This window comes from Macrotis lagotis, chromosome 4, assembly GCF_037893015.1.
Source record: "Macrotis lagotis isolate mMagLag1 chromosome 4, bilby.v1.9.chrom.fasta, whole genome shotgun sequence".
Lineage (NCBI taxonomy): Eukaryota > Metazoa > Chordata > Mammalia > Peramelemorphia > Peramelidae > Macrotis > Macrotis lagotis.
Window position 1 is genome coordinate 13,163,868 of NC_133661.1, and position 72,089 is coordinate 13,235,956.

A 72,089-nucleotide genomic window follows, 5' to 3' on the forward strand; every position below is an offset into this window, starting at 1 on the left:
GAAATCACAAGAGGGAGCCAGTGTGACACAATGGTTAGACAAGGGGATTTGGAGTCAGAGGACTGAGGTCAGTTCTCAACTCAGCTCACTTGCTAGGTTGAGTGGTTTCCCTGGGCCTCAGTTTCCTGCTCCATAAATTGGGGATTTTAGTTCATTACCACTGGTTTCCTATAAGGATCAAATCACTTTACTCAGTGATCGATTTCTCTTTATCTCTCACTCCTTTTCTCAAATACAGGGGTGAGGGGAGCAGTATTTAGCCTGGAACAAATGTTCTCATTGTACAACAAGATTTATTTAACTATTCCTTCATGGTTCTAAATTATCTAATTAGAAAGATAAAGAAATGAAACCAGTTTGCTACATATTTGATATATTTAATAGAAAAATATATTTTTGATATTGATATAATTTGATACATATTTTAATATAATGGGATATTTAATAGTTAACCATTTATTGGACAAAGTGATAGGAGACTCAAAATATTTAGAAGAATCATAATAATATCACAGACTATGAGAGTTTGAAGGGATTGCAGAGGCTATTCAGTCCCTGACAAACTTAGAAAATAATCTCTTCCATAATATATCCAAAGCATCCCTTTTTTGGCACAGGGTCTTTGAGGCCCTCTTTAAGAGAAAAACTAATTTCTCTGTCAGCAAACCATTCTACCATTCTCATTTATATTAAACATTTTCTCACATTAAACTAAAATTTCTTCCCTGAATCTCACACTTATTGATTTTAAATTTATTTTAAGTCTTCTTCCTTTGTCATAGTCTTCAACTATTTGAAGAATTCCATCATATTCCTCTGGAAACTTCTCTTCTTCAGAGTAAATATCCCTAATTCCTTCAACCAAGTCCTCATACAACATGAACTTGTACCCTTATTGTCTTTAAGGAAGATAGTGAATGATATCTTAACCAAAGAAGATATTTTTTCGAAATATAAATTTGTAAATATAAAACATATATATATATATATATATATATATATATATATATATATATATATATATTGTAATTTTGGGGGGGGTGAGATGGACATCTTTGAAATAATGAAAGGAGAATATATTGATAGAGATTCATCCCTGGAGCATTTTGCATCATCATCTCATTTGAGGCCAACATCAACTGAGTTAAGTTGTTCAGAAACTATCATTCCCATTTTGCAAAGGGAAGAACTCGGGAGATAAGATGACTCCCAAAGACACCCAAATAATTATGAATACTTGTGAAGTCACTTCCTCTTTGTTGACTTCAGTTTCCTTATTAAAATGAAGGGGAAGGGTTGGTGCCATTGGTCTCTGGTATCCCTCCCAACGTTTGCTCTAAAACCCCATTTTAAATACTCTTTCCATTATCCCATGACTGACTCCTTAGAAAATAAAAGCACTATTATGAAGCACCACATTGCAATTGAGCCTTGGGACAGCCCTCTTGATTGTAGTTATGGTGATCATTGCTCTTGAGGAGAAAGTAGGGTTGTAGACTTAAACTACTTTCCCAAGTCTCAAGATTGTCAAAGGCAGAGCTTGGTTTGGCCATGGCTGCTCTGATTCTAGGGCTGGGCTTACTCCAGTGTTACCATGCCACCCTCCAAAATGCATTTAGTTGTGATGGAGAGAGTGTAAATGCTCTGAGAATACAACCAAGGGAGGTCATTTGGGGTGGTATGGTTACAGATGAACTCATGAAAATTCTGAGGTTTGTGCCTGATGACCCTTAAAGGAAGGACTGGATCTGGATGGGCTAAGAGGAGATTCACCAAAAATTTCTTCCCTATCCATATATAATTATGGGTATTTATTATATGCACCTATGGTAAATTTATCAGTTTATTAACTATCTCTTATGCACCAGTGCTGGAGTTATGAAGACAAAGATCAAATGATCCCTGCCTTCAAGGAGCTTAAATTCTTTGGAGAAGGTAGATGCACATAAGTATAATGTCATTTTCTTGGGGTGTGGGGAGGCATTAGAGGAAGACTTAAGAAGGAACTCATATAGGTAGTGATAAGCTGAGTTTTGAAGAAAAAATATAAAGAGGGTGGGGTCAGCACCATCTGTACATGGTGCCCCAGATACTCTCTCCACATGGAGGAGACTAGAGAGGTTACTATGGGAGAGTCATCATGTTATGGAATGGCATTGATTTGGTGAGATGGTGAAGGAGGCACGTACTGTCTCTAGGTGATTTCAGTTGGATAACTATATGATGAAGAAGATGCTTAGTGACCATCTATGAAGACTTTCAAAGTGACCTGCCAGCTTCAGCCCCTTCCACTTGGCCTCATGCAGGGTTTCCTTTGATCATGGCATCTATGAGACAATAAGAGACAATGCTGTTAAAGTGAGAGGTATTTCCATTTTCTTCCATATGAAGCCAAATGACCCTGGGAAAAGTCATTGATCCTTGTCTTCTGTATTTGCTCTTTTCCCTTTCTAGTGACAGAAATTGTGAATTCTAAAGGGCAGAATGAACTTTCATTTTCTGGTATTCTAGAATCTGACTTCTGAAATGAGACCAGCATGGATACCCAGAGGAGCAAGGAGTGATCTTTCAGAATGACCATTGAGACGGTAGCCCATAGGCAGCCGAGACAAGGACCTAGCTGGCAGAGCTGTCACCTTTGGTCATAAAGTTGGGACGACTTATGCAGTGGAGGAACTCAGCTACATTTTGAGCCCACTCATTTTAGTGATAGAATTGATTATCAATAGGCATTGAGAGAAGTGTCTATTGTTGTTCTTGCTATATTAAATATTCCTTTGTAAAAGATACCTGAGGTCAAGTGGTTCAATAAAATTGGGTTGCTTGTAAGGATCCTTCACAATGAATGGGGAATCACAGATGTTGGGGGCTTAAGTCAATGGCAGGAAAGAAAAAGAAACATCCCAGTTTATCAGTGAGCCCTAATCCTGGGTGGGGATGTAGCAGCCTGGTTCCAGGAGAGTGAATCAGAATATATATATTTTTTTCAAAAGAATTCTAAGAGAGGTTTTGGAAGAGAGGGAATCCATTTCTTTTTGTGGGGAAAGATAGACAGTATAAAGGCAGAGACTAGAAATGGAGAGTCCCATATGATGAGCACTAAGAAGGATGTCTGGCTGCATTAGTCGGGTGCATGAAGGCTGTAAAGATTGAATGAGACCCTTTAGGGGAAGGTTACAAGGGCCAAATAGAAGAATTATTCTTTGATACTGGAGGTAAGAAGGGATAGAGGATGATAAGGATCCACTGTGCTTTATTGAGGTGAGGAATGACACAGAGGAGATATGTTTTAGGAATAGAAGTAGAGACATTTGATAAAGTGAGAATGATACAGAGAATATCTGCAATTATGATTCAGTGTTCATCTATAGATTCAAGGAGCACCTTGAACCCAAGATGTCCATATGGCTAAGTTCAATCTAACACCAAGTGTCTGCTTTAGGAAGAAATCTTTTTAAAAATCATAGCTCCCAAGAACAACTCCCTCATTTTATAAATTATGAAACCAAAGAGTAGCATCTACAAATAGCTTACCTCACATTAAACAGCTGATGACTAGAACGAAATACAAATCCTTTTCCTTCAGATCCAGGTCTATGCCTAAGCCACTTTCCTATGTTTGTGAGAGAATTTTGTCATAAAGATTCCTTGTGACAAAAGCTTCTCTTCCCCCAATCCCTAATCAGTGGCTTGTTCCATAATATAAATACAATGACAATTTCTTTTTACTTTACACCCAGATTTACTTTTGATGGAATATATATATATGGAGAAAGTAGTTCCCTTGTGTAGCATTCTCAGGCAAAGATAGGAGAGTGATTGAAATTAATAGCCCTCCCAGAGGCAAGTGCACTTAATTTTTCCATATAGAAAACAGATATCCTCTATTATGGAAAAGCTAATTTCTACCACCTGGGTCAAAAGTATATGTGCAAAGATGAATTCATTTCCCTTGAATCAGTCTTTGAATCAAAGAACTAAATTAGAAACTCAGGGAGAACATTTGATAAAGTTATATAAAATAGAATTTTGTGTTGGCACCATATTTAGGTCAGTGGACATGTGCAGAACAGGTGGACTGCATCATGAGTAATGATTCCTGAGTAGAGAAAGAATGGAATTGAGCTCTTTGAGGGTAATTGGGGGCTGTTATTCCTTCCTGTTTTAGCCCTAGACTAATTGTCTCTAGATAGATTGTCCTTAGATGGATTTGGTTAGGGACAGAATGAGATTCAGATCCATGTTAACCCATGATTTTTGGAAAGGATATGGGTGCATTGCTTGGGTCTTTCTAGGGGCTTCTTTTGTTAGGGTAGTCCCTGGATATTCTCCCTTCCTCTCCTTTCCCTTAATTTGATGCTGACACAGGAAAAGGCAACCAGAGATGTACCTGCCTTCTCCTCTCTGAAGAATACTGTTGGATATGATAGACTTCCTTCTCTTGGAGTAGGGGTTCAGATTTCTGGTAAAGTTGGCCCCAAGTTGAGAGAACAGATCGTTCTAAGGCAGCCTTGCCTGGTTACATTTCTGATATTAATGACTTTTTCATTTCAAAACTCTATCCTATTATCCCAAGGGCATGATGAATATGTGAGTAGGTTTATTTTTTCGCATCCTAATCATGGTTTTGGGAATGGAATTAATTTAAGATGGTTAGGACTGGGGTTGGAGACAGTCTGAATAAACTAATCTGTGAAACCTAATTTGATTCAACATGGTTGTTAATTTTCTGGTAAGTTCAAGAAACTGTTCCAAGGATGAGTAGAGAAACAAGAAGCTCACCCTCATGGAGCTTCTATTCTGTCTTGGAGGAACATGGAACTTTTATGATTCGGGTCAGTTCAAGGAATACTGAAGAGGGAGGGAACATTACAATTGATGGGAGGCCAGGAAAAGTGTCAGTGGGGAATTTGAATAAGTGGTGAGGCATTTGGGAATTAATGTGTTACCTGGGAAATGCTCTAAGGGTGAGTGTGATTGTGGCTGAACTTGGCCTGGCTGCGGTGTGAAATGGACAGGTGATTGGTGATTCAAAAATTAGGAAGGGATAGGCTTGTTTGTCCTTGCTAGTATACCTCCTCCTCCTCTCACCCTTGCCTCAAGAGTATACACCTATATGGGGTGTTCAAGGTCAGAAGGCTCCTTGGCTGTTTTTGGAAAGAGAGTTCCCAGCGTGAGGAAGCAATGAATATTCCAAAAATAATTATAACTAACTTTGTTGTTGTTGATGATGAGTCGTGCCTGACTCTTTGCGACCCCATTTGGGGTTTCCTTGGCAAAGATAATGGAGTTCTAAGGATTTTTTGTTTGTTTTTTGTAAGGCGATGAGGTTGAGTGACTTGCCCAAGGTCACACAGCTAAGTAATTATTTAAGTCTAAAGTTGACTTTGAATTCAGGTCTTCCTGACTAGGGCCAGTGCTCCATCCATTGTACCCCCTAAGACTTTTATTTTTAAGCTTGGACCAACATGATATAGAGAAGAGTACTCTCTTGATTTGGGAGAATGGTTTTTAAGCTATTCTTCTTCCCATATCTTCTCAAAAATATTGTGTAGTTAAGCCTGAGGGATGTTCATGTGATTAAATACCATATGGGAGCGAATCTCTGGATGGTCTTTATGACTTCAATTGAAACTTATATATGAGAGAAAATTTTAGAATGGAGATTGGAGTCAGCAGCAATTGAGAATAACTTTGAGCCCTCAGAGGAGGAGGGCATTTAGCTACTTGCCTCCTCCATACAGATAAATCCACTAGTGGACAGAGTTCAGGTCATTCCTTAGAGAAAGGCTGATTCACTGAACTCTCCCCATTATATGGAAATTAGGGGTCACATTGCAAGTTCTGATTTGTTGGGAGACTCAAATAACATGTCAAATGAAATTTAAAAGCAGTCTCTATTAGTTATCAGGGGCAGCAAGAGTGTTCGAATAGAATACTCAACCTTGAAGTCAGAAGACTCATCTTTGAGGTAGGTTTTAGTTTTATTTTACAGATGACAAACTAAGGCAAAGAGAATTAAGCGACTTGCCCAAGGTTACACAGCTAGTAAGTATTCAAGGCCAGGTTGGAACTCATGACTGGGCACAAGCTTAAAACAAAATCTTGAATGATTTTATTTTTAAATTTGTCATTCACTGAAGTCACTGTCTTGCTCATAGAATCCAGATTTTTGTCTGTGGCATCAGTGCACTAGAGGGTTAGATTGGGATAGATACTTAAGGCTGTACTGGCAAACCACAAATTCTGGCATGGACTCCCAAACCTAGACCTTGGGGACTATACACAAAGTTGCTGCCTAACTCCCTCCATTTCTATATTCATGGCATCTTATGGACCCTCTCCTGCCAAGAGATTCACAACATCTCCTTCTCCTTCTTACAAAGCAACTAGACAGGAAAAAGAAAAGGAGGTGGTTGTGATGGTAGTGGTGGTGGTAGTTGTGGTGATGGTGGTGGGTGGTGGTGATGGTGGTGGGTTGCGGTGGTGGTGGTGGTGGTGGTGGTAGTGCTGATGGTGGTGGGTGGTGGTGGTAGTGGTGGTGGTGGTAGTAGTGGTAGTAGTGGTAGTGGTGGTGGTGGTGGTGATGGTGGTGATGGAGGTGGAATGAGACAAGAATCTCATCTTGGATGTCTTGAATGTAAATGTAATTGGCTTAGTGGCCAATCAAGAGTTCAATCAATCAAACTTCGGCAGCCAAAATGTTCCAGGAACTCTTCTAAGCCCTGGAGATAACAAAAAGAGACAAACAACAGTTCCTATCCCCAGGGAGTTCACAATCTCATTGGGAAGACACAAACAAACATATGTATAAACATGCTATAGGCAGGATAAATAGGAAATAATTAACAGAGGGAATGCCCCAGGCTTAAGAATTCTTTACTGGAGCACATGCTTATCAAACCCAAAATAGAATAGCTGCCTGTGCTCTGAAGCCCACCTAGGGATTGCTTCAGCCAAAATCTTGGTCTTTGTTCTATACAGATAATGACCTGGGATCCAGAGAGATTAAGTACAAGGTCCAGGATAAGCCATCTAGTAAGCCACTGAGGCAGGATTCTAATAGATCATCCTGAATCCATTTCTCACAATTCTCTATTATTACCATTATGTGAATTTCACATATTTTTGGATAAAACCTGAGTGATTAATGGGATCAAATGCTATATGGAAGCTAATCACTGGATAGTATTTATAATCTCAACTGTCAAATTATATTTAGGAGAATTATACTCGAATGAAGGTTTAAGTCAATAGCCCTTGAGAATAACTTTGAGCCCTCAGAGGAGGAGGAGATTTAGCTAAATTTCTCTTTTCTCCACTCAGCTCCACAGCAACCTGAGCTCCTAACTTCATATGTCTCTCCCACCCTAGTTCAACATAGAGCTTTGGAGTGATCAGAGTCCTGAATCCAGGGTTGGTAGAAATAGGTTTAATTAAAGTCTAAACATGAAACGTTGATGCTATTGAATGTTGTCATCTAAATCCAAGCTTCTTTGGAAAACACACTCAGCATTTTCCATGTTTAGAATCAAGAAAATAAATCTGGATGAGATTTTCATCATTAAATATAATGGTACAAGGTCGATTTATTTCAAATCAGCACTCAGTCTTTAGTTTGTTTAAATTACTGTGACACTATTACTGAACACGTCAGGAGGAACAGTGTAAGGCTAAGTAAAACATTTCAGAGATATTTTAGGAGCTAAGCAGCCTAGCTGGCCATCTGGGAAACATTAGGTGATCTCGGAGGGGCCATCCAGCTTTCAAATTCAGTGCTTCTGTCATAGTGTGGTAGCTACAAGAGAAGATGGTCTAATGAGAATTCAAGCGCCATTCTTTGGAAAGGGATGAAGCTGCAAAAAGAAAATGAAAAAATCAATAAACATTTCAGAGAATTCTATAAAATCAGGGTTTAAGGGAACCTCAGAAACCACAGTCCCACCCATCTGGATGAAAACCACTGTTAAATGTACCTGACAAGAGATTAGGTTCAGTTTGAAAATTTCAAGGAATGAAAAAGTTCACTTCCTTCCAATGCAGTGTGTTCCATTTCTGGATAATTCAGATTCTCAGGAGGATGGTTTTGCTTTTGTTTGTTTTTGACAGATCAAACTCTTGCCTCTGTTATTTCCGAAGTGGTGGTACTGGTAGGGAACATTTTATTTTATTTCATTTTATCTTATTTTATTTTTGTAAGGGAATCAGGGATTCCCTGACTTTCCCAGGATTGCACAGTTAGTAGTGTCAAATATCTCAGGTCAGATTTGAACCTACATCCGCCTGACTCCAGGGCCAGCACTCTATCCTGTACCATCTAACTGCCACTAGGGCACATTTTATCAAATACCTACTGTCTGCAGTGGCAGCTACTGTCTAGGTGGCACAGTGGACTCTTGTGACCTGGGTAAGTCACTTCACCCTGATTGCCTCAAATCCAGGGCCATCTCCAATCAGCCTGATTCCTATCAGGCCACTGGACCCAGATGGCTCTGGAGGAGAAAGTGAGGCTGGGGACTTAGCACAGCTCCCTCACTCAAATCCAATTCCTGTGTTTGTCATGGCATCACTTCCCTGACATTGTGGTGTTTTTGGAAAATGAAGAACAAACATTAGGAATACTAAACTATAGAAATACCCAGTTCCTATCCTCAAGGGGCTTATGATCTTAGAGTGGTCTAGTCATACTCAGAGACAACTACAACACAAGTTCCAAGCTCCTCAGATGCATAAGGGCTAGCCAACCCTAGTGGCATCTAAAGAGTTCTGTTTTGCTAGCTTGATCAGAATGAGCTTCATTCCTGCTGGGCCTTGGGGGAAACTTTCAGTCAGGGAAGTGAAAACCAATGTTTTCCAGCCTTGGGAGATGGCATCTAGGCCATGGAGCAAACAGCCAATCTCTGGTACCTCTTTTTTGGTATATAGTAAGTCAAGATTTCTACTAACAGGTGCATTATAATGAGTTTTATGGTTCCATGATATGGGAAAAACATTCAGAACAAAAAAATCTCATTTTCATCAAGACAGACAAAGCCAGGAATGATCAATGAAGATTAAAAAAATTCAAAGCTTTTGTGTTTTTTAGGAGATTATAATTCTGAAGGAATGAAATGTGGGGGAAGAGAAAGGGCGGAGAGAGTGCTATATTCGGGGGTTCAGATTCAAACTTTGCAATCTTGAAACATGTGAGACCTTGGGCAAGTCACTTAAACTCTGTGAGCCTCAACCTTCTCATCTTAAGAAGGTGAGAGCAGTCCACTTATGTCTGAGGTCCCCCCCCCCAAGACTATGATCCCAAGGTCCACTTACCTAGGTTGAGAAACTAGTGATGATTAAAAAGAAGGTTGGAAACAAGACATCAGTCTACCCAATGCCATATGGGAGAAAATGGCAGAGCAGAGGATCAAGTCTGAGGATCAGAAAATGGAAAAAAATAGAAGACTTCCATGAAAATCTCCCTTAAGTAAAGGAGGCCTTTACATATAAGATAGAACCAGAGAAGGATGAAAATAGTGAAGAAAAATGAGAGGATGGTATAGCAGGAAAGCTCCTCAGAAATCACTGGGCAAGAAGCCAGACTTAAAGCTTTCCCTCTTTTAACCATAGAGGAAGAAGCAGAACAGAACATTGCTATATTCTTGACTTGTAGTTAGAAAAGACTTTGTTCCCAAATTCAAATGTGATTGATCTGCCTCGTTGAGGTAATGGTCGCCCCAAACTGGAGGTATTCGAGTTCGGACTAGATGAACGTTTTGGGGGATGTAATTAAAAAGGTACAAGTGGAACTAAGAGGTCACTGGAGTCCTTTCAAAGCTAGCTGTGTGACCTTGGGTAAATCATTTCCCTCCCAGAATCGTAGTGATTAAAATACATGCAGTAATTTCCATGAGTTTTGAGGAAAGTGTTTTGTTCCCTTAGGAGAGTGCTAGATACTATATATATAATGTTGCAGGTATGAGAAAAGATTGGACCAAAAACTGGATCGCTAGATTTGCAAAAGGTGACACAGATAGCTAATATTAGAGGACAGATTTAAATTTGGGGCTTTTGACCCTGATGTTCTTTCTATTCTTTCTCTTGAATCCCTCTGTGTCATGTAGAGATACCATCCACCTATAAGGGACCTAAGAAGATGGGGAAATGGAACAATATTTGATGCCAGAATATACTACCACCAACTATATCTTGAATCAGTTGACCAAGATTATCTATTGAACTAGATGGCCTCTAACATCCCTTCAGGATTTGTATTTATGAACCTCAATTATAGCTTGAAACTTTTGCCATCTGATCACTTGAAGGTGGGCTGCCCTCCTTCACTTCACCCTTTCTGCCAGTGTGCCTTTTAACCATCTTTCACAGATCCTTTCCAATGTTTGAGGTCCCTAGAGACCAATCAATGTTCAAGAATGTATTGAAGGCCTTCCTCTAGGTCTCTAAGACCTAGAGGTCTTACCCATCCCTCTCACCATTTGCCTTCTTTTCTTATCACTTGTCCTGATGTTCTCTGCTAGCCTTGATGCTCCTCCTGTCTAATTTTTCTTGGACATATGTCACACTTTAGAGACATAGCTCTCCATTGACCTTAGAATAGCCCTCAATGTCAATCTTTCAGACTGGGGTGGCCAAGGACTTATAATTGTACCCTACCACTGGAGAATGAAAGAGTGCATGAGCTGCAATTCTTTCCCAGTTAGAATGAATCAAATGATAATTGGGATCATTAAGAAATCTGCGTACTTGCTTATTCTCTAAGGATGTCCTTTTTTGCAAAAGTTCAGGGATCATTAAATGACTATTCCTTCCTTCATTTCATGACTTCCTGTCATTGCATCTGAGCAGTTTACAGAACCCTTTTAGACCTTTAGAAAATCCTCCAAATGGAAGGATTAAATAGGACAGATCTGCCTGTACTACTGAGGAAACCTGGTCTAAGTAGCAGGTTGATCACTAAACTAGTCAGAGGCCTGGACAACACTAAATAATAATGAAATTGTGCAAGCAATTGGATGCAGATAAGAGTATCATTGAAAGCCCTCCCTCATTCTCCATTGCCTAGAGGGAGCTTTACCTTCCTTTTTCACAAAACATTTACTCATCTCCCAAGAACTAACTCAGTTCTCACCGATATAGCAGTTGAAATCATAGTTGTTTTTATGGTATATTATTGTTTATTTTGTTATATACTTCCCAATGACATTTTTATTGGCTTCAGATTGTTTCGGGTAGTTTTTCAGGCTCCTTCGGGTGCTGTGTTACACCTTTGTCCTAGACCACAGAGACAACTGCTTTATTTTTGGCACATAATGCTTGTTTCGGAGAGGTCTGAAAGACGGGTGGATCAGAGAATGGATCTAGTCCTTCATATCGTTGGTCCCTGTACCCATTATTTATTGGCCAGTATTTATATATCGAATATCAGCCGTTGATCCCAGACTTCATGATAAAAATGCACCTTCTGACTATCATCCACTTGGCTTGTACTACTGGGACATATTTCTTAACTTGATTTTATCGCCCTCAGTTCTTGGGTAGCTTGCACAATTTCATTATTATTTAGCGGTATCTAGGCCTCTACTAGCTTAGTGATCAATCTGCTACTTAGACCAGGTTTCCTCAAGCTAAGAATGGCTTTTACATTTCTAAATATGATGAAACTTTGTTTTGAAAATCTAAAAATCATTCTTGGTTCAAGGATTCAAAAAAGGCAGAAGCTTTGCTCTACCTTTCCAACTTCTGCTTTAGATAATTAAAATATTTCCCTTAGAAGCTGATAGCAATTATACATATAAGGACCCAGGAATGTGAATGAATGAAAAAATAGAATCATTGATTGATTGATGTTTGGTCTCCAGTCTTGAAGAAAATCATGACATCAGGGAGGTGATTCCATGACAAGAAAGTGAATCAGATTTTGGGGGGGGGGGGGCTGTGCTAAGTCACCAGCCTCGCTTTCTCTTCCAGGGCCATCTGGATATGGATCAGGACCACTGGAGATGGTCCTGTATGTGAGGCAGTCAGGGTTAAGTGACTTGCCCAAGGTCACAGAGCTAATAAGTGTCAAGTATCTGAGGCTGGATTTGAACTCAGGTCCTCCAGACTCCAGGGCTGGGGCCCTATCCATTCTACTACCTAGCTGTCTGGAATCATAGTATGGCACAGCTATACAGGATCTTACCTCTTCTCCCCAATTTGCTCCATTAATTTTATAGAAGAGACAAGAAATAACTTGTATGTTCCTTACCCCATCATGTACACACACACACACACACACACACACACACACAATTCTTTGTGAGAATTCTTTCTGAAAACAGCCAAGGTAGAGTGATTTACAACCTTGTCTCGCTGTGCTGGGAAAAGCTGTTGATTTTCTAGACTTAAGAAAGTGATGGAGAAAATGTTAATAATTCATCTTAAGATTAAAAGTGTGTTGTACAAACATTTCTCTCCTCCAGCCCTTAGGGATCCAGTTGTTAAACATTTACCAGTGCCCTCTTAAAGGTACCTTTCATAACTGTGGATAAGGGTAGACTTCTTGATTGAATAAGGGATAGAAAAGATCATAGAAGGTAAAGTGAGTCATTTTGATTCCATGCTATTATAACACTTGTGCTTGAGATCTTTAAAGTGACAATAAGGGAAATAAATTACTAGAAAAAAAATCATTGCAGTAAATTTCTTTGGTGAAATTCTGATATCTGATATATATATATATATACATACATATATATATGGAATTTGTTATTATTATTATTATTACTATCATTTTTTAAGTGTTTTAAGGTCTTCAAAGCACTTTGAAAACATTTCATTTAACTTCACACCAATATAGTGAGTTGGGTGTTTTTTCTTAACTCCATTTTACAGATAAGAAAACTGAAAGAAGGACATAGTGTTAAGTGATTTGCTGAATGAAGTAGTGAAAAGTTAGTAAACATCTGAGGTCAAATTGGAACTCAAGATTCCCGTCTCTAGGTTCGATGCTCTGTGTTAACTAGGCAAGCTTTGAATTGTAGTGTTTGCCTATTCAAAGGCATATGTGTTCACATAGAACATTTAATCATGAGCTTTTGTGAGTTGGTAGGAGTTGGCTCCAACACCCCAATGGGTTCCATCTTCCATTCTTTCAATTGTTTGATTTGAACATTGACAATTAGAACTTGGAACCTATTGATGTATGAGCTATTGGACTGAACCTGATTTCTACTAGACTGGCTTCCAATCTCCACACCCCTCTCCCATCCCTCCACCCCAGAAGATTTTGGGGTTTTTTATTTTCAGTTTTTGCAAGGCAATGGGGTTAAGTGGCTTGCCCAAGGCCACATAGCTAGGTCATTATGAAGTGTCTGAGGCTGGATTTGAACTCAGGTCCTCCTGACTCCAGGGCCAGTGCTCTTTCCACTGTGCCACCTAGCCGCCCCAGAAGATTTTTGTTTCTGCATATTATCAATACCTACTCCAATAGTTGGAATTTTCAGACAGATCAAAGACTGCACTTACTCAATTTTTCCTAGTTCATCTGCACCTACTTTGTTTCCCTGATTGATATTCTCTGATTTAAAAGAAATAAGTATCAATTTAAAAAGCCTGGTAATATGGTTTAGCATCTAGAATTTCTTACCGTTTTTATTGTCATTTCTCTTTTGATTTTTTTTTTTTTGGTTCTTCTTCCAGCTGAATTTTCCCATAGCTCTGTCTAGAAAGTCTAGGTCTAGAAAACCATCATTTACACTTTGATCAGCATATTATTGATTTTATAAATTAAGTTAGGCAATGTCATTATTCTCAAAACACTTTCCCCAGGATAAGCCTGTGGATTTGGTCTGTTTTACAGAGGAAGAAACTGGGACTCCAAGAGGTGATGAGATTTGCTCTTGGATCCACAGTAGCAGAGACAAGATGCAGAACCAGTTGAACTGACTCCAGGACTGGCCCCTGTCATTTGTCAGCCCCCCGGAACATAAAAGTCTGAGGTTTCCACCAGAGCTTCAGGATCAGTGCTAGAAACATCTGAAAAGAAGTCAGGGTGTATGAGACCACACTGTAGTTGGGTCAGCTTTGTTCATCCTGATTAGCCTGGGAATACCTGGATCCAGATGACACTTACCTGCCAAACCAAACCAAACTAAACCAAACAACTACATGCTCCTCTACAAGAAGAAAATATTTGAACTTTTCCTCAACTCACAGGCAATTCCAATGACTTTTGGCATTTTATTTGGCCCATCTTATTTGACATAGTGTTTTAAATGTATTAAAATGTATTAGATCCTCCCCCCTTCCTATTTGCTTTTTTAGGTTTGAACCTTCTCAAGATCACTTTGTTAGGGAAGATAATATGAACATATAACTAGATACAAGATAATTTTAATAATTAGATGTTGGAGAGATTCAGGAAAGAATTCATATAGGATTTGGAGGTTGAGTTATACTTTAATAGAAAATAGGGCTCCCCAGAATCAGGAGAACACTTTACATATTAACAATAACATTGTGAATTGATCAACTTTGAAGGACAGAGCTCCTCTCAGCAGTTCAGAGAGCTAAGACAACCCTAGGAGACCAGGTATGGACAATGCTATTCCCAACCAGAGGAAGAAAGACAAAAACAAAACAACACAAAACCAAAAAAAAAAAACCACTACAGAATATGATTCATTTTTTTTAGTTTTTTTTTTATTTTGCAAGGTAATGGGGTTTAAGTGACTTGCCCAAGGCCACACAGCTAGGTAATTATTAAGTGTCTGAAGCCAAAGTTGAACTCAGGTACTCCTGACTCCAGGGCCAGTGCTCTATCCACGGCACCACCTAGCCACCCTCTAATTCACTTTTTAAAAAATTCCTCTTATGTACTTCTTTCCCTTAATCCTAATTCCTCATACTGAAAATGACTAATTTATAAATGTTTAGCACAAATGTGTATGTACAAAACTAACCTGACTTTGCCACTGAGGGGAGGGGGGGGTGGGAAAGGAGAGTGGAAGGAAATTTTGTAATTTTATATATCTGTATAGATAAAGATATATGCATATGGATGAATGTTGAAAAACTCTCATAACATGTATTTGGAAAAATAAAATATCAATAAAAAAAGAAAATAGGGCTTTTCAAAGGGAGGTGTTAGGAGGAAATTACAGAGGAATGGGAACTAGTACAAAAACATTGAGAGAGAAGGGCAATAGAAACTAGAATGCTATGAGTGAGAACAGCAAAAAAACCTCACAATGGTTAGATTACACAATGCCACAACTTTCTGTGGGAACGAGGATTCCTGGGATTTTTTTAGTCTTTTTGTTGTAAAACATTCTGCCATCAAAATCAAGATGGACTAAACATCTTTTTGAACAAATCTAATATACTGGTTTGTAATATAAATACCATTGCATGAAGGATGGGGAAAGGGCCCAAGTATAGATTGTTAAGGATCAGAGATTTTAGGGTACATAAGTATTCTTTTTCTTATCTTGATAGGGATCCCAGGATTCAGGATTTCCTAAGGAAAAGACCTCAGAATTCATATGATCCAAGCCTTTTGGTCTAAAAAAATATACCTGACTTTCTCACCATCACAAAGGCTGTAACAGGATTCAAATTGCACTTTTTTCTGTTATGCCATATTTCCTCTTTTCGGCCTCAACTCTTGTGATTAAGATGAGTTCCAAAGTTTTGCGCTGGCCAGTCTTGGAAACAAATCATCCCTAGCTGTCAAATAAGTCTACTTGACTCTGAATCTCCAGGGGCATTTGGCACGAGTCCACCATGTTAGGGCCTGCCATCCTCGACCAGCCTGCACCCACATGGATATTTTGGTTTTCCATTCCCTGCTGCCAAGGGCTAGCCACTCAACTGTCTGTATACAGAGACAATCCATGTCCCTGGGGGATTGCCTCATCTTTAGAGGTTGGTTCTATTGACTTTTCTCTTAGGTGAGTTTTAGAGAAAACAAGATGGTTTTTCTAAAGAATAACAACATTGAACTATAAAAAGCAAGAACTCTAACTACCAAAATGTACATTAGTGCAACTCTCAGAAATAGCTGGGACTCTGCCTTCGTGAGATCTGATGTTAATGTATCTGCTCTGTCTGTTTGCGGATCAGTCTTATACATTAACTCACTACTAAATAATCCAAGCACCCATCCATTAGGTGAGGTCATTAGATCTGAGGCTACATTATGGAAACAATAAATGATGGCGTTATCTCTTCATGTTAATCTCTTTGATAATTACAAAAGGAATCCCTTATCAAGCCATTCATTATTTATCTTGGTTTAAAGTAAAAGGGTTTATTTAAGGGAATTAGGTGAAATTCCAAGTACTGAACCTCTTTTCCCCCTATATAAATCATACTTAAGAAAAGAAGAGCCCTGGAAGTCATGGTCAAAAAGCAAACAGATGATGCCAATATCTTAAGGAAATGAGAAACAGATTTTTCTAAGCTTGATCACATTCTTTTTTTTTCTCAATGCAATCTAAAGAAGTTATTAAATGAGAGATCTCGTCACTGAATGATAATTTACACGTTCAAGTATGGCAGTAGCTTCTTCTATCTCATCAACTCTGGTTTCCCAATCTTTTATAAATGACTTTAGATCAGAGAGAAAAGTATGTAGGAGATTGTTTCATAGTCTTTCATGAAGCTTCCCATCAATGGTCCACTTTCCCTGGTGGGCAATAAGCTTGGGCATTTCCCTCTGAGCCTGAGGCTATAGGATGGGTGCGTTGCTGTCACTTGGGTCCCTTCTTCTTAGTAGTCTATGTATTCAGTTCCCAGAACAGAACAGGGCTAGGGTACCAAAAAATGCCACAATATCAGAAAGTTAGAGCTGGAAGAGATCTCAAAGGTCAATGATAAACCTTTAGCTTGCAGATGAGGAAATTAAGGGCCAGAAAGTTTAACTACTTACACAGCCAAGTGTCAGGCAGAATTTGAACCCAGGTCTTCATGGTGTCACCCCATTTCTCTCTGGAGAACACAAACATTGCACATGAAAAGATGCTGCTATTATGATCACACAAAAGAATATTAAAGAAGACAGTAGGAGGAAGCCCCAGCTGAGATAATGCAAGATTCCCAGAGGCTTAGCTACCAATCATTTCCTTACTCTTTTTTTCATAAACATTAGACTGCTCTGGCTAGGGTACAGTGACACAGAAAATAATGTATATAATTTGTGTTTTGCCTAAATCATCTGACCCTTTCTTACTAGAAAGCAACAGAGTCCTTGGTATGGGGTCTTAACTGAACTTTTCTACCCCAATCTTCCTGCTGAAAAATAAGATTTTTCCTTGGGAGGTGGTATCTCAGTGGATAGAGTTTTTTTTAAAGAAAGATTTTATTTTGAGTTTTACAATTTTTCCCCATTCTTGCTTCTCTCCCCCCACCCCCACAGAAGGCATTCTGTTAGTGTTTACATTGGTTTCATGTTATACATTCATCTCAGTTGAATGCAATGACAGAGACATCACATCCTTAAGGAAGAAAAATAAAGTATGAGATAATAAATTTACATAATAATGATAATAATATAACACTTATCTTTTCTGATTTGACGGTAATAGTCTTTGGTCTTTGTTCCATCACAGACAGCCCCAAATTGTCCCTGGTTGTTGCACTGATGGAATGAGCAAGTCCATCAAGGTTGATCATCGCCCCCATGTTGCTGTTAGGGTGTGCAGTGTTTTTCTGGTTCTGCTCATCTCACTCAGCATCAGTTCATGCAAATCTTTCCAGACTTTCAGTGGATAGAGTTTTGAGGGATGGAATGAGGAAGACTTGAATTCAAATCTTCTTAGCCAAGTGATATTGGGCAAATCACTTATTAGTGTTTGTTTCAGCTTCTTCCACTATAAAATAAGAGATAATAATAACATCTACTTTGCAGGGTTGTTGTGAGGATTAAATAAAATAATATAAATATAAATAAAATAAAATAGGATAAAAATCATTTTTAAAATGCTTAACAAAGTGCTTAGAATAGTAGAAGTGCTTTATATGCTTATTCCCTTTCTTTTCTCTCCCTCCTGTATATTTTTCCCTTTAGACAGGGAGATTGGGGAATAAAGAGAATTATGGTAAAGTCACATTATCAAATTTACTTTCCTTTTGAAAACTGCATCATTAATCTGCCCCCAAGAAACATTTTCTTGCATCTTCTAGGCACTAGGGATGCCAAGACAAAAACCAGTCCCTGTACGTCAAGATCTCCCCTGAGTAGACTTGAGCAGAATCATAAACAAAGAGTTAAGAAAATACAGGATGATTTGAGAGTGAACCAACCAGAGATACCTCATGGTAACTACCATTAAATAATAGCTTGTAATTTATATATTATATATGCAGGCATATATATAAAATGTATATATAAACATATATATATATATATATTTATATATAAAATGAGGGCAATTTCTGTGACTTTTGAAAACAGAAAGGAATTAGATACATTCCCTATTGGTTTCAATTAATTCAGAATAAATGTCCATAGCAGATAATTGTGGCTTCAATTTCTGTATGATAATGTATCTACATTTACATATAGCTAGATATGTGTATGTTTGTAGGTATATAACTTTTTTTTTTATCATGAACTGCTGGTCCTAGGAACCTCTTCCCAGAATAAAATTTTTAATTAATTGAAGAAAATGTTCAATTTCAGTTAGAGATTCATGAAAATCAAAATGTAATTTCCCCTCCACCAAGTTCACAGACCTTTCCCATGTTTCTTTGGTTAATCCCTGGTAGGGAGTTTGACTGCAGTATCATTAAAGGATACATGTAGGTGTCTGTATAAATATAGAAAAACAGGAAAACATTCATCATTTTGACATTCATCAGTGACTTGGATTCAATTTGTGAAAATAAGACTCAAAAACACTTGTTGAAAGCCTCAAATGCCAAGCTGAGAAATTTGCATTTTAGCCTTAGAAGAAAGGAGTCCTTGAAGGTTTTGAAAGTAAGTAGAATGATATAATGACATTTTTTGCCTTAGAAAGATGACTTGGGCAGCTATGAGTCTTGCCTTCTATAAGTTCTTGTCAATTGGTTCTAAGTATGAGATAACAAAGGCGGGGCAGCTAGGTGGTGCAGTAGATAGAGCACTGGCCCTGGAGTCAAGAGGACCTGAGTTCAAATCCGACCTGAGACACTTAATAATGACCTAGCTGGGTGGCCTTGGGCAAGCCACTTAACCCCCTTTGCCTTGTAAAAACCTAAAAAAAAAGATAACAAAGGATAGGCAAGAATTACAGAGTAGAATTGGGAGACTTCTCATTGAATTTATCATTTAAGCAATAGGTGATAGAGGTCTTTACTAAAGTAGTGGCCTCATAGGTTCAGATAAGGGGACAGATGGAAGAGATGCTGTAGAGGCATCAGATGAGATAGAGGGAGTGAGAGAAATGGAAAAGTTCAGTTAATATAGCGAATTATTTCTGTTTTGAATATATTGCATTAGAGATGTCATCGAGGGACATTCTGAAACAGACCACAATTAGTGATATTTGACAAGTTCAGGCTAAAGCTTAGGGTCAGTTATAGTGATTGTAGAATCCATTCACATACATGAATCCTAAACCTAGGGCAGCTGATGAGGTCTTTAATACAGTGAGCCATGAAGGATTTTGAGACAGAAGGAGGGAGCCTTAGAAGTCTTCTAGCCTGACCCCTCTGTACTATGGATAAGCAAACCAAAACTCAGAAAAAGAAAGATTTTTTTCCTAATCTGTAATATTGATGACAGTCATTCTCACATTCATTTCTCCAATCCTGTCCCTCAACTCCCTACTTTGCCTAGTTCAGGATCTTTCACATGCCAAACAAGAAGAAAATGTTTATTTAAAGAATCCATACCATTCACTTGTCCTATCCTATGGAATAGGCTTGACAGATGTTTGCCTTGTTCCTATACCTCTCTTCTTGCTTTATTCTGAATTTTGACCTAGTTCAGGATCTTTCACATATCATACAAGAAGAAAATGGTTTTTGTTTTAAAGAACCTATACTATTCACTCGACCTAACCTATGGATAGGGTTGACGAATGTTTATACATTGTTCATCTACTTCTCTGTGTTTTCCAGGTCTTTACCTGGGTCAGGATCTTTCATATACCAAAGAAGAAAATGTTGAAAGAATTTATACTATTCACTTGACCCATCCTATGGAATAGGATTGCCAAATGTTTACATTGATCATATATTTCTCTCCCTGCTTTATTCTGAATCTTTACAGGAATCATTTTTATTTTTTCACCCTTCAAGTGGTCCAAAATTTCCAAAGAGCCCAGGACCACGTCTGACCAAAGCTAGCCCGTCTCGACTTTGTATCTTGGTGTCTGAGGTCCTTCATCAGCTGCATCCTCATGTATGTCTTCAAAAAACCTCTGCTGTTTCCCAATCAGCACCGGTGCTTCCATTTGTCGACAACTGCCTCAGGTGGCTGGCACCTCTGTGTCTACGGGAGTCCATTTACCCAAGTGCCTTCATTCTTCTGATTTTGTCTTCTGATTTTTGGTGTCCTTTGGAGTCATTGGTTTCTCATCATTCAGATCTAGTTTTCAGCCATTATTTTCTTTCATAAGCTTTTGGACCCCTTTTTCCAACTGGTGAACTTCTTACACACTTTCTCTTGATTCATGTCCAGGATCTCTCTTAGAGCCAGGGTCAATATGCATCTCCGTGAAGTGTTCACTGTTTAGTCAAACTTCCCTCTAGCCACCCCTATTTCCCAGTCTTCTCAGGAGCAATATATCCAGTTTACACCATCTGATTTGTGATTCTTCATCTATTCCTTTTAGTTCTTTTTTGTATGGATCTTGTCTTACCAATTGCTTATTTTTCAATGTAAACAAAATCGTGAAAAGTCAATTATTTTCTTATTATACAGGAACTCACTCTGCCAAAAAGGGAGTCCATTTATGGCTCTGGGGATTGCCCAAGTCCCACAGAGCTTCAGGGATTTTGTCCATAGTCACAGAGTTAGTTAAGTATCAGCAATGAGATGTGATCTCAGGGCTTCATGAATCCATGTCCAGATATTAGACTTGATACACTTTCCAGAATGCCCCAGTGGATATACTACTGGCCTTGGAGACCTGAAGTCTTGGGTTCAGATTCCACCTTTGCCATTGACTCTGTGACCCTGGGAAAGTCATTTGAATGTAGTACCAGGGCTTGAATTTATAGAATGGCCTGATCATACGATATTGCTATTAAAGAGTGTCTTCGCTGGTGATCTCAGTCTTATTACTCTGGGGAACGGACAATAATCTGGGCTGCTCATTCTGAGAGCCCATAAAATGAGGGGAGATGCTGCCATGAAGTCACACTTGACTGGGGCCATGGCAGAGTATTTATTGTTCTCAGGCAGCACTTTGTCCTCTCCTAGGATAGTCATTTATAGGGAAATCAATCAGGGATGGCACTTTTATTATACCCCGCCCTTAGGAAGGCTGGCTCCAAGGAGGAGGAGAGGCTGCAACCTGAATCGGTGAAGGCAATAACCCTCCAAACCCTAGAAAAGCATGAGTCACCAGGCTCGGGGTGGGGTGGGGGGGAGGAAACCCCCCCCCCCCACTAGCCTTTTCCTGATGACCAAGTCTTTGGGGATAAGCTACTTCCAATTTGTCTGACCGATGTTCTGAAGCCTGCCTCAAGTCCAGATTCAAAGTCTTTCTGGGCTATGGAAATGCCAGACCTTGTAATGGATGGCACCAGCTTAAGCAGTTCTGGGTTACCTCCATGAAATGCTGAGGTTTTCAGGATGAATTTTGTAAAGAGACTCTTGAATTAATCATATATATATATATGTATGTATATATATGTATATATAAACTTGATGTTCTTGTGCAAGGATAATTGTATGGATACACACACACATACACACATACACACACACAAACACACACACACACACACACACACACACATATATATATAAACTTGAAGTTCTTGTGCAAGGATAATTGTACGGATACACACACACACTCACACACATATATATAAACTTAAAGTTCTTATGTAAGGATAATTGTATGGACACACACACATACACACACACATATATATACACACACAGACACACAGACACACAGACACACAAGATTCTACTTAGATACAGATTATAATCTTAACCATGTCGAAGTATCTTCCTCCAACACAGGTCATCACCCATCCATGCCTACCTATATACTGTGTAACTTTTGGCCAGGCCTTTCTATCCTTAAATTAATCCACTCCTCTTTGGAACCCCCCCTTGGATAAGGAGAGAGCAAAATAGCCAACTGTGTTTCTTGATAGCCCCCCCCCCACTAGTCTATATTGCACTTTCACATCCAACTTCCCACCCTCTCTCCCAGGCCATCTTGCCATCTCCCTGCTTCTGTCTACATGCACCCCTGACCTTACATCCTCATCACTTTCCATCTGTTCCTCTAGGAATCTCAAGCACAGTAGTCTTACCATCAATTTTAGAGAGGGTGCCCGCCTCATGACATGAGAGTATACTGCTCATCCCTGTAACTTCCCAAATTTTCTCCTTTGGCCACCACTGGCCCATACACGTTGTCTCTACTCATTGGAAGTGAGTTCCTTCAAATAGCAATTGTCTCACTTTTCTCGCTGGATCCTCACCCTGGGAGCACGACTTTTCTCTTCCTGATACTCAATGCCCTTCTTCTCCTTTTTCTTGACACAACTTGAATACCAATGAAGTTCATGGGCTGCTCATCAGTTGCTCTTCACATTCCTCATATGACTTAGTAGAGAAGTCTCAACTCCTCTACCTGTTTTACCATGGGCAATAGGCTCAGTTTCCTTATCTGAAAAATGAGGGGTGTTTTCCAAGGTTTGTTGAGCTCTGAAACTGTGATTCCTTCCCGGTCCTGACTCCCTCAAAGCCTTTAGGCTGCTGCTCCCCCAGAATTCCACGTGTGGACCATCTTGCAACCTTCTGCTAGCCACATTCATCTCTCCATTGAGATAAAGGTAAAATGCTTTGTAGTCTTTAAAGGACTACAGAAATGTGAGTTATTCTGAAGTCTTGTATGAGTGCCCCATTTGGGGGGCCCTGGCTCAGGAAAGCTGTGCCCACAGAACACAAGGCCAGTCAGACCCAACTGGACCGTGGAGGCTCTGGATCCCAGACTAGAAGTATTGAGGTATAGTAATTTCTATACCTGTTAACTACGGCGGGTCCTTACCAGGGCAGCTGCAGAGGTGCACATTTTTTAGCCGCAACTATTTTCAAAGATTGTTCCTACATGCACAGGGGGCTACACCCTGTATCAGTGAAGAGAAGCACCATGTCTGAAGGAACCACAGGTTTTTGAAAGGAATGAACAAAACCATACTGGTATTGTCTCCTGATGTTAAAGTATTCTTGGCTCCATGTCTAGCTGATTCTTATAGTGGTTGCCTGAATAATGTCTCTAAGTTCATCTTCTCTTATTAGATTAAAATCTTGAAAACATGATGAAAGATACTAAGCCCATCTAATCCAATATTTTTTTTCTCTTTTTCATTCTCTACTTTTTCCCCCTTCTCCCTGCTGTCCAGTTTAATGTAGTGAAAAAAGACAAGAAAGTTTTTAGGTTTTATTTATTTTATTTTTATGAAATGAAACAAGCATTTCTATCATGTAGCATAATAAAAAAGATGATTGTATTGACAAAAAAAAGATAGAATGGAAAGATTTTTTTTCCTACTAGCATCAAACTAAAGCATTTTTAACCCCAAAGAAATATCTTTTGTAACAACTATTCATTTTTTATTATATTACTTTAGCATACAAATTGAGTGTATCTTGTTTAATACTGTTTTTATTAATGTGATTGGAATAGGCCTAGATTTAATACTGATCTCCTAATTTAATCAATGAGTTCATTTTGAATCATTACCTATGAAAACTGGAGTGTTTATTATTCCCCAGAAGAGGGGCAAGGTTTCATTTGTTTTGGAGGAAAACAACCTATTCATTAAATTTGCAATCAGTATCTCTGAAAGAGGATTCCTCCTCTGGATGTCTCTAGAGTAATGGACTCAACTCACACATGAGGTAGTCTTATAGAGGAGCTCAGAGCAAGAGGAAATGAGTTCAAATCTCTTCTTGTTACTGGTATAATCTTGGGTAAGTTACTTAACCTGCCTTGATCTTGGTTTCCTTAATGGTAAAATGAGAGTGTTGACTAAATGGCCATTAACATGCCTTCCAGCTCTTTAATTTACAAGGTTATCACCTTGTACTTATGTCATTCCAATGTTTTGAAATCAAAAAAGTCACAGTGACTCTGGTCATTTTCTGCCTAACTTTTGTTTTATCCAATTTAAACATTTATTTAATAGTTACTGAGTTACCTCTGAGGAGACAAACAACCCCCCCCCCCCCAATTCTTGGCCTCAATAGATTTTAATAGTAATTTTTAATTTTAATAGTAATAGTAAGTTTTAATTTTAATAGTAAATTTTAATTTACAGAATTAAATCTAATTTAAGAAGGCAGACACAACGAGAAGAAACAACCAAGTCTGTAAGTGAGCTGAGCCTGGAAGGAAGTTCAGTATTTTCATACAAACAAGTTGAACATTCCAGGCCAACAGGATAGTACTGTATGTACAAAGGCATGGAGGTGGGAAATGACCTCCAAGTACAGAAAAGTAATGATCTGAAGGATAATAGCAGAAATAGGAAAGTTAGGCATTCAAGAGGAGGAGTAAATTTGAAACAGTTCAACATAAGCACAGCCCAGTCTTGGTGTTTAAGAATAGAGAGTTTTTAATTGCAACTTTCACAAAAGGGGTCAACTTTCCGACTCTCCAAGCTTCCTCGTTCTCAGAGGTCAAGTTATTTGGAAATGGCTTACAAGTCACATTATATTAATAGCTTTAATGAAAACTGAAACTCCCCCTTCCCGAAAAAGGGGAGAGAGAAATGCAAAGAGCCTCCTCATCCAGCCCAAGGAAAGGGTGGGATGGGCTATTTTTGTTTCACCACCCTCACATCTTCGAGTCTCCTCCCTTGGAAGAGCTCAACCAAATCTGATTATTCCCTCTCAGACTGTACTCCCTTGACCCTGATCATCAGCTCTGCTGCTCAAACAGCCCTCCCAGGAATCTCTAGATTTAGTACCAGGCTAATCACCCACCTGCCCCTGCTCCTGGATCAACAGAGTCTGTCCTTTCCCCTTTCCAATGAAACAAAGCCCCAAACTCAATCCAAGGGTGAGCTAGCTTTCCTCTCCCTGTTCTACTTCAATTCCACAACATGATAAATTACCAAGCCTTCATGTCGCCATGCTTTAGATGCTTAAAACAGAATAAATATGAAAAGGCATATCTATATAGCAGCAAGAGAACCCCAAACAGACATTGAGTCACCAGCAATAAGCATTTCTTAAGCAAGTACTGTCTATGAACCCTTTACTGGGAAGAAAAGGACAAAAGTAAGACAGGCCCTGCCCTCAGGAAGTTTCTGTTCTCTCTCTCTCTCTCTCTCTCTCTCTATCTCTCTCTCTCTGTACTTGAGTTCAGTGAGTCCAAGATGAGTATGCTGGCCCTTGTTCTCTACCCAGTTGTGACACTGACATAGATAAATGCACAATTAATATCAATAAGTGAGTCGACATCAGTGGAACTGGGGAATCCGAAAAGGTAGAAGTGTCTATAGAAAGGAGTTCTGTCTCTCCACAGTGTCACTGTAAATGGTTTTATTATGTATTTTGGAGACTTTTGGCACTGGAAGGGAACTCAGAAACTGTTGGAACCCCAACCAGGATAAGAACCATTCTACCACCTGGCTGACAAATGACCAATCACCAAACTTCCCTTGGCCTCAGTTTCCTCATCTGTTAACTGAGGTTGGATTAGATGCCATCCAAAATCCCTTGCAACTCTAATTCAAGCTTCTGATTGAAGCCCCCTCAATGAGGAGAAATCTCTTCACTTCTAGAGGAGCCCATTAGACTTTGCTGTATTTGTTAGGAAATCTTTTCTGATATTGAACCGAAATCTGCCTCTTTCCTTGTGGCTGTTGTGACTTATCAAGAGGAGGCTGAGGTCTTCCTTCTGATTGGCAAACTGTAATGGGTAGAAAGAACACTTACTCTGGAGTCCTGGTAGACCTAGATTGAAACTCCTTACCTCTGACCCATAGAAAACATGTACCTGTGGGTTAAGTCAATTCATTTGAGTGTGTTTCTTTATTTATGCAATGGGGAGAATACTTCAGAATAGTCATGAAAAACCAGGTAAGCTAATATAGGAGCTCTGTGAGCCCTAAAGTATGATCTGGAGATCCGATGCACATGCACACATAGATACATGCTTCCAGAGACAAACAGGCAAATATTACCACCTCCTTTATGACTGGAATACACATTCTTCCTTTCTGACTCGTGGAGCTCTTCCCTCTTTTTTAATTAACTCAAGAAATATGCCTGAAGCATTTTCAGGACCGCCCTCCTCCTCCCACCCATTACCTTGTATGTAACTGCTTTGTATATGTTTGCATTTATCCTCTTTACATGTAGGCTATATGACTTCAGAGCCAGACTTCTCATCTTTCCCTTGTGTTTAGGGATTGTTTCATTCCTTCCCCTTGTATCTCCCACCCTTGGTCCAGTGCCTGGCTCCTAGTTGATAAATGTTCGCTGATTGCCTGTCCACATAATTGCATCCATAACAGGACCAATCCTGTTCTAGTCAGTGTGTCCCGAAAGTCTTAGTAGAGTTTGAAAAAGCTGCCCCAAGATGTTGGGGTACCCTATTTAGTCATCAGCATCCATAGAGTTGCACTTAGAAACCCTTGACTTCTTGGCACATCATGTCTGACCCGAGACTGAGTTCAGATATCCCCCCACCCCTTACACAACCTTATGGAGTCGTTGTGCTCACCCAACCCAGAAATTTACACTGTGTGTGTATGTAGGAATGTATGATCATAATAATGATAATTTGGTATTTATTGACTGATGGACATATTATTCACTCCTTCCTCTCCCAAAGAAGATGTTTCTTGAAAACAGAGATTGCTTGCTCTTTTCTGATTTTTCTCCCCAGGATCCCCACAGTGCCACTAAATGCCGAGCCAGCCAATAACCCTATAAAGTCCAAACTACAAGCTACTTTTTTTTTAAATCACTGTGATACAGGGGAGGAAACTCAAAGAGATGAAATAACTTTCCTTCAGTCACCAAGCGAAAATGTCAAAGGCAGGAGGTGAATCTGGGTTTGGTTGATGGCACATCAATTAATCATTAGGTCTTTATGAATCATGGATTATCAGCATCTGGCATCAATTATGTATCAGCTACCAAAGCTCCAAAGCAAACAGAGTCCCTGCCCACAATGGGCTCACATGATATGTAGCCAATTGTTTTGACAGGATAGGGGAAAGAGGAAGGTACCATCCAGTGTTCCCCTTCTTTACCTTGGTGGTTCACTGAACACAGAGGGGCATCAGTGTATAGGATTTCCTAGAATAGATATCACTGGATCAAAAATCATCCCAGAAGGGGTCCCAGGCTCTCATCATGACCTACAAGCTGCTTCAATCTAGAAAGACAAAAGTTAGAATGGTGGGGAGTCACCAAACACGATCACTGCCCAGATAAAGTGTACTCCATCCTTTGACTAAAAGATGCAAAATGGCAGAAGGATAAGAGATGTCCTGATGGTGCTTCAGCCCATCTTTCCGCATGGAGGATCTGGCTGCCTTTTCCTTCCAGCTGATTCCTATCAAAGGGCCTCTACCACAAGATCCCCCCCAGTTAAAAGCAACCATTCTCTCACAGGACTCTGGAGGAAGTGATTTGTGTTCCTGTTCATACACTAGGTGGTGCCCTTCTCTAGCCTAAGAACTAGTTTAAAAGAGAGGAAGATTTCATTGATTTCTTTTCTATTTTGGAGTCTTGTGTTAAATAATGACAATAATAAAATAACAAATACAAATAAGAAACAAGAAGGAAAAAGTGATAAAACCAACCAAAGCAGCAGACACAGCTCTCACTTTTCAATGGAGTCTCCAAATGTACTTAGTATCTGGATTTGAAAACCTGAAGTTTAAGGAAACACAACTTCGTTTATTTTATTTCTCACTTTCATCGAATCAGGGCAAAACCTTATCTTAAACATTGACTCACCCCACTTCCCATTTTAGAGAGGAGAAAACAAAATATCAGCAAATATAAATTATTTGTTCAAGTCACATTGTGTCCAAGGTAAAATTTGAACCCAGATTCTGACTTTAAACCTATCTTTGCAGTGAACAACCGTATTGTCATAATTTAGAATTAGAAGCGAACTTAGAGATTTGAGTCCCTTCCTTTCTTTTGGTCTCAGTTTCCCTTTCTGTAAAAAAAATTAGAAGTGACTTGACTGAAGGCACCCAAATAAAATTTCTTTTTTATCCCTCTTCAAAGTCCCTTAGGATTTGAATTCCCTCTAGTCCATAAATAAGGTTGACTGTCAGCAGATGTTAGATAGAGAATTCAACTTGAGTCATGCAAAAAATGTTTCATCTTATATAAAACAGTGCTGGAATGAAGGACTTTGGGGGGTCCTTTGGAAAACATTTCTGAGAGGCAGGCAAGATTTGAATCATCTGCTGTTTCAGCTATCCCCAGGTTGGAAAAATGAGCTGCCTGTGTCGTCTTTCTGATGACTAGAGATTTTACAACCCTTCCCACCTCTTCCACAAATAAAGCTACACCTCTGCTTAGGTTTTCAGATGTGATGAAAGGTCTTTTCTTCTGTACTACTTATAAAATGTCAATTAGTTTGGGTGTTCTCAAAAGGCATTAGGACAAGGTTGAATGTTCCAGATCAGGAAGCCAAGAAATGGAATCTGGATAAAGGGAAGAAAGAAAAACAGTTTGATAAATAAAAGGGGGGGGGGAAGACAGAGGTGAGCATCTGTTGGTGCTGAAAGTTTCAGATGTAAAAAAAGTAAATAAAGTTTAAAACGATCACCAAATGGGAAGAAACCTGTGCAAAGAGGGGAGATATTTCCAGAATAGAGATCTCCCCCTTTATCAATGAAAGGGTGTGACTGCCCCCTCCCCAACTTGGGAATAAGCTTGTCCTTGAGACCCTAGTGTTGACTAGTGGGCCATCCTTAGAGTCAGGAAGACCTGAATCCAAAGCCCCCCTGGGATATTCCCTAGCTGAGTGGCTCCTGAATAAAGTCCTTAACATGTAAGTCTTCTTCAATTCCTTATCGATAAGAAATGGGAATGATAAGAGTTTCCTGTTCAAAGACTCCCAGGAGACTTAGTCATGAGACTTGAGAATTGGAAGGGAAGTTCGCAGCTGTCTAATCCAAGCCCTATGGACTAAGGAATGTCCACCACAATATGAGCAGACAAAACCTCTGGAACGCGAAAGCCATCGCAAACTGTAAGGTACTATGTGACTTGAAATTGCAGCTAGGGCTTATGTTTTTATAATCAGACAATGTACTCTAAAAAATCCCAAAACTTAAAAGAGAAATGACTGAAGGAAATTCTGTTTTTCCTTCTACAGAATAAACTTTTTTCTTCTAAATTATAAATTTCTCATGAATGCTTTCTTACACATGCACTCCTCCCCAATACACACAGAAGTCAATGGAGCACAGTGGAAAGAGCACAATGACTTTAATTCTGAGAGTTTAGAACTTCTGATCCTAGGATGTCATCTAGATACTGAGGCAGGGTGGAGAAGCTGGTGGAAGGTGCTTTTCCCCTCTGAATCTACTGTATCCAGAACAAATAATGTTTCCACTATGTCATATTTCTATAATCAACCAATGTAGTTTACAAAATCCTAAAATTTACAAATGTCATGACTGAAAGAAATCCTTTTTTCCCTTATAAACAACTTCCCCCCCCTACCCCAGCCCTCCCCAATAGACACAGAAGATGGAGAAGCAATGGAGCACAATAGAAAGAGAACAATGACTTTCCAATTCTGAGAACTGGGTTCAAATCCCACATCTGTTACTAGAACGTTATCTAAATAATGAGGGGGGGAGAGAAGTTAGTTGAAGGTGCTTTTTAGCTCTAAATCTCCTATATTCAAAATAAATAATGTTTCGATTATGAGTTATGTTTCTATAATCAATTAATGTGGTTTAAAAAATCCTAAAACTTAAATAAACTGCAGTGACTGAAGGAAAGCTTCCCCCCCCCCCCGCCCCATAAACAATTTCTCCCTGGCCCTTCCCAATAGACACATAAGATGGAGAAGCAGCAGAGCACAGTAGAAAGAGTACAAAGATTTTCCAATTCTGAGAGCTGGGTTCAAATCCCACATCGGTTACTGTAATTGATCCAGATAATGAGGCAGGGGGAGAAGTTGGGTGAAGGTGTTTTGAGCTCTAGCATTGTATTCAGAATCAGTCTCGTTTCTATTATTCTGTTTCTGTAATAACCAATGTATTTTAGAGAATCCCAAACTTAAAAAAAGTAGTGACTAAAGGCAATTGTTTTCCCCTCCCCCACTTCTCCCTAGACACATAAGATGGAGAAGCAATGGAGCATGGTAGAAAGAGCACAAGGGCTTTCCAATTCTGGGAGCTGGGTTCAAATCCCACTTCTGTTATGAGAATGTTCTCTAGAGAATGAGGCAGAGTGGAGAAGTTGGTTGAAGCTCCGGCTCTCTACTCATCTCATGGGAATTCAAAACCCAGCTGAAAAATTTTGTATTAAGAATAAAAAAAGACTCCTCCAGTGGAAAGGAGTCTTCTCCGGTGTTTGGAAGGCTCTGAGGAATTGAGTCTAGGTTGCAATGAGAAGTTTCCTTTTTCAGCAGGATCATCCCTTGGGGCCAAGAAGAGACTTGTGTGTGTGTGTGTGTGTGTGTGTGTGTGTGTGTGTGTGTGTGTGTGTGTGGCAGAGGGAGTGGAATCCCCATGAAGGCAAGCCTTGTTTTTGTAGCCCTGAACCCAGAGTGGGTGTTGGAGGCCAAGAAATGTGAAGTTGGGAGGCCCTGTTTTGGGACCTCTGTTTCCAATACTCCTGGTGCATTTTGGGAGATGGACCACTGGTCCAGAAAGGGAACATCCAGAACTGGGATCAGAGGAGCTCAGTAGCTGGTCCAAAGGCCTGTGGGTAAGCAGCCAACGGGCAGGTCTAGGAGGCATGGGTGCCTCCATGGGCAGGGCAGCTAACACCAGCTACTTATCTCCCACCCAGAGGAGTCTGGCCATGGCCCAGTCTGCCTCCTCAGGAGGAACCCACCCATCTCTGAGCATGGGCCCGAGGGTGCTCAGAGCCTTTATGGATTGACTGTCTCCCTTGCTGTCACACACATACTCACTCTCGGAGACTTCCCCACTCTCACAGACTCACTCACACAGACTTCCCCACTCTCACCGACTCGCACACTTGGACACCCACTCACTCTCACCCACCCATTTACACATGCACCCACTCCCACATCTCTTACACACTCACTCACACAGACTTCCCCACTCTCACGGATCTACCTACTCCATCACCCACCCATTCACACACTCACCCACTCTCCCATCTCTTACACACCCTCACGTCTCTCACACTCTCATAGACTCCCCCACTCCCAGACTCCCCCCCACTCATTCCCGGACTCGCACTTTCACACCCTCACGCACCGACACACTCACTCTCCCACCCCCCACCCCCACTCTCCCACCCTCACACCCCATGGGAGCCCAACTCCTCGGAGCCAAGTCAACTCTTGGCCACTCCCCACCTCCCTGGAGCAGGGCAGGCTTGGGGTGGGGGGCCGCGCAGCCGGGCTCCTGCAGGTCATTATCTGAAGGCAGTTTAATATTTATGAAATGCTGAAGGGGGACAACCCCCCACCCCCTCCACCAAGTCTCGGGCTCCGGTTACAGGGAGCTGCGTCACCCACCGAATCACATGGTCATCGCTGCTATTTCCAGGATCAAGTGGCATCAAGTCCCATCCCCCCGCCCCAACTCTGTGCCCCCCCTCCCCTTGGTACCCTCCAGGCCGGGGGGGGGGCGGCCGCGCCTCCGAGCCCACAGTGGGGCAGGCGGGCGGGCGGGCGGCCAGCCGGGGAGGGGGGGCGGGCTCTGGAGCCGCCTGGCCACCGTGCGCTCCAGGAGTGATTGGGGGGCGGAGGGTCCCAGGGGACCCGGGGCGGCTCTAATTGGTTTCTCAATGAAAGCTAATCACCTGGTCCCGGGAGGCTGCCGGGCTTAGCAGTCAGCGCTGCTGGCCGGGCTCGGGGTCCGACGGGCGGCGGCGGGCGCGGGGAGCGGTGCGGACGGGCGCGGGGCGGCGGCGGGGAGCGGACGGGCGGACGGCCGCCTCAGCCCAGCTCAGCCCAGCCCAGCCTCAGCCTCAGCCCAGCCTCAGCCCAGCCTCAGCCTCAGCCCCAGCCCAGCCCCAGCCCAGCCCCAGCCCAGCCCCAGCCCCAGCCCAGCCTCAGCCCCAGCCCAGCCTCAGCCCAGCCTCCCGGCCGGCGGCGCGCTCCGGCCCCAGGATGAGCGAGCTGGAGGAGGACTTCGCCAAGGTCCTGCTGCTGAAGGAGCGGCGCATCCAGGAGCTGGAGCAGCGGCTGGCGGCCAAGGACGAGGAGCTGCAGGAGCTGCGGCGCAAGCTGCACAAATGCCAGTCCGTGCTGCCCGCGCCCTCCAGCCACATGGGCCCCCGCACCACCCGCGCGCAGGGCATCTCGGCCGAGCCGCAGACCTACCGCTCCTTCCACGACCTGCGCCAGGCCTTCCGCAAGTTCACCAAGTCCGAGAGGTAAGCCCGGGCGCGGAGGCCGGCCCCGGGGGGCCGGGGAGGGGCCGGGGGGGGGGCGAGGGCGCCTCTGCCCTCCGGCCCGGCTCCGGCCCGGCTGCCCCCCTTCCCCTTGGGCGGAACTCGGGCCCGGGATGGGGCGAAAGAGCGTGGAAAAAGTTTGCTGGGGCTCCCAGGAAGTTGCGGGCGGCAGCCCCCGCCCAGGCCGGGGTGGCTGCGGCCCTGGTCCGCCCGGGCCCAGAGGCCCCGAGGCCCCGCCCTGCTTCTGAAGGACTCGGGACCCCCCCCCAAAAAAAACCAACCCCCCCAAATCTATCAGCTTTGTCAACTGAGCATGCTCAGTGGTGACAGCCAGCGGGGAAGCGGCCGGAGAACGAGCGGGGCACCAAGGGTCGGGCTTCAGGGGAAGGCGGGCAGGCGTTGGGGGGGACCGAGAGAGAAGGAGTCCGGCCAGAGGGAACGTCCGGGGCCAGAGCTGGCCGCCCTGGCCCAAGTTTCAGAGTGCAAAGCGAAAACTCTCGGTTCCCTGCCTGGATCTGCCTCCCCTTAGCTGTGTGACCTTGGGCAAGTTTCTGGCGCTTCTCTGGTCTCCGTTTCCTCATCGGTCAAACGGATTCTTGGGAGAGCGTGGATGAAGTCATTCTTCTGGCTGGGATAAGAGTGCTGAGAAAAGGGGTGCCGAGGCGGGGTGAGGGACGGAGCTGGGGCTACCTGGCAGGTGTGTGTGTGTGTGTGTGTGTGTGTGTGTGTGTGTGTGTGTGTTTTCTCCTTCCTGTATGAAAAAGACTCACTTGGGAGATGATTGCTCAAAAACACCCAGCTCCTGGGACCTCGCGGGGTGGAAGCTTAATGTCATTTCAGTGACACCCCATGGCAAAGGGGTAGCTGCCCCATTGACTTATCCCTTCTTTGTGGGACTGACTGAGCTTCGAACTTTTCGGATGGACCCCAGGACCCGATCCAGGAAGCATTTGTCCCTTTGGGGCCGATCTGCCCCCATCCCAAAACCACGGTCCTTTGGGGGGGGGGGGCAGCTCCATCAATCTCCCTTCCTTCTTCCTGTTAGCATGCACACAAAACTAAGCAGCCTGTCAAACGGTCAGAGAGGGGAAACTGTGCCCGTCCAAAGTTGCAGGGGGTTTGGGAGTGTGGAGGGCAGGTGGCAGCCCCGGCTAGGAAGCTTCTGCCCAGTCTACTCCTGCTCCTGCACCGGAGGAGGCGTGCCATCGCTCGATCGATCGGCTCCATCTCTAAGGCTCCTGTGGACATTAGGGAGAGGAAGTCCAGGCTCCCAAGCCCATTACTGGCTTTTAGCTGCTGGGAGCTCTGAGCAGAAAATGCTTTCCACAGGATATTGAATATTCCATTAGGCTCACTCTCCTCCCATCTTACCTTACGCTTTGCCTTCTGTTTGTCTGACTCACTCTGGGTCTGAGTTTGGGGCTCAAAGGAGTGGAAGTCAGCCTTGGAAATTTGACTGCTTCTAGTTTATTCCGGAAAATTTGAAGGGTTCCTATGACCTTTAAAAGGCAGAGGATCACTTCTCCCCACCTACTTTGTCACCCCCCCCATCCCCATCATTGTTATCTGCCACTCTTGCCACCATTGATGCATCTTCATCACCTTTGCTTTGCCCTAACTCAGGTTCTGGGTCCCTGGGAGACAGGCAGTAGGGAACAAGGGGCGAAGAGACCTTGGGGAGGTGAAGCAGCTATAAGATCTTTAACAGGAAGGGGCCCCAGAAACCATCTGGTCTGACCCCTTCATTTGACAGATGAGGAGACTGAAGCCAGGGGTTAAAATGACTGCCCGAGGTCACCCTGCAGCCAGTGCTCCTACAACATCAAAGGGGATTGGAATTGGAAACAGAGGTTCCACTTTGGACACCTTTGCCTCTGGGTCTGCCTATTCAATGAAGAGGTGAGAGTAGCAGAGATCATTCTAGACTGAGGTTTGATAGCTGTCCTGCCTCTGAAAGGACAAATGATTCCCACCTCAAGTCCAGAATCCTAGGAAAAGGGGGGGGGGGAGCCTGGATAAACCCATTCCAGTGAGTTGGAGGCAGGTCTGTCCTTTAAAGATCTTGGGATCTCCCTTCACTGATGGTCTTGGTGCCCCCATCACAGAGACCTTTCCCACACTGGAAGAACGCAGTGTTATTCTTTCTCCATTCTTGATGACCCAGGTTGAGAAGAGGAGCTGCCTAGGCATCCCCTCTCTTCTCCCCCCACCATAGGCTCTGCTGCTGAATCTTCTCGCCCCTGCCCCCAGCTCTGCTGAGGCTGCCCAGATGATCTCAGCAGCTGGAAACGATCGGCCTATCTCCTTGGGCAGGCACTTCCCCAGAGGTCACCCAGCAGCTGCTCTCCTCTCCCAGCCTGGGTCCCATCACATTTTTTTAATTACTGTTCTGTTGTCTGGGCTGGGCCCCTCCCAGACTCTCCTAACCATTTCCCAGGATTGACCAAGGGGATTGTGCTGGGGGGCCAGAGAGGACATGAGAAAGGCCTCTGGCCTCCCAGTTGCACCTCAACTTGGGGGGATGCCACCCAGGTGATGGTAGCTGCCGAAGGGCTGCCCCCTCCCCCTTCTCACAGAAGAGACTTTTTTCCTACTAGAACCAATTTGGAAGGGAAGTAACTGACCTTGTAGATGCCTACCGCCTCCCCCAGCATTCTCCCATGTGGGGCGGGAACCTGCATTCTAGGCAGTGATTGCCCTTCGTTCCCATTAACGTCTGTTCATCACATAGTTGGCTGTTTAGCCAGTTACTGGAGTATCTCTCAATTTCCTCTCTGACTTACACTAGAACTGAGGGGAATGTTTTTCCTGCCCCATTCTGACTCATTAGAGTTTAAACAATTTGACAGGTATGATCTATGGGCAGGGCAATGGCTGGAATTGGGGTGGGTGGGGGAGACCAGAACACTTAAAGGAACAGGGCAAATTTAATTATTGCCCAGAACTATGTGTCTTTGGGGCAGTAGGTCAAGGGACTCAAAGAGGCTGTCTGTGGGAGGCAAAGGGTAATAGGTCTAATGAGGTGCTTTTGAAAGAAATATGAAGATATAGACACAGTCTACCTTCGAGAAAAGGTAATGAGAAATGACAGTAATGACAATATTCATATAGGCTTTTAAGATTGGGAAAGAATTATGTAGATGTGTATCTAAATATACATATATAAATATCATTTGAGTCTCTCAACAACTCTATGCTGAAGGTAGATAACTGCTACTCTCCTCTTTTGTACAGATGAGGAAACTGAGGCAGAGGTGATATGACGTGTCCAGGGTCACACAATTGATGAGTAGCTAAAGCAGCATTCAAACTCAGCTCTTTCAGATACTAAGGTCAACATTTTATTGTCTATGACAGTTCGATTTGTCATAGAGGTAAAGCCTTTTATAAGCTGAGAGGCACAATGTGGCTGTCCCTTGTCCTTATTGTAGAGGATAGAGAGCCCATGGGGGAAGAAAACCTGGGTTCTCCTGCTTCTGCTCCATACAGAGATATGCCCCTTGGCAGCTCCCTATGGCCACATGCAATTCTCTAAGATAATAAGCTGGAGGGCAAGTGCCTCTCTGGAGAAATTGGTATTTTTCACTGAGATTTTCCCACATCAAAGAAAACCAGGGGGAGAGTAACAAAAATACTAGTAAGAATAGTAAATATGAACCATAAAAGGGGAAACACCCTCTAAAGGAGCGGCTTTCCCCAGCACTGTCTGTCAGAAATGCTAAGAAGACAACGCTAGATAACAATAAAATAATAAATAGCGATTGACCGCACTGATGTGTAGATTTCAGGGATGCATTCTCATGCTAAGAGCCAAATAGACCTGTAGGACCGAAGTTCTAATAAGATCCACGCTCAGTTCCATGATCTCACAGCTCATGCTTGGGCGGCACTCCCCAAAGGGACAGACCACCAGGGCCACTTCAAACTTTCTCTGGACACCTGACAAGAAAATGAAAATAGTCTGAAAGGATCCGTAGGCTATTTTCAGACCACAGAATAGGAAGCAATCCTCTACGAAACTTTGTTTTGGGAAGCAATTCCATCCCAAATATTTCCCCAGATATTTGTTACTAGGAGCAAAATATAGCGTTGGGATTTGCCACCAGGCAACAGATCAGGGCAAATTCTTCAACTATTGTAATCTAGGAGGCCTAATTATATCTCGATTTCCATGTGTCCAGTGAGGGCAGAGTATGACATCGACATCCAAAAGGATCTAAGAATCTAAGGAATGCTTCGGGGAAAATTCAACCAGGGACTGGAGCTTTTAATGTGCGTAGCAAGTATGCAATAGTAGGAGCGTGTCTAAAAAGAAAGCATCCTACTCATGGCGATTGGCATGTTCAGATTTTCAGAGATGTTTGATTTGTAGTCTTATTTATGTACAACCATCTTTTTCTTGCACTAGGTTATGGAAATGCTTGTTTCTATTCCATAAATTAAAAATATAAATAAAATAAAATAAAAAAAGAAGTGCATTGTAGGAATTGAAATTTGTTTGTAGCCCAAGTGCTGAATACAGTATCATATGATTTATTTTAATGATATATTATGTCATAAGGAAACAGCAACGTAACATAGCCTAACAACAATGTATCATAGCCTAACAAAATGTAACCTTTAAAATTTAATCTACAAAATATGTATATAAGCTATAAAAAATATCGATACACGTATATGTCTATTATTTGTGTGGCAGGTATCTTGTCCAGTTCTGGCACTTCACCGATATGCAAATTTTTTGTTCCAATTTAGATTATTCATTCCTCTCTAATTTATATTAGTTTGCTGTTTGGAAGCATTAAATGGTCAAATGACTTATCCAGGGTCATGCAAGTAGAATATTTCTAAGCAAGGTTTGAATTCTTATGGTTCTGAGCCCACTGGCTCGCTATTTGCCAGGCCACACAGTTCACTAATTCTATTCAATATTAACACTTTCAGGAAAGGGGTATTAAACAGTATAGACATTTTCCACTTAGTTTTGGTTTGAGTGATCTTTATGATCATGATAAATAGGTAATTTCAATTTTTAACTAAACTTTGGTGATTGGTAGGTTATTGATATAGTCATAACATGTACATGATGATTTATATATTTCTAATTGTTTATTTAAATTGTTAAAATTGCTTTTTAAATTTATTTTGATGGAGCCTCTGAAATCAGAATTTAGATTCAAATCCCATTTCAGTCACCTGTGTCACCTCAGGGAAGTCACTTTTGCGGGCCTCAGTTTCTTCATCTGTAAAATAGAGAGTGAGAACTGAAATAGCCACTGAGGTCCCTTCCAGGTCTGAATTTTAAGACCTTATGATTTCTTACTGCCCTAAAGATGTCTAGAGGTCTCTGCCCCATGCTCTGATGTGAAATGATTTTGTTATTATCCTGATAACAAGATAGAGTAGCTCCCATGGGTGAAACCTTTGGAGACTGATGAGGCTCATTGCCCACATCCACACTGGGAGAGAGGCAGGAATCCATCATCTCTCTGCCAATTCAGTTTCTTAGGGTCCTGGATGTTCCTGATCACTATAGTCAATCAAGCTTTGTCTGTATTCAGAACTCGGAGTGTTCTAGGGGATCAGGGTCCACCTTCCCCTTCTCTTAGGCCAGCCAGGCTTTGGCTCATCCAAGGAGCTTGGAGTTGAAAGGAGTTTGGCCCACTCAGATGCCAGGAATTCTTAGGAGGTCATTTGAGGTTCACCTTAGGGAATTTCTTAAGATTAGACCCTCATTAAAACTCAGATGACATCAGATGTTCCAAGGTAAGTGAACCAGGTCCTTTCTTTTTTTGTGGCAGGACTAAAATTGAGTCTTATGATAGTAGAAGGGAAACAATCTGTATTTGGTCTGAAAAGACCTTGGTTCAAATCTGGGCAGAGACTTTTCTGCAAGTTCCTTCATCTTTCCAGTCCTTAGCTTTTGCCAGAGTCAAACAAGAGGAGAAGGGAGGGTTGGATGTCCTCTGGGACCTTTTAGCTCTGGGCCCTGGGGGATATGGCTCTTCTGCTCCCATTGCTCCCTTTACCCCCTCCTCATTGTCTCTGAGACTCTTTCTCTGTTTCTGTCCCTGTCTTTATCTCTGTGTCTCCCTTTCCCTCTGTCTTTATCTCTCTGTTTCTGCCTCTGTCTCTTTTGCTACATTTTATGTTGCTGTCTCTGTCTCTGTCTCTGTCTCTCTCTGACTATGTTTCTGTCTGTATTACTGCCTTTTGTCTCTCTCTCTCTCTCTCTCTCTCTCTCTCTGCTCTATGTCTCTGCTTGTGTCTCTCTCCTCCTTGTTTCTGTTTTTCTGTCTGTGGCTCTGACTCTTTCTGGCTCTGACTCTGGCTCTCTCTGTGTTTGTGTTTGTGTGTCTGTCTCTCTCCTCCCTGTTTCTCTGTTTCTCTGTTTTTCTATCTGTCTCTCTCTGTTTCTCTCTCTCTCTCTCTCTCTCTCTCTCTCTCTCTCTCTCTCTCTCCTTGTCTTTGTGTTTCTGTCTTTCTCCTCCCTGTTTCTCTCTCTCTCTGTTTTACTGTTTCTGCCCATCTTTCAGCTCTTGTCTCTCTGTCTGTCTTCTCCTTGTCTCTGTCCCTATCTCTCTCATTGAGGATGTTCAGAATCCATCTCTGATCTTTTGCTTCTTGTGTAGGCTTGTATGAGTCACATCTTCCCTGTGCCTCAGTTTCTTTATGAGTAAGAAGAACATAAGCATTTTTAAAGCAGATGCCAGACACTGTGCTAAGTCCTTTACAGATATGATCTCATTTGGTCCTCACGACAATCCTGGGAGGGAGAGGTTGTCTTTATTCTGATTTTGCAGCTGAAGAAGCTGAGGCAGAGGTTAAATGATTTGCTCAACTAGGAGGTGTCTGAAACTGGATTTGAATTCAGGTCTCCCTGACTCTTAGACCAGTGCTCTCCCCACTTTCACACTTAGCTAGGAGAGATGCAATTAGTCTCTGAGACAGCTCCAGATCTCCGATCCTAGCACATTCAGGTCCTGAGCAGTACCTACATGTGTGTATGTATGGGTGATACTTTCTGGGGGGGATCTGGACATTGATAGTTCCCTTGGCAAAGAGGGCAAGCAGGGATACACCATAATGCCAAGACTTTGAGCAGATCTGAGTCTGCTCCTTCCTAAGGGCAGTTGCTTCTTGGCCTCAGTTTCCTGGACCAGGTTGGACAAGGCAATCTCTAAAGGTTCCTTCTAATCTCAAATCCTGTCCCCTTTCATCTCCAGCCATTGACTCAGGACCTGGCATGCCGAATACTGCCTATTGCCAGGCTGGCCAACCAATGTAACATTTAGAGCCATTTTTGATGATAACTCTCCCTTTCCATCTCCCCCCCGCCCCATTGACCCTGGGTTTGTTCTGTGACTAAGTCTATTCACTCAACCAGCTTTTACTGAGTATCTGCCTTGTGCTAAGGGACCCTGCTAGGTTCTGGGCTTACCAAAAACTTAAAAAGAAGGGACCCTGGCCTTGAACAGCTGATGATCTGCTGAAAGAAACTCAGAAAAATAAATAGAGACAGTGAAAATGAATGTAGTGTTATTGTCTTGGAAGGGACATGGCAATTGAGGTGGGAATGTAACTTGGCATCCAAGGATGGAGTTCAATCTAGTTATGAGGGCAAAGGCCTAGAAGTGGGAGATGAATGTTGAGTACTGGGACGTAGTCATTAGGACAGTACAGTTCATGCAGGCCCCAAGAACTTGGACTCAACCACCTGAAAAACCCAACTCTATCTCCTTCCTAAAAAGGGCAGGCTTCACAGCATTCCCATGCTCCCCAAAACCAACCCTGGAGAGCTGAGCTGAGACCCTGGGAACTTCATCAACCCCCTCCATCATTTTTTGAGCTAAGATTTTTCAAATGATTCTCATTGCTCAGCTCCAAAGTTGATATTTTTTATTAGCCTTTGAGAAAGCCACTTCTCAGAGTTCAAGGACCCTGCATTATCACATTTGGGTAACTCTTAGAAGTAACTGGGAGTACTGAGATAAAGTTAGGATAACACATCCTGTTTCACAAAAGGGAAAGAAGAGAGGCTTGGAAGGTCTCCGAAGGAATGTAGGACTCTGGCAGAAGTTGGGCCTGCCAGAAACTTGAAAAGCCTTATTATGCATGGATGGCTCCCTTACAGAACCCAGCATCACCCTTTTCACCAGATCTCTGTTTGGTGCCAATTACCACCTTCTACACAAAACCTTTGCCAATCCCTTAAGCTGCTTGGTCCTTTTGCCTCCAAAATCACATTGTGTCAGCTTTGAGTATACCCATTTACATATATGTGTTATCTTTCACAACAGAATTTATCTTCTGTAAGGATAGGAGCTGTTTCATTTTTGACCAGTCTTGCTCCAAATCTATGTTCCTATGATCTTGGAGGCTCCTTCTGGTTATAAATGTGAGCCTTTGAAGCTAAGATCATCCCTAACCAATAGTCCCCATTCCTATGCAGATATCCCTCAGAAGTGGTGATTCAGGGTTTTCTACCTCCTAGAATAACCCATTCTACTTTTGAACAAGCTTTACTTTCAAAACTTTCTTTGACTCTGTATTTTGGGTGTGCCATGTTGTTCAGGAGGATTCTTTCATTTTTTAATAGCTTGAAAATTCTCCAGTTGGCTGAATTCAACTTGGGCTCAAGCAATCAAAACTTGGGGAAGCCAAAATATCTTATCAGTAGAACTAAATTTGATTATAGATGGGGTGGGGGCATATCCCCCCTGTTGTCTGTTGAAAAGTATATTTGGTCACCTTACGTTTCAATGCTTATTTCCTGTTCTGTGTTCACTTATTGGAAAGCTAAGAGTTGGAGAAGGGTAGAACGGTAAATGACTTTTAAGCTCAATGGGCTCAGATTGGGAAGCATTCTGTGTTCTATCTGATGGAACAGTCAGTTCACCGCTGTTCCCTTGGGTGAGGCCTAGTTTGGGTCTCCCCCCAACAGACATGACTTTGGTCTGAGATCTCAGGAAGTCCTGACTTTTGGCTGTCACAGAATGTTTGTAAATGATAGGGTTCTCTTTTTCTTTAGGACCTCTTGATTCAAGAATCAATCCAATTTCCCTTTTACTGATTTTTTTTTGAGGGATGTTTTCCTAAGTACTAAAATTAAAAATTATATCCTTCATCATTATTTTGTATATATCTATATCTACATCTATATCTATATCTACATCTATATCTATGTCTATGTCTATGTCTATGTCTATGTCTATGTCTATGTCTATGTCTATACCTATGTCTATGTCTATGTCTATACCTATACCTATATCCACATCCACATCCATATCTAATCTCTGTCTCTATCTCTGTCTCTGTCTCTGTTTCTGTGTCTCTGTCTCTGTCTCTATCTCTGTCTCTATCTCTGTCTCTGTCTCTGTCTCTGTCTCTGTCTCTATCTCTATCTCTATCTCTATCTCTATCATCTCTATCTCTATCTCTATCTCTATCTCTATCTCTGTCTCTATCATCTTCCATTATAGAATCTATCTTCTCTGAGGCCAGGAGTTGCTTCATTTTTGACCAGTTTTGCCAAAATTCCTGCCCCCTTGGGGAAGTTGATGCTTTCAGAAATTCCAGAAAGAGAAAACAACATATGTGTACTTTCAATATTTCTATGGCTCTGAGATCCAGCACTGACATAGTTCATGGCCCCCATTTATGCCTGCCTTTAAAAAAGAAAATAATTTTTAAAAGTTTAATTATATGATGTAAAACAATAATTTTACATTCTTTTCAGGGAGGGGGCAAATAAAGACCATTGTTTCTTTCCTTAGATAATATAAGATCTTGCTGTCTAAGCCCTGGAAAAATATGAGGAGGGCTTGCTATATTTTTGTGGTTGATGTTTTGTGTTACTTTGTCATCACTAACTGAATGGTCCATAATATGGTGCAGAAGAAAGGACCCTGGCTTCAGAGGCACAGGACATGAAGTCAAAGTTCACCTAGGATACTTTTCTACCTGAGTGACCTTAATCATTTAAGTTCTCTGTGCCTCAGTTGACTCCTTTGTAAAATGAGGGAAATGAACTAGAACTTCCCTTCTAGCTCTATATTCCTGTGAATTTAAAATGCTATTTCCCTAACTGCTTCCATCCTATTAAAATTAGTAGAGGCCTGTGTTTATTTAATGTTAGTGGATAATTTGCTTTGAGAATTCGATTTCAGCAGAAAGTGTAGTAGTAAAAAAATGATAATTCATGCCCCCGGTTTGCTAAATTAATAAGTAGGTGACATTTCCTTAAGTTAGGTAAATTGAGTCTATTCATGTAAATAATATACATATATGCTCATATGGTTATGGATATGGGGTCTTGTCAGTTTGGATATTCGTTCTCAAGAATGGAGGTTGCTGCCTACCTTGGTTGCTCAGCTTGAGGGACTCCCAGAAGTTTGACACAGGATGTTCATCCAATGATCTGGGAGCCTTCCTTGATATCATAAGGCAAATGAATTGTCTATCTGTTAGCCTTATCTCTCACCATGTTACCATCACATCTTTTTCTTGTGTATTTTTTATGTCATCCTTTTTTATTTATTTCTATTTTTTATTATTATTTATTTCTATTTTTTCTATTTCTCTCTTGAAATTTCTTCTTTAAGTTTTAATCCATGAAATTTGTAGTTAAAAACATTAATTCAGAGAGTTGAACATATTTTTTTATTTTTCCAATGACATGTCAAGAAAGTTTTTCAACATTCATCAACTTGCATCTTTCTAAGTTACACATTTTTTCTACCATCTTCCCTTCACATCCCCCTCCTCTCAGCGGCAGACAATCTACTAAATGATGTACATATACATTTGTGTTTAGCATGCTTACCTATTAGTCACTTTGTCTATCAGGAATTAGGATTAAGGGAAAAGGAAGAAAATCATGGGATAGGAAGGAAAAACATAAGAGAAGTTTTTTTTTTAACAAGTATCCATTCAGATTCTATGGTTTTGGTTTTTGTGTTCCTTTGGGTTTTATTCGCATTTGATTGTTTTATGTTTTCCTTCGCATGAAGATGGTGTTGTCCGTAACATGTGTCCCCCGGATGTCCTAGTTTGCTGAACAGCTGAGAGAAGCTGCATCTATCACAGTTGATCAACTCGTAATATTGTTGTTAATGGGGGCAGTCTTTTCTTGGTTCTGCTCCCTTCACTCAGCATCCATTTGTGTAATTCTTCTCTCAAGTCTGACGATTTTCTTTTTTTTTTGTTTGTTTTTTGTTTTGGTAAGTCAAAGGGGTTAAGTGACTTGCCCAAGGTCACACAGCTAGGTAATTATTCAGTGTCTGAGGCTGGATTTGAACTCAGGTCCTCCTGACTCCAGGGTCAGTCCTGTGCCATCTAGCTGCCTCAACAATTTTCTTATAGAACAATAGTTCTTCATAACATTCAGACACTGCTACTTGCTCAGCCATTCTCTAGTTTATGGGCATCCTCTCAGTTTCCATGAACCCAATTTTCATTTTGGAAATGTAACTACAAAAATTAAAATGTATTCCATTGAATGAATTGCTCCTTCCTATCAGTTTCTGAGTTTCCTAAGCAGAGACTGTATTTTTGCTTCTTTAGTATCTCCAGTGCTTAGCACACTGCTTGGAATGACTTCTATGATTAAAGAAGAGATACAGTGCTCCAATTTTTTTTTATTTAGAATATCTGGGAATGTGTTTTAAGTATTTCATATAAAGTTAAGGATCCATCACTATTTAAGGGAAAACATTTTAGGAAATTGTTTTCCTAATATTTAGGATATTCAGCTTGAACAATATTTTCACATTTGTTGTTCGTAGGACTATAGATTTTTAACTAGAAGGGGCCAAGGGTGTTATCTACTCCAAATCTCTCACATTCCAAATGAAGAAGCAGAGATTTAGTAACATGGAGGGTCTTGCCCAGTGTCTCCTGGGTAGCCCAGGTAGTCCCAGTCAAGATTTGCATCCAGGTTTTCTGACTCCAAATGTAGGAGAATTCAGAAGAATTTACATTTCCCCCAAACCCTAGCACCCCTCAGTTTATTAATTATTCATTGACAGTAGTTGCTGTTTGAATTTCTGTATTTCTGCATCTCTCTTCTTTATAAAGTAATGTGCCATTTGTTTTTTAAATAAATTTTGTTTTTCCACAATCACAGGTTAAAATAACATTTTAAAAAATGTTTCAAGTTTATCTCTTCCTTCTCTCCTCCCTCTCTTAGACAGTAAGCAGTCCAATATAGGTTTTATATATATATATATATATATATATATTATATATATATATATATATGTGTGTGTGTGTGTGTGTGTGTGTGTGTGTGTGTGTGTGTGAAATCATGTAAAATATTTTCATATTATTTATTATATAGGAAGTCTCAAATAAAAAAAAAGAAAATGAAAAATAGTATGCTCCAGTTTGAATTCCTTCTCTGGAGGCAGATGAGTTCTCATCATGAGTTCTTTAGGTTTGTCTTGGATCATTGTATTGCTGAATAACTATGTCATCCACACTTCTTTAGCTTACAATATTGCTATTGCTTTTTACAATGTTCTCCTGGTTCTGTTTACTTCATTTTACATCAGTTCATATGAGTCCTTTCAGAATTTTCTGAAATCATCCTGCTTGGCATTTCTTATAGCACAATTATATTCCATTACAATCATTTATCACATCTTGTTCAACCATTACCCAACTGATGGACATTGTTTTGATTTCCGATTCTTAACCATCACAAAAGGCTGCTGTAAATATTTTTGCAATATATCATTTGCAAACAAATATTTGATGCTATAAGGTATCCTTTTTTTAAAATGAGACTATCCACTTATTAATTCACTGTTTTTATTTGAAATTCAGAGTTAGATATAATCATTGACCTTTTTCTGAGCTAAAAGTGAGGTTGTATCGAATTCAACCCTGCAACTTTATAAATGCAGAAATGGATACCAAGAAAAGAGACTTGCCCAAAGGCAGACATAGGTCTTTAGTGCCAAACTAAGCCCAGAACTCAGATCTTCTGACTCCTAGTTCGGGCTTAGCCCACCATTCCTAAACTGAATCAATCTGCTGACAGTGTGGTCCAGGCCAGTTCAACATTCGAATTGAATGGAAGGAAATTTCTTCTTTTTTTTTTCCCCAGCAGATTTTTCAGGGAATTCTCCTTAACCCCAAGAGTAACCAAATTTTGGGTTGTATCATGTAAATTAATAATCATCCCTCAAACCATAACTGTGAAGATCAAATCAACGAGAAAATACCTTTAAAACACCTATTATGTGCCAGTCATTGTATTGTGTTAGATATACAAAAGCAAAGATGGACTTATATTCCAATGGGGAGATTATGTATATATATTAGTATATGATATATTATATGATATCTAAATATTCATACTTCTCTGTTTCTCTGTCTCTCTCTCAGTTTGTCACTCTGTCTGTCTGTCTGTCTCTCTCTGAATGATTCATATTCATTGTAAACTTGGTGGGGAGATGATGCTAGCAATAGAAGGGACCAGGAGATAACCTCCTGCAGAAGGTGGCAATTGACCTGAGTCTCCAGGAAACCAAGGATACTGGGGGAAGAATTGAGGAGGCAATATATTCCAAGAATGTGGGAAAGCCAGTTCAAAGGATTAGAGATGGGGATGGAGCATATTGTCTTTCTTACTTGGAACTTAGGATCTCAGGATTTCCTTTGAGCTTTAAGATCCATCCATCCCTCCCCCATCAATGAGTTAATTATTTGTGAGCAAATATGTTAAGACAACAGGAAAGAGTCACTCTCAAAGAGACCCAGGAGTCATAAAAAATAGTCACAAGTCTCCTCTAGCCATTTTGAGGAAACTGCTGACATCCCAGACCTTAGAAGTATTGAAGTTAAGTGTCTGGAGAAATCATTCTTCACCTGAACATTGTTTGCACTTAAATAGTATCTGTTTTGGTTATTTTTCTGTGATAAAAACTCATTCACTCTGATGCCAACAATAGAGAGTTTATTTACTGATGTCATTTACAACTGGGCTGACATCTACCTTTGCACTCTCCATGAAAAAGAAAAAAAATAGAAATTTAGTCAGAAGCATTATCCCAATTCCCATTATTTACAGATGAGGAAATTAAGGCCTAAAGTTACAGTTACTTAACAGCATGGCCCAAACCAGAGTCCAGGTCAACAGAATCTAAGTGCTTCCCACTAATGTCTTGTAGCATTAGAGGATCATGGATATTGGACTAGAAAGGAACTTGGAATCCCTCTACCCTACCCCATCATTGTAGAGATGAGGGAACCATGGCCCAGTAGTCAGCAACAGAAAGAGGCTAGGCTACGGTCTCCAGAGACAGTGCTTCTTTTCTACTAAGCAAATGAAGGGCATCAGGAAGATTTGACAAAGAAAATTTTTCCTGATATTTAAAGAATAAGTTATTTCATCAATGTATAGGTGGGAAAACTTTGAGAATTTGTGTGGTAACTGTCCTGGGCCATAATTGAAGGTCTTTGTGATCATGGTGATGATGTGACCTTCTGAAAAGACTTTGACTCATCTTGGGGCTAAAAACATAGAGTATATATTCAGTCCTAGAATTAGGTTTTTCCTCCTTCAAGCCATGTTTTAGGACAAATATCTGGTTGGTCCAACCTTAGAGACCCCACAAACACCTCCAGATTATGAGGGGGCGTCAAGACAGGATGAAAGTGAAGGACAAGATACAATCTAAAGTGCCCCTATGTCTGTCTCTGTTATCTTACTGATGTGAGAATCCCACTTAATAACACAGAACTCATGACCTGTACTCATCCATACTATTCCTCACCTTCCTAAGTCTTCCTGTAAATCCAAAACTGGGGGTTCAGTCAATGATTGGAAAGATGGGGTGGATCCTTGTCCATGGTGCTGATATCCATGTTCCTTCATTCACTGAGTCCTAAGAATTCTTGCCATAGAAGCTTAGGGTCACAGATTTAGAGACCACTTAGTCTAACTCTCTTATTTACAGATGAGGGAAATGAATCTCAGAGATATGGTGACCTGCCCAAGTTCACACAGAAAATGAGTATCAAAAATAGGATTCCCTTTCTTCACTGTATCACATCCCCCCTTCAGTTAGCAGCTTTTTTATTTGTGTTTGATTTGAGTTACTACTAAATTCATAGATCAGGGCTCCAGTCTTTTGGGGATCGGTGATGTTATTACTTTGAGAATTCCTTCCCCCAGCACAACCACTATACAATTTGGGGTTTATTGTGACTAATGTGACCTGTGACCAGGCTCACGATTAGCTTCCCCAAAGCTAATCTGGTCTTCAGATAATAGACTCTATTTCTATATTCTCTGTGAATAAACATAATTATATACAATGTTTACACATATGAATTTGTATGTATTTATCTATACACATTGCTTCTCTCAATAGAATGTAAGGTCCCTGAGGAGAGGAACTATTTTGTTTAGTTTTGTATCTTCATTTCCTGGCACAGTAGATGGTGTTTAATGATTTTTTTGCTGTTTGATACTTGAAATCCTATCTGGCTGTTAGGACGATTAGAGGTTGTGCCCTGCTGATCCAATCTTTTAGAACCCACAATTAACTCCACATCACATCGTGGCATCACAAAGGATCTTAGTGAAGGCCAGAAAGAAATACTTTTTAACAAGTTTGTAAATCCGTCCTTTTTAGTAATACCACTGAACTATCCATTCATTAAACTTCTACCTTAGTTGCATAGTAGAGTTTCTCTCTCAGATGTTTACTGGTTGTATAACCCTAGGCAAATTGCATCCTTGGATCCTCTCTGAGTGCTCTTTCTCTCTCTCTCTCTCTCTCTCTCTCTCTCTCTCTCCATAGATATAGATATAGATATATAGATATAGATATGGATATGGACATAGACATAGATATAGATATAGACATGGATATGGATATAGATATGGATAGATATTTCAATGTTTTTTGCAAGGCAATGGGATTAAGTGGCTTGTCCAAGGTGACACAGCTAGGTAATTATTAGATGTCTGAGGTTGGATTTGAACTCAGGTCCTTCTGACTCCAGGGCCAGTGCTCTATCCACTGCACCATCACTTAGCCACCCCATCTTGCTCCTCGGATATATTTTCTGTTTGAATGTCTGAGACCACAAGGTCTGTAAGGCAAACATTATAGGGATCTCAAGTCTAACTCTAGGTTTATCTCTCATATTCTCATCCTGTTTATTTAACTATCTGACAGCATTATTGTTTATAAAGAATAGCTAAGAGCTTTGGGAAAAGCTTTAATATAGAATCACAGGAAACAGCTTGAAGGGACCTTAAGGAACATTTAGTGCCATCTCTCATTTTTGCAAAGAGGAAATAGACCTAGAAAGATGAATCTTGGAGGAAGTGTGCTATAATAGAAAGGGCTCAGAATTTGGAATCATTTCACTTCCCTGGGCCTCAGTTTACTCCTCCATGAACTGAGGGGATTGGACTTGATCACTTCTGAGTTCATTTGAAACTCTTAAACTATGGTCCTGGCTCATCTGAGATCACAAATTGTGGCAAAACTAGGATTCTAATTCAAGCCTTGTAGCTACAAAAAACAGAAAACAATTTTCAAGTATTATAGAAATGCAAATTGTTGCTGTTAATAATAATAGTAGTATCCAGAATCTAAGTAATTGAAATCTTCCTTCAAGATTCACCTCATGAATGACTAAGTTATTTGGAGTATTATATTTCAAAGGACCTTGGAAGGAAAATGTTATTTACCTCCAGAGAAAGAACTGAAAAAATAGAAATATGCATAATATGGGTTTATATCTATCTGTTTATCTATCAATCATCTACCTATCTCTATCAACCTATCAATTGGTCAGATGATGGCTTTCTCTTGTGTGAGGTTGGCAGGGAAGGAGACAGTTTAGAATTTAAAATGTAACAAAAATAGTAAATAAAATTACATTAAAAAGACCCTTTATATTGCATCCACTCCAAGAAAACTTTCCGGCCCACTCTCCTCCTCCTACTTAGTGCTTTCCCTCTGAGATTACCTCCCATTTACTCTCTCTCTCTCTCTCTCTCTCTCTCTCTCTCTCTCTCTCTCTCTCCATATACATACATACATATATATTTATATATAAATATGAATATATTTATATATAAATATGAATATATTTATATATACATATACAATTCCCTAGTCATTTATATACTCTCTCCCATTAGAAAGTAAGGAAAGGGGCCATGTTTTTCTCTTTCTTTATCCACAGTGTTTAGCAGAATACATAATAAGTAATTAATGCTTGTTCACTTAATGATTGATTAGTTTTTCTGCCCATTCATCTACTTTTAGGGGAGAAAAGGGATAAAGGCAATATGTCTAATTTAAATACGTTTGTCATTCTCAATCAATAGCAAACTGACTTTCAGGGTATGATCATATCCAACAAACTTGTTCAATTTTCTAGACTGTCTTGTAGGGGGGCTCAGATAAGTCCTCTAACGGTTATTACTTAGATAACCTTGGGCAAGTCATGTGATTTCTCTTGGACTCATTTTCCTCATATTGTAAAATGAAGGGATGGCATTAGATGCCCTCGGATTTCTCTTCCAAGTTGATCTATGACCCCATGACTGTATAACTAGAATCTCAGAACTGAGAGTTAAAACAACCACAGTCCTTATTTCTTTGCTGGTTTTAGCTCTCTAAAGGACTTTCCCACAATATGCTGTGAGATATGTGTGTTCTTATGATTTTCATTTTATAGTGAAGCTCCTGGATGGGGCAATTATTTGAGTCTGCCTGATTCAGAAGTTCTACTAACCACCACAAGATGGCAGTGGGGGTCAATAGTTAACTCAAGTTGCCCAACAATGTACTTTACCTTAGATTGCCAGTTACCAGGCTTTGCATGAAGCAGCCAGAATCTATGGTCTTCTATCTGCCAGCACACCAAGGAGTAGTTTCACAAGCAGCTTAAAGGTCACTTCAACACAATTTCGTGTCTCAGTGTGGTTTTATTTCTTTATATTAGGGAGGAGAAATAACCATGATGTCCATATCTACATACCCAGAGTTTTCCTTTGATTGCCATCTGACGTATAGAACCCTATGAAGATATCTCAGGGTGTGTCTCTTTTGAAGAAGATGGGCAGCTGTGATGTGGAGTAAGGGGTTTTATAGGCTCATTGATTTTGAGTCGAAGATTTAAAGTCATCTAGTCCAACACCTTCATTTTATAAATGCAGACGTGGAGTCCAAAAGGGAATAAACTTGCCCAAGATCGCATGAATTTGAGCCTATGGCTCGAAAGTCTGGGTTCTAATTTATTCTTTCTCCAGTCTGTGCCATATGATAATGATTGGAGAAAAGAGACAATATTTAACCTGGGGAAGTGAAACCTTGGTTGGGGGAAGGATCAAAGCTTTGAGTATTTTGAATATGGATATGTAAGAATGCCTCATTTTCTTTATCTGCTCTCAGAGTGCTGTGGTCTTTCAGTGATGGTGTGCAGATTTCATTACTATAAAGAAAAGTTTTTACTGGAATGAATTGGGTCCAAATGAACCCATCACCATTGGATCCAAGAATGAATTGAGAATGTTTTCTAAGACTTGGGTGGGGGGGGGCATTGCAGGAGAGTTATCTTTAATTGTTTGAAAGTCTCTTCCAGGGGCGGCTAGGTGGCACAGTGGATAGAGCACCGGCCCTGGAGTCAGGAGTACCTGAGTTCAAATCCGGCCTCAGACACTTAATAATGACCTAGCTGTGTGGCCTTGGGCAAGCCACTTAACCCCATTGCCTTACCAAAAAAAAGTCTCTTCCATGGATGCGTGAACTTTGATTTGTCTGTAGAGAGATGAATGAGAAATAATAGAGTCAAAATTGCAGAGAGGTCAAATTTAGCTTGATTAACTGAACACAACATAAGTCATGCCAACAGTTAGAAGGGTCTAAAAATATAATGGGTAGTTTCAATAGGCAGTGGGTTCCTCTCATTGGCGGTCCTTGAACAAAGGCTAAAGGACCATTTTTGTCAGATTCTTGCTCTGGTATGGGCTAGATTGGATAATTTCTGGTTTCATTTCCAACTTTTAGAGTCTGTGATTTTGAGCATCTTCAAGTGGGTGAAGAGTAGTTTCAGGTAACAAACTAAATCACTTTTGACTTCAACTGAATAACAGACAAAAGAAAAATGCAATGTTCATTGGAAAGGGTAGAATATAGGTTGGCCATTAAGAGCAGATCACTGGAAGTATGTGGAGTCCTGAAATGCATCTTTGCAAGGTCCATCATGGGTCTCTTTTGTCAATCTGATTTTTATCCAGTAGAGGTATACAGTTTCCTGTGGTAATTAGGAGAGAGACATCTAGACTTGGAGTCAGGAAGACCTTGGTTCTAACACTACTTCACGCACACATCAAAAATAAGACAGTTTACCCTTTTGTGCCACCAGCCTTCAATCTATATATCAGAGAAAAAATAGCATCTACCTTAAAGAATAATGATTGAGATGATGTAAGTGAAGTCCCTTGTAAACCATAGAGCTTTCTGTAGCTATCAACTGTCATCATCATCATTGAATTGTTAGTAGCCACATCAAGCTAGTATAGCTTGGTTTATTTAAAATATGCCTTGAATTCTAAGTAATATCGCCTTTTATGTGGAGAAGAGATTACAGTTGGTTTTCCTGGACTCAGGAGACTATGGTCATTTGTTGAGGTGGCTAATTCTCTCTTTGAAATGTACTATATTTAGAATTCTAGGTAGCATTATTGTAATTTGTTCCCATCCAAACTAGAAAAAAAAATCTTCTCTAGGGTACTCCTCCCCCCCCCCCCAACTATAAGCTCTCTTGAATTAATATTTTAGAACAAAAAGATAGCCTCATATGGCTAGGTCAGCACAGAAGGATGAGCTGTGAGTCATGTCTAATTGACTGCAATTTGCTGAATCAATACTCCCTCAGAAAGTGTCATTCAGCCTTCCTGTAAAGGAGCGATTTCATTCAGCCCTATCTGTGACCATAATCATATGAAACCCCCTAGAGACTGGAAGTGAAGTAATCATCATGATGTCATGCTAAGGGACTTAGCTCTCTGTGGAGGAGCTCTCATGTGTCAGAGGAGGTGGCCAAGGACTGGCCTTAGGAAGGACCGATTTTCAATGCTCTTAACAGAAAGAAGCTTTGGAGCTCACCTTCATCCTCCTCAGCGTCACGGTATCATAGATCAGGTTGGCTGTGGACATCACAGTTGGAGAATCTTCTGTTCAGATTCCATCCTTTTTGCTAGCTGTGCGACCTGGAAAAGTTTCTTAACCTCTCTTTGACTCAGTTTCCTCCTCTGTAAAAGGAAAAGGTGCAAATGGACTTTGTGATCTGTGACCCTCTGTTCCATGAGAGAGCTTCACAAACATAATGGAGGAGGAGACAATCTCACCCCATCCTTGGGATTTCTTTACTCACTCCATGGACTTAGAAACCAAATATTGTTGAACTCTGAGATACACTTTGTGCTAAGGCCCATTTGGCTAAACTTTGGATGGGTGGTGGGGGTAGAATTGTGACATCAGTTTGAAGTTAGAAGTCAACCCAAATACTCCTTTGAACTTTGTCTTTGTTGAGAATGTTTCCCCACAGGAGCAAGATTGCCCATTTTAGGACAGTGCTGGGAAGGCTCCAGGGTTTGACAGAAAAGGGGGAAGGTAATCCCGCCAGACTGCTGAGGATCCACAGTGCCCACAAAGCCTGCAATAGATTAGACCTTGTAAAATAGTAGATAAGCGGTAAGACATTTATCTCTCTCGTGTCATTTTTCTATCCAAGTCAAATTCCTAGAGGATTGAAAGAAGGTCCTAAGCAGATATCTTCCAGTAATTTGGCCATGACCATCTGGCTCTGGCATATTTGTCATTCATGGATGTTGTGGGGCTTTTGTGGAGCCATTAGTGGGTTTTTTTTTATTTTGCCATGTACAAGGGATTTTTTTTATTGTATTTGATTCTGTATATAATCAGTAATTAAGGACTACAAATCTGAATGAGTTTTCAGAGAGGCACTGATCATTGGTCTTCTAGGAGTACAAGGTACATCTCCTGGCTGCATGCATTTGTATTAGTGACACTCCCAGTGTTTAGAAGGCATGTTCATCTCCAGCTCATGGAAAACCTAGCTTTCTTGAAAGCAGAAGCACCTCCTCCTATAAGAAGCTTTTCTAGATTTCTTGCCTTCCCCAATTCCTAGCACTCTCTTCCCTTTGAAATTATTTTGTTATTTTATATATGGTTTTTTTCAAGGCAATGGGGTTAAATGACTTGCCCAAGGTCACCCAGTTAAGTAATTCTTAAGATTTGAACTCAGGTCCTCCTGACTCCAGGGCCGGTGCTCTATCCACTGAACCACCTAACTACCCCTGTTATTTTATAGATGGAATGCTACACATATACCTATATACATGTAAACACACACACACACACACACACACACACACACACACTTAAGGCTTTGTGGAGAGGCATTTTGGCGAAGGGAGAGCTGACAGCTGACGTCAGATGGAGATGATAAGAGTTGAAATCCTTCTTGTAACCCATATTTATGGTGTCATACCAGGTTGGCTGCTCACCTTCCTATCCATCCAATTATCCTAGGCTAAACATTGGAGAAAGGCTCCTGAGCCACCCGGCACGAGGAGATTACTCGCCCTGCTCAGGCGCTCTCTTTACAGTGTTTCTCTGGGTATTCTTCCTGAGTGTGTTGGACTGTGCCAGGAGAATGTGTCTCCCACACTGGCCATGGCTCCTAGGATAGAGAATATATCTCAGCAATGAACCTGGAATTGGACTTGATTGAACGGGTTCATAAACACTTCATAAACACCATTAAAATCTCTGGGTTTGGGGGAAAAGTCGTGGCAATCATCCAAAGAGGAGGCAGCATGTGAGATCCTAGACTGGATCACTTCACAGTTTCCTTTTTGGTTTTTTTTTAGGTTTTTGCAAGGCAATGGGGTTAAGTGACTTGCCCAAGGCCACACAGCTAGGTCATCATTAAGTGTCTGAGGTCAGATTTGAACCCAGGTCCTCCTGACTCTAAGGCTGGTGCTTTATCCACTGTGCCACCTAGCCGCCCCCACAGTTTCCTTTTTTTAAAAAACCCCAACTTTTGATGCCACCTTTCTTAGCACCATTGAGTGTAAATAACAAAGAATTCTTTGATTCCTCTAAGGAATTTTGGTTTACTCAGCCTGGCCACAGGTGGGTCAACCATTCATTCCTTTTCTCATCTCAAGCTGGAGGCAGCCAGGGAGTACCATGGATAGAGCCCTGGGTGATCAATCAGGTAAATGGAGGTTCATATCTGGCCTCTGAGTGACCCTGTGCAGGTCACTTCACCAATGTCTCCTTTCCTAAGTTTCCTACTCTTTAAAATGAGGATCATAAAAGTACCTACTTCTCAGGGTTGGGAAGGACTAATGAGGACTAATAAGAAAAATGTTCCAAGTGCTTAGTTCAGTGACCTGCATATTGTAGATGAGTTATAAAGGCTTATTCTTTCCATGTGATAGTTATCATGTCCACCATTAATCTTCTATAGAGAACGCACCCAATGCTCTGGGGTACTTTCTCTGGTCTTTTCTGACTTCCTAAATCTCATTGTAACCCTTTCCTTCAGTCATCTATGCTCCTTGCTCAGAAGTCTGCCTACCTCTTCCCCATCATGCTTGGCCCTGCAGCCTCCTTTGTGCCAATTCTCATTGGATAATGTGTCATCATAGGAAATTCACCACAGAACTTCTTGTCCCCTCTCCACCCCCTGTTGCCCTTGGGAAAAGATTAGATCAAATCAACAAATGAAAAATAGACTCCTAGTAAAATGAGTGAGAAATGCCCTTATTTGGTTAGCTTTTCTCCCCCCAAAGTACATTCAAGTTCACTACTTCTTTGGCAATGTTTAGATGCCCTTTTATCTTGGAGATTTCATGAAGCCTACAAATGACCCTTTCAGTCCCCAAATATCTTTTTTTTTAAGCTGAGCTTCACCCCCCCACCTTTACCTTCAGACACCTGCTGTAGGATTTTCTAATAAGGGTGATGAAGTATGGGAGAGAGAGTGATCATATGTTACTCTATAGAAAGGAGAGAGAGAGAGGAGAATGAATGAGTGTGTGTGTGTGTGTGTGTTTAAAGAATTATAATGCTTTGTTTTTCTTTTCATTCTTCAAAATATCATTTGGATGTTTTAAGGATGCTGAGGCTGTTACTCCCACTTGGGAAAAGAATAAATTCCAAGTCTCTCGGCTGCCCCCTTTTTTTTCAAAAAAAGGAAGGAGAGAACAGAATTAGACATATATGGTATTACTAGCACTCCTTAGTAGTCTGTTTTTTATGGGAGAGCCCACACTGAGTCAAATTCTCAGGCAGGAACTCTGGACCCCATTTTCTGAAATTTAGCTTCCCACATGTTCCCCTGGTTGAACATACAGAGGCAATGTTCAGCTGTTTTAAGGAAAGTGAAACAACTCAGCCCCATGGAGGGATGAGGGTGCCCTTAGGCGCCTAGGCAGTGACTGTTTCTGAAAGGGATGCTGAGTAGTCATCAATCCGGCTCCACAAGGAAGTAACCTGAGAGCATTGAACTCCCTGCAGATTTCGGAAAGTGGAGAAAGAATTCTCATGAAATAGAACCTTAAAACTGCAAGTCACTAGGGACTGCCTAGGCTAACCCCTTAGTTTGAAAATGAGGGAACTGGCTCTCTGGGAGGTTCCTTGCCTATGGCTCTACAGAAATGCAAAGCCTATGAAGTCAAAAACAACTGATAGACAGCCAAGAGAAGGGAATTAAGAGAACAGAACTGATGAAATGTAAAGGAGGTGTCTCTAGGGTATAGATTAAGTATTAGGTCCAGGGACACCAATAATCATTCCCACTTTATCAGTTTTTCCAAAGTTTCAGACTTCCTTCAGCTCTGCAAGTTAAGTATAATTTTAAGAAACTGAGGCTCCTAGAGTTTTAGTAATGTGTGCTGGTCATAGAACTAGGGAGCTGACCAAAGCCAAGACTACAAATCATGGCCTTTGACCCCAAGTCCATTGCTCTTTGCTGCTGTGCCCTCTAGTTTTATTTTTTTCCTGTATTTCCCCTAAACCCCCAGGAGTTATTGACTTTTTAAAAAATATATATAGTTAATAAAAGAGACCACAACAGTCTATACTAAGTGGCTCAGGGGACAGAGCACTGGCCTTGGAGTCAGGAAGATTAGAGTTCAAATCCAGTCTTAGACAGTAGCTATGTGATACTGGACAAGGAACTGTAAAAGAGGGGCAATTACAGCAACTTAAGAAAGATAACATTTTGTTTTGTTTTGTTTTTGCTTTTACAAGGCAGTGGGGTTAAGTGACTTGTCCAAGGCCACACAGCTAGGTCATTATTAAGTGTCTGAGGTCGGATTTGAACTCAGGTACTCCTGACTCCAGGGCCATTGCTCTATCCACTGTGCCACCTAGCCACCCCAAAAGATAATATTTTGAAAAGTAATTACCTCACCGCGTGGCACCCAGCACGTACTATTTAAATGCTCAATCCCACCCCCCACAAGGTTAAAATATGTATCATGCTTCCTCCATCCTGGGGACCTTGGACAAATCATTCAACTTTTCCTGGTCTCAATTTCCCTGCTGAAGAGTGAGGAGATTAGACTAAATGATCACCATGGTTCCCTAAGCTCTGATGGGCTAATATATTTTGCTCTAAAGTCCCTTAAGATTCTAATATTCTCTGTTTTAACATTCTCAGTTTTAGGGTTTCCACCTGCTCTAACATTTACTTCTTTAGATATTGTGACCATTCTATATTGTGAGGTCCCTCCTCAGGCTGATGTTCTCTGATTCTTTGTTGTTCACGTTAATCTACATCATGATATACATGAGGAGAAAAAGGTATTGACATTAGAACAGTGAGTTGAAGGGAAACAGGGATAGTGATGGGGATGGGTTTCAAAGTTGGCAGATGGGGCTGTTTTCCCTTGAGAGTTGAGGGGTACAGGGACAGGGCTTCGGGGAATGTGGCATTGTGTCTTCATATTACTTATCCCTTGGGATAAGACACGCAGACTTAAGGATGACAATGGGCTAGCATATTCAGTGATTCTATGATTCCAATCCTGTCGCTAATTTGCCTGGGTAATGGTGACCTCCCAACACAAATGCACAGGTATTCTCAACCTCAGTCTCGTGCTTTTTGTCTAGGGAGATGTCTCCCTTACAATCCTGTATCTAGATTGTTGTCCCCAGCTGGGAACTTTTCCCCTCTTCTTTTTTGGGGGGGGATTTTTGCAAGGCTATGGGGTTAAAGTGACTTACCCAAGGCCACACAGCTAGGCAATTAAGTGTCTGAACCTGGATTTGAACTCAGGTACTTCTGACTCCAGGGTCGGTGCTCTATCCACTGCACCACCTAGCTGCCTCATGTTCTCCCTTTCTTTACTTTTCTCATCTTTTCTCTCATCTTTCTTCCTTATTCTTTTCCTTCTTTCTTTCCTTCATCTACTCATACTCCTCCCCACAACAAACAAAACTCCAACAGAACTCTGATGTTTATAATTGTACTCTTACATTCTCTCAAAAAGGCATGAGATTAATAACTTCACAGTTCCCTTTTTTGGGGGGTAAAAGATATCACTTCTTTGAAATTTGTCCTTGAGAGTTCAACACATTTCCCCATTTATGCAAATTGGGGTTTGAGTCATTATCAGTAAGCTTGCCAGTGAACTGGACTCAGTAAGGTGTTTTGCTGAGCCCAATCCTTTCCCTTCATTTTTTCTCCTTCTCTTGTATTATGTATGAGAGTTACAAATAGACATGGTATTGGGATGCTCGGGAGGAGTCTGAAAGCTATAGCTTGGAGTTCTGCCTTGGATGTTAAAACCCTGACTTAGGGCAACTTTATCTTAACATCCCCCAGAGGAATCCTTACTCTAATATCCCCAGTAAGTGGTAGTCCAGCCTCTAAGGCCTGAAGGAAGGGGATCCCCTACTACACAGTCTCTTGGTCATCCATTCCTCTTGGGGACCACTTTCATTATTAGGAAGCTATTCTGATATGCCGATATCCTGCCAGAACGCCTCTCTTTGTAACTTGTCCTCTGGCTTCAGGCGCCACACACAAGGGCCAAATACAACAAGCCAACTTCCTCTTTCCCTTGACAGGCCTTTAAATACTGGACCACAGCTTTTATGTTCCTATTCCATTTTCATTTAAAGCCAGCCTCTTCTCCAGACTAAATGGGCCTGTTTTCTTCAACTGATCCTCCTAAGACATGAACTAAAGAGCCCTTTGCCACTATGGCCCCTCTCCTCTGAATACTCTCTGCCTTAGCAACATCCTTTTTAAACTGTGGTGCCCTGAGACAGAAACAAGCCTCTGTATTTGGCCTGAGCAGGGGAGAGCTTTATTTTACCAAGGTCTGTCTGTCTTCACCTTTCAATCATTGCTCCTAGTTCTACTGCCATTAATTGAATCCTTCCACCATGTTGCTAGCCTCAGGTACTTAAAAGACAGTTAGCAGGGCCTCTAGAAGAGTTGTTTTGGTCCAAGCTGACCACACTTCATTCCCTCCAGGACTTGTTATTTCTTGATCCCCTTTATATCCCATGAATTCTGCTAACACTCATCTCCCAGCTGTTACTTGTCCAGGATCCTCTTATCTCTCGACGATTTGATTTTACCAGCTGACCTAGCACCCAAAGAACTCTCCCTCCTCACCTCGGCCTCTGGCTGCCCTGCCTTCCTTCAAATCTCAGTTAAAGTCCCATCTTCCAAAAGAAGCCCACTCTAGTTCTTAGTAGTGTTAGTGTCTTACCTTGAACCTTATTCCCCTATTTATAACTTATGAATCTTGTTTGTACACGGCTCATTATACAATTACATCACACTATAGCTATTTGTGTTTCTTTTCTTCCTCCCCCTACTGCTTAGTAAAGTGTTTGGCACATAGTAGGTGCTTGATAATACCTGTTAACTGATCCATATGATATAATCTCGAGTTCCATTGACCTCCTAATCAGCCTTCTCTGGGGCTCTTCAGCCTATTCCTAGCTTTCCTAAAACATAACTCCAATAATGGAACCCAACAGTCCTTGGGTACATTTGACCAGGGCAGCATGCCCTTGGGCTTTCTCTTCTCTACTCCTGGGTACAGTCTGTCTCTCAACACAGTCTAAGACCATATTATCTTTCTTCACTGACTTATTCCATTGTTGACTTATTGTGTTTGTAGTCTATTTTTCATATATATATATATTTCAAACGTGCCCTCTAATTGTGTTCCTCCTCCCCTCTGATCTTATGCTTGTTGAGTTTCTTTCTTATTTTTTCCTTTTTGTAAGGCAATGGGGTTAAATGGCTTGCCCAAGGCCACACGGCTAGGTAATTATTAAATGTCTGAGGCTGGATTTGAACCCAGGTCCTCCTGACTCCAGGGTGGGTGCTCTATCTACTGTGCCACCTAGCTGCCCCAAGTTTATTTCCTGAACCCAACTCAAATTAAGATGGCCAGTAATGTGAGAGATGAGGGTGTTCTAATTTTTGCATGTGTCTCCAACATCTCATACATTTCTGGGACCTAGTGAGTACTTACAACTTGAAGAGGGATTGATTGAAGAAAAGGATTTTGGATTTACCATTATTCAGTTTCATCTTAGTAGATTCTGCCCATCATTTTAGCCTCAGGAACTTCTGAAGACTTGATCTCCCCTTTTAAGAGTAGCTTTCATTACCACTAGGGGTAAGTTTCCCTTCTGGGGTCCTATTGCTAGGCTCGATCTCCTTGCTTTTGGCTAGTTCACAATTCATTCCCTCTACCAAGCTATAGGCAATAAAGGCTTCGTGTAGTATTTAATTCTTAATTATATACTAGGAAGAAATGTATGATGGAGGAATCCTTCAGGTCACAAGAAATAACCATGTAGCTGTATCATCTGTCTCCCTCCTGCCTCCCTCAAGCTAGTTTGAATTGTCTTTCAATTTTGAAGGAACAGTAACTGAAGAATAAAGAGGAAGCTGTCAAGGAAAGTAGGGTCAAGTGCAGACTGTCCCCTTTGGATTACTTTACCTCTGCCAGAATGATTCTTGCCCAACCACTAAAGAATAGGAGCTTTTAGGGGGCGGCTAGGTGGCACAGTGGATAGAGCACCGGTCCTGTGGTCAGGAGTACCTGAGTTCAAATTCAGCCTCAGACACTTAATAATGACCTAGCTGTGTGGCTTTGGGCAATTCACTTAATCCCATTGCCTTGGAAAAAAAAAACTAAAAAGAAGAATAGGAGGTTTTGATGGTGTTCGAAAGATTTTTGGATGATTAGAAGTTGAGCCACCTATACCATGGATTTCCCAAGACCATAGCCCTAGAACTGGAAAGAAGCTCAGAAATCACCCAGGGGCTAGATCACATAATTGATAGAGTACTGGACTTGTAGTCAGGAATGACCTGAATTTGGATTCTATTTCAGACACTTAAAATCCATATGACTCTGGGCAAGTCAATGAACCTCTCAGCTTCTTTCCTTAGTTGTCAAACGGAGGTCATCATTGCACTTACTTCAAAGGGAGGTTTGGAGGGTCAAATGAGGTCATGATTAAAAGCCCTTTACAAAGCATAAAATGATAGATATATGCTAATTACTATCTAGTCCAATCCCTTAATTTAAAAAATGAGGCCATGGAGATCCAGAAACTTGATGGGATTTGCTCAAGCACCACCAACTTAAGAACATCAGAGGAGAGCCACTGCTTTTGCACTGTTTATGTCTGTCTAGCCTTGACACTCATCCCCAGCTTGGATGCTTTTCCAGAGGTTTTCCCTGAATTCCCAGTAATAAGACTTGATCACAGATATAATAAGATCATTCAGGTTCTTTCAACTCATAACATTCCCCATAAAAGAAATAATTTATTTCACTTAACCAAAACCAAAGCATTAATGATCTATAAACAATATGGAGGGTTTGTTTTGATGGAGGGTTCATTGCTCCAAGATCATTTAAACTCTTTGTTAATAACTAAAATAGGTTAGGATGTGACAAAACCTGGTTTATCCTTAATCCAATTAATGGCTGTAAAAATAATTAAAGTCTGTAAACATGTTTCCTAACGTCAAAAAAGCTAGGTGATCTAATTACATGTTGGAAAGCTTACTTTAACAAAGATTATTGATTCTAGGAAGAAAAGGCTTTTAATTCATTCATTCATTCATTCATGGAGGAGGCAGTAGGGAGTAAAAGGAGGAAAAAAAATCCACTGTTTATAAAGGGATAAGAAGCAGTTGTAGACCATGATTCTGCTCCTTACAACAAGTCTGACTCTGCGTAAGCTTCAATTTCCACATCTTCAAAATGAAAGGGGAGACTAGATGATAGAATTTGGGGTCTGGATCTGGAAGGTACCTTACACTTCCTGTAATCCATTCCCTTTGGAGCTGCAAAGGCAGAAATTGCTATCATTCAGCCTCCTTTATTTGTATCTGACTCTCCATGAGTTCATTTGAAGTTTTCTTGGGAAAAATTCTAAAGTAATTTGTCATTATCTTCCAGTTAACTTTAGAGATGAGGAAACTGAAGCAAATGGGTGACTTCTTCAGGGTCACCTAGCTGGTAGGAGTCTGAGACCAGATTTGAACTAGGGGAGATATGTCTTCCTTACTCTGTGCCTGACACTTTCTATACTTGCTGGCACCACTCAAAGGCTCCAAGTCACAGAGATAGCAAATAGTAGAAACAAATTTCAAACCCAGATCCTGTGTTTTAAGATCCAGTTGTCTGGCCTCTATACGTTACCCTTATTTCAGTGATTTCAGGTCAGAATCCTGAACACATGCTCTCACTGCACAAATCAAATTACACCAAAGGAGCACATATTTGCTTTCTCTTAACAGTCATAAAAATATGTGCTGAGTGACTAAAAGCAGAGTCTCTAGGGAGACTGTAGTCTCACTCTCTCATTTCCTGGTCAGACCACTTCTCCTGTTCATCCTCCATATAAAGCTACCCAAGTGATTTTCCTAAAGACCAAATCTAACCTTGCTACTGCCTTACTTAGTATACTCCACCAACTCCCTATTACCTCTCAGAGGTAATACTTATCAGCTTTTATTTTTAGCTTTTAGTGCCCTTTAAAGCCTTTCTCCAACCTAATTTTCCAACTTCATTATCCATCACTTCCCTTTCCATACCCTACACTACAGCTGAACTGTCTTTGTTCCACTCGTTGATCTAGGGTAGGTTGCCTCCACGCCTGGACTGCCACCTCTCCTCTGCTTCTTTGAATCCTTTGTTCCCTTTAGGACTTGGAGTAACACATTCTGTATAAATCCTTCCTTGGATTATTTTGTGTTTATTTTGAAGATAATTTTAATATACATATTGTCTCCCACAATGAAATATAATCGGAAAATAAGATTCTTTCATTTCTGTCATTGTATTACCAGTCCCTAACATCACCTGGCACAGAATTGTTTGTTGAATGAGATTGAATGGGATTCTGTCTAATTCTGGATAATGTTTATCGAGAAGATAGCATTCAGGAAGTTGAAATATTTGGAATACAGATCACATGAGGACTAATCCAAGAAAATGGGGATATCTAGGCAAGACTTGGAAGCATGATGACTACCTGTAAGTTTTCGAATATTGGGCACAATAAGGGGTAGAATGATTCTCTTTGATCCCAGAGGACAGAAGCAGAAATATTAAGTAGAAACTTCAAAGAGATTGCTTGGAGCTTGATGTCAAACTGTTGGAGCTGTCCAAAAGAGTAATGGGCTGAAGTGGCGGTGGATTGGTTAATGGCTTATTCTTCACTTGTGCAAGACATGTACTCTAGTTAAAGTATCTTGTGGAAGAGCATCTTGGTTAGGGTCAGGTTGAACATGATGGCTTCCAAGGATCATTCTAAGATGCTTTCATTCTTTGAAGGTGGCCAGAAGAACCTGGTGAACCTTCTGGTTGTCTAAACAGAGCAACTCTCCAGAGCTTTGTACCTGGCATGAAGTTGCTTGACTGTCTATGTTTTGTGTGTCTCTAAGGAGAGTCTTATTCGCTGGACCCTACTGAGATCCTCTGCAAGTCTTAATACATAGTAAAGGCCTGGAAAGGTATGATTCTGTATCCCAAGGTCAACTCTTCCCCAGTATCTCATGGAGGGGCCTAGGTTGTTAGACACCATGGGACACCAGTGTGCTATGTGCTAATGATAGTACTCTAAAAGGGACAGGAACTGTAGCTGTGGGTTTTCATTGATATGGAGAATTCTCAGAAGAGGGAATTCCCTCTACCACTTCAGGTTGGTACCTCCTATGCCACTTGTAGTCCTAATTTAAGTGACTTGTTCAGGGTCAAACAGTCAGCATATGTCAGAGGCTTCACCCCAGGTCTTCCTGACTTTGAGACCAGTTTTTGTATACTTTTTTTTATACAGTGTACACAGCCTGCCTAAGAGTGGTAGTAAATGTAATTGTTTTGCAAAAGATATTCAGTTGAATTCGTTGAATGTCTAAATATAAAATCATAGACTGAGCCTTTGTGATTCTTAAATCTTTCTTGGACTGCGATGGTCCTATTGGATTTTGTGAATTGTGGACAAGACTCAATTGTCCTTAAATGACTGTAAAATCAAACTTCTCCTGAAAAGACATATGGATAATGGTCTCTTTCTAGTAATAGCAGAATTATGGAGACCATCTATGAAGTATATGACAATTTCCTTTCAGTCTCATATTTAGATGAACTTAAATCGCCTCCCACGCATTATGATTCCTGGCCTGCGGAATAAAGATAGCAGCACAGCGCCATTATTATTACCCAGTCTGCTGCACTGTCCACCTTAGCTGTTGTTTGAGAACTGATAACAGAGAGATGTAATTTCCAATCTGAAGGAGAAAAGTAATTAAAGTACAGGGAGATGGATCATGTGTTCTGGTCGTAGAGACTATGAGCAGCTCTTTCCAGAGGAGAAAAATATTTATCTGAGAGCAGCTCAAAGACCTTTCATTTTCAGGGGTGATAATTTCCAGCTCCCAGGGATGGATTCATGCATTTTCTTTTCCATTATCTTCTTCCTGGTTGAGAAAATAAAAGCTAAACTTTACATATTGCTTTGGAAATAGAAAGTGCCCCACATAATGATTTCATTTGTCTTTACAGCAACCTCATGTCTAAGGCAGAGTTGGTTGGCAACTTTGTCCCATTTTGTAGATGAGGAAAGTGAAGCTTAGATGGTGGAAGTAATTTGATTATGACCATAGAATTATGGTTTGTGGAGTGGGAAGGGGCCATATCTTACTTATACCTGAGAAGGTATAAGTAGATATCCGCTTGAAGACCTTCACAGGTGGAGAGCTCACTACTTCCTAGGCAACCCAATGGAACAGAACTGGGGCAGAACCGGATACCTAGGAAGGAGTTGCAAAGGGAGAGGCTTACTCTTGATTAAGGAGGATCTTCGTAACAACTTTGGCCATCTAAAAATGCAGTAGGATGCTTCAGTGGGTAGTTAGTTCTCTCTCCCTTGAGATCACAAAGCAGAATGATCACTCATCAGGTGTGCTACAGAGTTAGTAAATATGCATTTATTAGGTGTTTACTGTGTGCCAGCAAACAGATATGTACAAACTCAGAGGGAAGGTGCTAGAATGAAAAAGGAGTTGAGAAAGACTTACTGTAGAAGACAGGATTTTAATTAGGACCTTAAAGAAACCTGATAAATCAGGAGACAGAGATAAGAAGGGAGAACATTATAGCATGGGGACAACCATGGAAAAGTCTGTAGCTGAAAGATGGAGAGTCTTGTTTATGAAACAGAAAGGGGGACAGGGTCCCTGAACTGAAATATATAGTGGAAGGAAGATGTAAGAAGAAAGGACAGGTAGGGATGGGGACTGGGTTTTGAAAGGATTTGAATACCAAGTAGTTTTATATGTGATCTTGAAAAAGATAGGGAAATTCTGTCAGACATATGAAAATCACTTTAGTGGCTGAATGGAGAATAGATTGGAGTAGGAAAAGACTTGAGGCAGGCAGACATCACCTCCCCCCACCCCCCTTCCAGGCTATCGAAATAACCCAAGCAAGACGTGAAGCAGATTTGTTCCAAGCAGCATCAGAGAAGAGAGACTATTCAAGAGATGTTGCAATGATAAAATTGACAGGCCTAGGCAACAAATTGGATTTGGGGAATGAGAGATAATGAGGAGTCAAGGATCACACCTACAGTAATGGTACATTTGTTGGGGCAGGAAGCTGAGGGTTTAGGGGGAAAGATAAAGAGATCAGTTTTGGATCTGCTCAGTTTAAGATGTTTACTGGTTATACAGTACAAGATATCACAAAGGCAGTTGAACTTATGAGACTGGAATGCAGCAGAGAAGTTAGGGCATGATGTTTGAAAACCATCATCATAGAAAAGGTAGTAAAATCCATGGGAGCTAATGAGATCACCAAGTGAAGTAGAGAAGGAGAAAAGGGCCTGTGTGTCTTACAGGACACATGGTTAGAGGACATGATCTGGATGAGGATCCAGCAAAAGAGACTGAGGAATGTTTTGATAAGTAAAAGTAAGATCAGAAAAGAATGGGGTCCCAGAAACCTAGAGAAAAGACTATCAAAAATTAGGACACTAGGGTGGCTAGGTGGTACAGTGGATAGAACACTGGCCCTGGAGTCAGGAGTGCCTGGGTTCAAATCCAGCCTCAGACACTTAATCATTATTACCTAGCTGTGTGGCCTTGGGCAAGCCACTTAACCTCATTGTCTTGCAAAAACTTAAAAAAACATTAGGACACTAATACATTGCTGGTGGAATTGTGAACTGGTCCAACCATTCTAGCAAGGAATTTGGAACTTTGCTCAAGAGGCTATATTACTGTTTATTTCCCATTTGATTGAAAAATACTATGATTAGGTTTGAATCCCAAAACCATCAATGAAAAGGAAAAAAGACTTATTTGTACAAAAATATTTATCACAGTTCTTTTTGTAGTAGCAAAGAATAGGAATTTGAGGGAATGCCCATTAAATGGGGAATGAATAAAGAGGCTGTGATATAGAATTGTGATGGAATACTGTTGTGCTATTAGAATGATGAGCAGGATTGCTTCAGAAAAGCCTGGGAAGAACTCATGACTAGAAAAGTAAACCGAGCCAGGAGAACGTTGTACTTAGTAGCAGCAACATTGTAAGGATCATCAACTGTAAAACAAAACAGCTACTCTCATCAAGAAAATGATTCAATACAATCCTAGGATAAAAAATGTTTTAGACTTCCAGAGAAAGAATAGATCAATTCTGAAAGCATATTGAAGCACCCTTGAAAATTTTTTTCTTTATTTTACTTGTATTTATTGGTGTATTTGATTTATTACTTGCCAATTTGGAAATATGCTGTCCATGGCTTCACATATATATAGTCATCATATTTCTTGCTTTTTCCCTGATTAAGGGATGGGAAGGAGGGAGTTTGGAAATCAAAATTTTAAAAATGCATGTTAAAGTTTGTTCACATATAATTGAGAAATATTTAGCAAAATAAATAATTTTTTAAAAAGACTAGCAATGGTTAGGTGGCACAGTGGCACAGTTCAAATCTGAACTCAGACACTTAAAAATTACCTAGTTGTGTGACCTTGGGCAAGTCACTTAACCTCGTTTGCCTTACAAAAACAAACAAAAAAGACTATTGAGGAGATGAAATGGGGATCAGCCATGTCAAATGATGCAGAAAGGATAAGAATAATAAAGATTGAGGAAAAGTCATTTGATTTGGCATTGGTAATTTTGGAGAGAGCAGCCTTGATGGAATAATGAAATTAGAAATCCGATTGTAGGAGATGAAGTAAAGAGTGAGAAGAGAAAAACAGAGGAATCAGTTGGATATGGTCTTCTCAAGAATTTGAACCACAAAAGGCAGAAGAGATAAAGGATGACAATTAGCAGGGCTGGAAAGATCCAGTGAAGGCTTTTTGAAGATAGAGCATGTTTGTAGGGAGGAGGGAAGGTGTCCGTAGATGGGGACAGATTGGAGATAAGTGAGAGAGTGGAGTGTCAGAGGATCAAGCAACTGGAGGAGACAGGATGGAATAACATGGCTTGTCCAGGGAAGCAGGTTAGCCTTAGTTAAGAGGAAGACCACCCCTTCATGACAGTCTGACTGAAGAACATGGGTGAATCATGTAGATCTTGCAACCAGTTGTGGTGGAGGGGCTGGAAGTGCAAAATGGAGACCCTGAGAGCAGGCACTGGGGATTATGGATTAGTGAGTCAGCACCAATGAACAAATTCACACTTTTATTTTGGAAATCAGATGAGCTTTCTCAGCAAGTTAAGGTTTAAAAGGAAGTAAAAGGGCCAACCAAACAACTTTAGGGGACATGGTGGCAGAGAGGGGGCAGGAAAAAAGGAAAAAGAAGTGACAGAAGACACAGGAGAAAGAACCATCTTAAACGAGAACAAGAAAAGTACAGGGAAGGATCATGTTTCAAGGAGGAGAATGATAAATGGTGGGGGAGCTCAGGGCAGATAACGGAGACTAGACACTGACTTTGGCTACAAAACAGACCATTTATGGCAGAAAGAAATGCCATTGGAATGATAGGGGTGGAATTTCTGAGGATTAAGAAAGAGAGAGTCTCAGTTTCACTCTGCCTCTAAAGTTAGGAAAGAGAATTTCTTTGATCATACAGTATACTGAAACTAATTAAAAATCCCCTGTAGGAGATAGGATTTTAAGATGGGATGTTCAAGGGACTATCTGTAGTTTAAATCATATCTTTTGTTGTGGAGCTTCCCAATACTCAATCAAGATCAAAGGAGTGGGACAGAACTCTCCTTCTGTGATGTCAACTTTGGTTCTCATTTCCTCTTCAAATGGACTTATTCCCACCTCATGCTTCTTACTTTCATCTTAATCAAAGTGGCCATTTGTTGATTGAAAGTCCGAATTGCTGATCTAAAGAAGTCAGTGTCCGTAGCATTTGAAATACCAAAGCAGACTAAGGTCTGTCACAGTGAGCATCCACACAAATGTCTTTGGTCATTCCTTTGGGAATTCTTAGGAATTCAAAGGCTATCATCATCTTGAGGTCTCTGATATCCTTGGGGTCTCTGAACCTTCAGATCAATCATGGATTATACAGAGCTAGATGCCTGCATACCATAGGACTTATGGGAAAGACATATTTCCCCTAAAATAGGATTGTATTTTTATGTATTTGTTTCCCTAGTACCAGTAGCATCACAAGCTGCTGAGAGGTAAAAGAGAATGAGGACTAGGGCAGCTAGGTGTTGCAGTGGCTAGAGCACCAGACCTGGAGAAGGACCCGAGTTCAAAACCAGCCTCAGACACTTAATAATGACCTAGCTGTGTGACCTTAACTCCATTGCCTTGCAAAAACAAAAAAAGGAGGATGAGGACCATGACATAGATGACTCTTTCTCAAACATAGTGATATCATTTTGGTCTTCTTCCGTAACAAAAGACAAGAACCAAGCAACCAACCATCCCTTAGTGGCTGGTACATGGTGGATACTTAATAATGTCTTTGGTAGCCAATTGATTATTAAAGTTTCAAATTGCACTAAAATTTTGAAATGCCCTGGTTTAAAGTTTTAATCAGGGGCATTGAGGCTAGAATCTGCACTGAAACTTGTAAAAATATGAATAATTTTTCCATCCAAGTAATTAATAGTCTCAGAGAAGTTTAGTTTGGGGATCTGAATTTCTTCCTGTTTTTTTTTATAGGTTTTTGCAAGGCAAATGGGGTTAAGTGGCTTGCCCAATGCCACACAACTAGGTCACTATTAAGTGTCTGAGGTCAGATTTGAACTCAGATCCTCCTGACTCCAGGGCCGGTGCTCTATCCACTGTGCCACCTAGCTGCCCCTCTTCCTGGTTTTTAAAAAATTGCCCGCATAGCACTACCAATAAATCAAATTTGTGTAATATTTCAAGGTTTGCAAAGTGCTGCATATATATTATCTACATGTGTCTCTATATTATATATAGATATTTATAGATGTATTCAAACACATACACATAGACGTCTCTGTATTATCTAAATTGTGAATTAGGTGCTTTAAATATTAGTGTTCCCATATTTTTAACTGGTTAGAAAATTGAATCTCGGAAAGATAGATCTACTTATCTATATGTAGTCATGGTTAGAATTGGGATTTTAAAGCCAAGTCTTCACATCGCTAGCCTCTATCCCCATACTATCCTTTAGATCATAGAGCAGAACATTCATTTTAAGACACTGTGATACATCTGAAAGAACACTGACCCTGGAGTCAGGACTAATGTTTAAATCTAGATTTTGACTCCTATTAGCTGTGTGATCTGGGCAAGTCACTTAACCTCCCTGGACTCAGCTTCCTCCTCTGATGGCCTCCAAGGTCTCTTCCATTTCTAGTTATATGAGTCCATGATCCCAAGTCACTTAAGTTCTCTGGGCCCCTGTTTCTTTATCTTTATGATAAGGGATTTGGACCAGATGCCTCTTTTGGCTCCAAATCAATTAAACTCTCTGCAGGATGTTTATTTACTTAAAAAATCTATTCTAAACAAATCCATTAATTTGTGAAAGGAGAAGAGTTTTCTTTTGAGGGTCAACTTTTTGGACATTTTACTAAAGTATATTATTTCCCAAAGAAAGCTGATGAGTCTCATCACTCCAGGTCATTAGCAAAGAACTAAGACTAAATAAATGTCATATTCTATTTGGTGGATGTATAACAGAGATATGAAAGACAGTGGCATCTAGTGGAAGGAGCACAAACTCAACAATCCAGTGTTCACATCTTTTTTTTTCTGTCCACTAAAGAATCATTAGAACATAAATAGTAATTGAGCCCCTTGCTTCATGTGAAGTGGAAAAGTTGTAAAGAGAGAGTAATAATAATAAATTATAAAATACAATGATAACAGCTCCTGGTTATATAATTCTTAAATGTTTCCAGAGCATCATATGTAGAGTATCTTGGTGAAGAATAGCAACGACTCTATGAGAAGACAATTAGAGATTTGATTATCCCCATTTGTTCCCTCCATATCGATGTTTTTATTTCTTCAGTAAACTGACTTAGAGCAGTGAAGGAGTTGGAATTCAGATTCAGGTCTTCTTGCCACTAGGTCTAGCACACTGTCCTCTATTCTGCCCTCCTCTCCTCATTGCATTTTTTTTCTGAGGATCAAAAAATAAAATGTATATATGTGTAATTCATATCGGATTACTCAATGCCATGGGAGGGTGTAGGAAAGTGAGGATGATAAAAATGGGGAACACAAAAATTTATAAAAAGAGGAATGCTGAAAACTATCTTTTCAAGTAACTGGAAAATATAAAATAAAATAACAAAAGATGAAAAAGAAATAAAAAGTCAAAGTAAATGACATGAAAAAATACATCTAAAGATTTCAGAAAGCCCTTCTGAATGAATCCAACAATTTACATTTACCCACTGAACCTCAGATCCAGTAAAATGGAATTAGTAACTTTTGTTGTCTCTACCACACTGGGTGGCTATGTGGCTCAAATCAAATGATATATGTAAAGTGAGTTTCACATTTTGAAGTACCAGCTGGCTATCCATTGTGATTGAAATTATTTATAAATGTAAGTGAACTGTATAGCACATGATAGATATATTTAAGATAATTATTGGTTTGAATTGCTTGCCCACCTCTATTGTGTATAAGGGGAAAGTAAGTGATACATTGGATAGAGCATTGGGCTTGGAATCAAGAAGACTCATGGTCATGAGTTCAAATCCAGCCTCAGTGATTTACTAGTTATGTGATCCTGGGCAAATCACTTTAACCTGTTTGCCTCGGTTTCTCCTTTGTAAAATGAACTGGGGAAGGAAATAACAAACCATTCCAGTAGCTTTTCCAAGAAAATTTCAAATGAGGTCTTGAAGAGTTGGACATGACTGAAATGATTTAACAACCACAAAAATTGTGTGTGATGCGTAATGTGGCATTTTGATATTGTCATTAACCCTTTTCCCCAACCCATTCAGCATTTTATCACAAAACTTTGGAAAATGAAGGACAGAAAAATTAAGTGACTTGTTTAAGATCTCCCTTGTTTTATGACTGGGACTAGAACCTGAGGTCTTTATTTGTTTCTTACTGCTTTCATCTTAGTCAAAATGCATTCATTCACTAAATATTTAGAATGGTCTAAATACTATACCAAAAGAGAACAATTATCTTGAGGAAATTACATTTTATGGGGGGAAGCATCGTAGAAGTCATTTGGTACACAAGATATTTATGGAGTAGATAAAAGGTAGAACTGAGCAATTATTTTTTTTCAGTAATCTCTAAGCATCATTTTAATGTGTAAG

General features: G+C 40.7%; 1 long non-coding RNA gene across 1 annotated transcript; it reads right to left on the reverse strand.

Moving 5' to 3' along the window:
* Positions 1 to 15,044: 15,044 nt before the first annotated feature.
* Positions 15,045 to 32,721, reverse strand: LOC141520618 (uncharacterized). The gene is made up of 3 exons (XR_012477681.1): positions 32,679 to 32,721; positions 16,910 to 17,849; positions 15,045 to 16,788 (listed from the first exon to the last, which is right to left on the reverse strand). It is a non-coding gene; the product is annotated as an uncharacterized LOC141520618 (long non-coding RNA).
* Positions 32,722 to 72,089: the final 39,368 nt, after the last annotated feature.